Genomic DNA, 52,964 nt, shown 5'->3' with positions numbered 1-52,964 from the left:
TGGTTATTATAGATCCCTAGGAAACAGCTTGTGGCTACAGTACAGAGGGACACTGCCATCACATGAATGTTGAATGCATTACCATGTCCTCCTCTGCAAATTAAACTAGCTAGACGTCCCCTCTCTAGGATGTCAATGATAGAAATATCTAGTCTAAGGGTTCACATTTTATGTGAATTTTTTTAATTATAAAAAAACTTCCAGCATAGCTTCTCACCAGTGGTTCTGAATTCAGACTGCACCCTGGAATCACCCAAGGAGTTGTCAGATAATATGACCACTGCATCCCATCCTAACCATTAATATTTATTAAAGGCAGCCAAGTCAGGCCTCCCTGGTGGCACAGGTTAAGGTCTCAGCGCTATCAAGCTATAACGTGCCACTGAAGCGTGAGTTTGGCATGAGTTTGATCCCCAGGCAAGGAGCTAACCCACATATGACATAGCAGACCTCTCCCGTCTCTCCCATTGCTCCCCTCAGGAGTATATTTCTGTGAATCCGCCTGTTCTTCTCCCCACTCTGTCTCTGATGAATCCTTTCAACACACCCCCACACCTCTGGCCTACCCCCCAGTTCTTGTATGCATACATAAAATCTTAGAAAAAAAAGCAGCCAAGTTAAGAACCTCTATTTTAACCAAACTCTCAGTCACATTAATAACTTAAGAAATATGTTATATTAAGTATACTTAATATGAATAAACTGCATATATCTGATCTTGCCTCAAAATTTTGGGACTAGAATAAAGAGAGCAAATTGTGTTAGGGATTAGGAAATTAATCAACAGACTAACTCTGTAACTCTGGAATAGTAACTACAGTATATTACATTATAAAAGTACGTTATAAAGTTAGTTATATTAGCATAGATTTATAGATCCTTTTGGATTCAATAAACTAAGCACAGCTCACAGTGAACATGCTACATAAAGATTCCTTTAAAGTCTCAGGAAAGCAAATAAAGAAATATGCTCAATTCTAACACAATCTAGAGAGCTGATAATACAAAGGCATAACCCGAGGCCTCAGTGAACAGCTTTTGATCTGGGAAAGCAACTCAGTGGGGGAGGCTAGTAAACTCCTCAAATGGCAGAGGTGGCGCCATCACTAGAGTAGAAAGTGTTCTAGAGTAAACAGGACATTGCCAATCAAGCAAACAGAAATACAGCTAGAGAGATAATGGGAGGGGGCCACACCACAAGTGCCCATTTTCAAAACAGTGACTCTTAAGACATATGAAAACCAATTAGAGCAAGCAATATGAAAGCAAAACTACACACTTAGAGAAAAAGGAAGATGATGGTACTTTTCTTAAGCTGTTCCAGCTAATGTTAGAATTCGGCTGTGCTATCCTGTTGAAATATCAAATCTGTATACAAAGATACTTGTATACACATATTCAATGATGATAGTTTATAATGATAAAAATGGAAAATAAACTAGAGAATTAGAAAATATATATTAAAACTGTATTATGGGACACTACACAGAAGTTAAAAGTGGTGACTCTGCACTGAAACTCATATCTCTATAAACTCAAATCAGAAACTCTACAGGAGTGATAACCCCCATAGAGAGATGAGAGCAGGAGGTTGGAGTGAACTTTAATACTATATTCTGCTGTGCTGTCTTTTCTTTTTTTTTGTAAATGAGCACACACTTGTGTATTACTTTTTAAGCAGTATTAAACTCTTCAATATTCAGTAGGCAAAGCAAATAAAATAGGCAAAGCAAATATTTTCAAGTCATTTCTCCAGATTGAAAAAGGAATCTACAGGAAGAACACCTATCTATTCTTAAGACATAAACACTATTTAAAAATAAAACATATTGCTTTAGAGTGACACTCTAGTCTACACTTGGATAAGATCAATCAAATGATGGAACAGTAAAGAAAATTAGAAATTTGGTAGCTCTCTTAAATGGCAAAGGGTCTTTAGGGCAACATGAAACTTCCATCTCAAAGTACAAATAATTCTTCAGACAAAATTCTTTAGACTAGGAACAAACTACACATTGTTGACATTTTGTCATATATCCAAACAATATCTGTAATGTTACAGACTTACAGATTCAAGTAAAATCAAGAGTCACTACAACAGCAGGTTTTCCTTAATGCCCATTAATTAGGGGATGTCATATTTAGGAAAATTCTATAAATGATTAATTACGTTCCCAGAATAAAAAATCCTAACCTTTGTATAAAAACTTTCAGAAGCTCTTACAAGACCCAAATGTTACAATATGCTTTAACAGTATCCTATCCAGGTCTCAAAAAGGGCACTTTACAAAGTTTTGATACATGTAACACATAGAAATGCAACATATTGATTCACTGATTTAGAAGGAAGAGTACACTTAAGTTTGAGACTTAACATCTTGATTTAAGAATAGAGAACAGCAGATTAAAAATTAAGTGGTCTGGTTTTATCATTTATCCATCATTTTCCCCCTCCCTCTCCTCAGTTAAACTCACTATCCTACCTTGTTACAGGCTCCTTCATTCTGTGAATTGATACTTCTTAGATCACCACAATTCACTATCAGTCTTGCTCAGACCTTGCTCTTTCCTTCTTTCTCCCAGTCTTTAGGAGCTGTCTATGTCGCTCACTAATTCCTTAACACCTGTCACCCTGAAATCTGCTTTTCTACCACAAATTGGTAGGTTTGCCTAAAAGGGTCAACAAGGACCACCTGATGGACAAAGTAGTGGTCTTACCTTCATCTTTCTACAGCGGGAAATAAAGTCACACTTTAACTTAAAATATTAATACACACATACATATCATAGATCTTTGTGCACATAATTTACCAACTTCTGGCTATTAGGGACTCTAACAAAAGACCTTTTATTTTATGAAAACAGACACAAAAACAAGGCTGTACTAGATATATCTAAGTCCACATACATATAAAAATTTTCAAGTTGAAAAGAATGTTATTCCCCTCAAGACAAAGGATAGTCTGTGTGGAAAGATATGAGAAGAAAAAGCATGAAACAACTTTTCACACAAGGCATTTGAAGAACATTAGTGCAATTATATTTGAAGCAGCTTTCTCTTTTCAGCCAGTCTGAAACCAAAGGATAGAAAGCTGGCGATCCCTCTCTCCTTTCCCCATCGTCACAGTTACACATCAGTAGACAACCAAATACTAGGAAAATATGACATACACAATAAAGGACCTGGTTGTATGGACTCTTACCATGTGATTTGGAAGATAAATCAATGGCTGTGAAATATCCATCTCCCCATTACCTACTTCTCAAATGAACTGTAACTGTTCACCCTAAAATTCTGCCCTTCCTCCGCCAAGGTAACATCTAATATTTTCTTTAAAAAATATAGACTTGCACGTCCAGTACAATAGGCATTAGCCACATGTGGTCACTATGTACTTGAAATGTGGCTAATGTAGTTAAGATGTGGTATGAGTGTTAGAATAGTATTTTGTATGTATTGGATTAAATAAGTTATTGGAAATTAATCTCACCTGTTTTAAATTTCCACTTGAAAATTTAAAATTACATATGTGGTTTGTATTATATTTCTACTGGATGGCACCATTATAGATAAGCTAAAGAGCTAAAACAGAATATGAAGTAATCATCATCCCTTTGCACATTATTACCAATAATGATCTCCTGCAAAGTTAATTTCATGAACTATTTCAGTAATTTATAAGGGGGAAAAAATGGCATAAGCTTGAATTTCTTTCAAGGAACAATGATGAGTCTTAAAAATTAGTTTATTTATCTAATAAAAATTTCCATGAAAGGTATAAATTATATCTCCTCATCTCCCCTCCCCCCACTCCATTTTTTGTAAAAGTCCATTGGTTACAGAATACTTAGAGTAAATTGCTTTGGGAAATTTATATATGCAGATTAAATGAAACTACTCAAGAACATTAATAGTGAGCGATCCCAGTTGTTCTGGTTGACCAAACACCCATTGCTCAATGTTATCAAGTGGGGAAATGGGTGTGGTGGTAAAATTCCAGTTCTCTGAGTTGGATATTACGGGGGCGTGGGGGGGGTCTCTATAATGCAGCAAAAGCAAGATCTCACTGCTTAAGTGTCTACCTCAACTGGTATTGGGGGAGTAGACTGATAGCAATTTAATAATACTAAGGCCCATGTTATGAAATCTAGAAATTGAAGGTACCTGGTTGGTTATCTACTTGACATTCTTCACTAATAAATTTTAACACAAATACCATCACTGGACTGCAGATTCAAAAAAGTAGTAACGCCATCCTTCATTTGATGAAGGTTATGGCAATGACAAACTATTCAATTTCCTAGTGGCTGAACAAATTTAATTAATACATTCTAATTAGATTATTTGTGTGACTGGGGGGCATACATCTCTAAGATTGTTGAGTATATAAAAGTGCAGAATTTGGCTGTAGAAGAGAAGCTTTCAGAATGACTGAAAATCAGGCTTCATCAGTTCCATAATCAAGAAAACAAACTAAATTTTTCTGGCTACAGAGTGAAAATTTTTCTTTAAGAAAAAATTTCTAGGAGAAAGTTTCCTTTTGGCTGATGATATTTTATACATGATTAATTGCCATAGGAATGTTATGCAAAATGTATGGAAAAGAATTTGATTTGGTTGCAATTTTGCTGTGCATATGTAAATTGTATGCAGTCTTTGAGATTTTGGTAGTTATTTTTAGCTCAACTTTCCTCAGTGCCAAGTATCTACAATTTAAAAGGCCCAGATGAAAAGATCTCCTAAGATCACTGCAGCTGGAAGTGATCTGTGCCTATTCTGCTAAACTTTTACAAAACTTGTTCATACCACTTCATAATAATAACCATAGACTACTAAGCTGTCGTCATAGCTTCCCTATATACTCTACACTTTTGGGAAGCAAAGATCTGTTAGTATAAACTAATATCCTTACCCAGTTCCTAATTCGTGCTTGCACATTTTATATACCAATACAACTTAATGGATTAGTTGGATGTATTTGGCAGCAGTGTAGTTCCTGCCTGTCCAAGTTCCCCAACAGCCACCCCCCCCCATAACCATTTTCAATGGCTTTCCAACATTGAAAGTCACCTAGTCACCTCTGGCTTTCCAACACTCCTTGCACATCCATGTTATCGAAAAGTCTAAGCTAATAGAATGTAATGATGTCCTAAACTGGTGCAAAGATACCAAGTGCCATCAATAAGTATCTCGAGGGCCTCCCTGGTGGTGTAGTGAGTTGAGCGCAGCGCCGTGAAGCTGTCTGCAGACTCTGCAGCGCCGGTTTGATTCCCGGCCTGCCAGGGAGAAACCCACATGGCGTGGTGAACCTCTCCTGTCTCGCCCGCTGCTCCCCTCAGCAGTGTACTTCGGTCAATCTGCCTGTTCTGCTCCCCACTGTGTCTGGTGAATCCTCTCACCCTCCCGTACCTCTGGCCTGTACCCCAGCTATTGTATAAATAAAAAAAAAATCTACAAAAAATTAAAAAAAAAATCTCTTGACACACTGCTGATAAATGGAAGCAAATTGATTATATTGAAAGTGATGGCAAGTTGGCTTCAGAGCTATAACTGAGTACCACCCACTCAGACAAAACCAGATCATTTTCATCAGCTCATGGTTTCAGCTGTGATTCTCAACAGAATTCTATTGGAAACTCTTGAATCACATGATTAGGCCTAGGCAAACTCATCCTCTGTACACACAAATACACCTGACAGGTCATCTCTGGACCCTCTTTTGTACTATACTACATAAATTCTTCAGTGATGAAATAGCTTGGGACTTAACTAAATCTACTGAATGAAGTCAAACATGCATTTATCTTGTGTCAAGTTCCATTGCATGGCAAGGAGTAATATCTCAGAGACTCCAAGATTTGCTACATCCAGGCTACAAAAACAAGAAGCGACCTTATTTCCAATTCATTAACGTTGACTAATTTGTGGTTCACGCCAGAAAGTGACTGCAATTAATTCTCAGACACTCTTCTAAGCTTTTATACATGTAGGAATTTAGATCAAAGGCCCTAACGTTTTCACAGGGAGTTTCTGCCTTGATGCAGAAAGTTTTCGAGACTGCAAGCCACACTACGATGCTCTAAAACGGGACAGCTGTAGGGAATTAAGTTTATTCCTCAACACAGCATGTCAAAAATCAGAACTAGGGTTGGGACTGGAAGCAACAAAAAGTAAAAAACAAAACAAAACAAAAAAAAAACAAAAACAAAAACCAAAAAACACCGTTTTCTAAAAACGATTTAAAAAATGTATTTCCGATCGCACTAAAGTCTGTAGCTAAACCCTGGGCTTTTCATTACAGCGATGCAGGGTTTTTAAAAACCCACAGAGCCTTCATGCTTTCTTCCCTCGCCTGCTTCTACACCCTCCAAGCCAGCGAACACGACTTTGTCGGCAGGATCCACCCAGCTCTGAGAATATGGCCTTGGGGCGGGGTTGGCAGACCCAAGCCGGCCAGTGAATGGGAGGCGGCGGGAGCTGTTACTATAAAGCCACCGGCTGCTCTCCGACCTTCAGGAGGCAAACAAGGGTGACCCTCTCGTCGGAGGGACTCGGGACACGGCAGGTGGCGGGGCCCAGGGGCGGAGGACGTGGCAAGCCAGGTACCAAACAGTACGTACCCCCAGGGAGGCAAAGCCGGGGGCCGGAGCCCCCGGGACCAGGCCGGGCCCGAAGCGCGCGAGCCGGCGAGCGGCGGCCTCCGGCACAGGCTGCGCGCGGAGGGCGCGGGGGTCGCGGGGGTCGCGGGCGGGCTCAGGCCCCATTCCCCGCGCTGGCAGAAATACGCGCCCGGCAAGGAGGCCCGCGCGGCTCCGGGAGCCAGGCCCCAGCACAAAGAGAAGGAGAAAAGGAGGCGGCCGAGGTGAGGCCGGCGCCCCCCGCACTCACCTTTCCCCGTCGCGCCCTCAGCCCAGGTTCGCCGCGGCCTCAGCTCACCCACCGGCTCCGCTCACGCGCGCAAGCACCACCCAACCGGAAGAGGCTCCGCGCCCCGCCCCTACCGCCTCACCGGCGGCGTTCTGGCCAATCAGCAACAGACCCGCCGCTGACGCAAAGCCTCCCTGGACAGCCATTGGTCCCACAGGCTTGGAGCCGGGATTGGCTGGAAAGCGCCACGTCCCCGCGAGCGCGCCGAGTTGCGTGGGCCGGATTCCCGCCCAAGTCGCGTCCAGGGCCCTGTGGGATGGCGGGTCCCAGCCCCCTACCCCGGCCGGCGTGTGGGCGCGGTCGTCCGGCCGCCACGTTCCGGCTCGCAGCGCTGGGCTTGGCTTTGGGTTACGCAGCTGGGCGTCCTCGCGCCCGCAGGCCTCCAGGCCCGAATTCAGCCCACTCTGTCAGTCGCCAGTTGTTTGAACAATCCCAGCTCCAACTTCTTGGCGCTGCCGCCCTGGTGGGGTCACCTACAGGGAGCTTTTGATTATTTGACTCCCCCCTGTATCTCCCAGCTTCACCTCCCACCACCCCTCCTTACATACCTTGTTCCCTGACCACCATCGTCCCAGAGACCGTTCACATCTCCATGGGCTTTCGCTCCAAGCGCATTTCCCAGATTCTGTTTTGTAAATGTCACTAGAAGTCTGGGTTTATAGAAATCTGGCTCAGTTGTTAGCTCTAGAGCCTTTTCTGACCCCACTAGGCAGCATTTCTCCCATATTTGCTTTCATAGCACTTTGTATCTAAAGTACACTTGGCCAAATTTTGTTATAAAACGCTGCTTATCTCTCCTGTAGACTGTTTCAGGGTAGAGCTCTGCCCTTATTCATCTTTGTAACAACCTTTGCTGTATTAAGTACGTAATGATGTTAAGTGAACTGAATCAGGTCCCCAATTTAAGAGAAACATAGGAAATTATTCACTTGTTTTCATGCCATGAAATGAAAACATTAAATGAGCTATAAAGTTTACAACACAAATGCAATATAAACCCAATGCTGGGTTCTTAGCATATATGCCTCTATACTTAGCATATATGCCTCTATAATTTCCAGTGGACATAGTAGTATGCTCATGAAAATGAAAGACAAAACAAGTTAACTTTTAAGTGCCAAGATGAGAGGCTGACAACTAATGTTTCTGGAATTCAGACAGAGTGACAGTAATCCTGGGTGGTGGTCATAGAGGCATTTGCAAGAAGGTGTGACTCAGGCTGAACTAACGAAGCTGACTTGAGCAAGAGGAATAACTGGAACATAGAGCAAGAGGACAGAGTGGGAGGTAAATTCCAGACCAGATAGGGAAGAAGGGAGTTTAAAAAAGCACAGGGGGCTTGAAGGAAAATTTAGATATTGTTTCCTCTAAGTGCTGGATGGTCTTCACCTGAGGAACTTCACCTGAGGAACCTGTGAATTGTGGGGCTTATGAAGGGTTGTAGGCTTAACCTTAAATGGAATGAGTTGAAAATGGTTCTTTCCAGGGTTGATTCTAGAACAGGCTGCCTTAGGAATTTGAAAAATGGTTTTAAAATGCCTTATTGATGTTAGGCTCAATAGGAAGCCATGGAGTAGGATACTAAATATTGGTGAACCCAGAATGAATGGGACATGGTCGCTGCCCTCAGGAAACTGCAGCCTAACAGGAGAGGGAGAGGAGGCCGCATAAAGTTAGTGGGACTCTGCCAGAGATGTGGCCTTCAACCCTCACAGTCTTGATGAATCAGGGCTTGGACTAGGCCAAGCAAGGAAAATGGAAGTGAATGCTTATTTGCAAGGTATATTTTTTTAAGTGGAAATAAGTTCTGGACTTAGTGACTGCTTGGGTGAAATAAAGAACACACAAATTTTTACATTTTTAATTATAGGAAACTGGGAGAATGAGTTAGATGAGTTGAAGATGAGGAAAGTGATGAGTTCAAGACATGGTAAATGTAGGTGATGGTAGATCATCTAAAAAGAGCCAATAGCTGGAGGAGATAATTAGAAGGATCATTGGCCAGGAGGGAGATGATGGAGCCATGAGAATAAATTAAGCTTTTTGAGCAGAGAAAAACACACCGGGCCTCGTGGGAGCCTCAGAATCAAAAGATAAGCGGAGAAGGAAGAACTTGAAGGGTGACATACAAGAAGTGTCACCTCAGCTGCACCTGAGGTCCATCTAGCCCTGGCTACTGTCTCTGAGAGAAGCACTTGAAGGACTCTGTGAAAGGGATGATGGTGCCCACATCAAAAAACAGGTGTTTTGGGGCCTCCTATGTGGCACAAGGTGTTCAGCACAGCACTGTGAGGCTGTCCACAGCCTCTGCAGTATGGGTTTGATACCCGGCCGGCCAGGTTGCTACCCACATGGTACAGCCATCAGTCTGCCTGTTTTGCTCCCCACTCTGTCTCTGGTGAATCCTCTCAACCCCCCTCCTGCACCTCTGGCTTGTACCGGGGTTCTTGTAGGCATAAATAAATAAATCTTAAAAAAAAAAAAAACCCAGGTGTTCTTTACACATCTCCAAGCATCCCAACTCTGTTCCTGTGGTTCTACTAAACATTCATTCCACAAATTAATTCTTGTCTCCTGTGTGCCAGACACTGTTCTAGGTACCAGAGATACAGCAGTAAACAAAATGGACCAAACACTCTCTCGGTGGTGGTGCTTACTTTCTGGTAAGCAACAAACAAACAAGATACAGAGCCAAAATACATAGAATAAGAGATGGTGATGGGGGCTAAGGAATAAAAGAAGACAGGAAAGGAGATCAGAGGAGGTTTGGTCTCTCAGGCGTGGTATTGCAATCTTAAAAAGGGTAGCCAGGGAAGGCTCTTAAAGAGGACATGAGTGAACCTCTGAAGGTGGTGAGGAACATTCCAGGAAAATGGAACAGTATGGACAAAGGTCCTGAACTGAAGTGTGCTTGGGGAGTGGCAGGAAGCCAATGTGGCTGGAGTTCAGTAACTGAGAGGTCAGGGAGGTAGTGGTAGGGATGGTGGCAAGGGCCAAGGACACCCCCTATGGCCTTTGGGCCACTGCAAGGACATTAACTTTTATGATGAGTGAGGAAGTGTGGAAGAGATTGACTAACATTTACCAAACTGTTTCTTCTCATCCTGTGAACACAACTGGATGGGATTTCCCAGCCTCCCTTGCAGTGTGGCCATATGTGTAAGCCTCAGCTGAAGCAAGAGGGGCAGAAATGATGCCCTCTACTTTCAGGACTGGCCATACAAACCCATGTCATTCTCCAAGTTTCTCCTCCTTCTGTGGAAACCCTAGAAACCAGGTAGAGGCATAAGATGGAAGGTTTATCTACAACAGAACTAGCATTGCCCTGCCTAGTGGGAAGCTTGGAGCTCACCTGCTACTATGTTTCAGTGATGGGAAGCTGGGTCATCAGGAAGCAGCAGGGGTTGGAGGAGAGAGATGGTGTAAAGCAGCTACTCAGTAGAGAGAACAAAGGAGGGGAACATAGTATGACCAGCAGCCAACACGAGGGACACTCTGGGGGCTTGTGATCATGACTATGAGGTGAGACTGCTTAGCATGTCTTAGTTTTCTCCCGGCAAGCTTCATGGCATGGTGCAGGCAGAACTGCAGCTAGCTGAGTGAATAGGATGAAATGGAAGAGACACAAAGGTGTGAGAGGTGCATGTGAGAGTGAGAATGTTACAGAATCCAGTGTGGAGGAGAGAAATGAGGATGGAGAAGAGGGAGAGTGAAAACCCAGATGGAGCGAGAGAGGTAGAATTGGTGACATTATGGATTAGTGGGCAAAAGGGAAAAGATAGGTGGTAGAGCTGGAGAGTGGGCAGAACGGGATAGGTGCAAGGTGTTTTTTTTTTTTTAAGAATTATTCCTTTATTGTTTTTTTAATTATTTATTTATGCATACAAAAGCTGGGGTACAAACCAGAGATGCAGGGAGGTGAGAGGATCCACCAGAGACAGAGTGGGGAGCAGAACAGGCAGACTGACTGAAATACACTGCTGAGGGGAGCAGCGGGTGAGATAGGAGAGGTCTGCCGCGCCATATAGGTCAGCTCCCTGGTGGGGATTGAATTCAGGCCGCTTTGTGGCTGGAGGGCCTTGCTGGTGGTACTGCTGAGACTTAACCCCTAGGCTACCAGGAATGGCCGGTAAGCACAGTTATTGATGACAAACTCTAGAGTAAAACCAACAGGGTCACTGACTGAGGATGGAAGATGGGATATTGGCCAGTAGCAGTTCAAGGACTGGCACCAGGGTGTGGGAGGGACAGTCTATGTGGACAGCAAAAGCACCAAGAATTAGAGCATCACTTCTATGTGGTGATCCAGGAGCTTACTTTTCAGTTCCCCAACCATTTCAGTCTGAAAAACCAAGTCAGTGAAGAAAAAGACCCTCTTAGGCTATCTTCAGTCAGAGCAAGACATCCAGAAACTCCAGCTGGGAGGTGGGGTCACTTCTCTGAAACACCTAGTCTGGTTTTTTTGTTTTTTGTTTTTTAATATTTAAAGAGCAGGCTTATTAGGGAAAGGAAAAGGGACAGGTTTGCTGAGAGAGGCCTGCATGGTTGCTGGCAGGCGGCCTCCACTGAGGGAGGCCAGTGAAGAGAAGCTCCGGCATGGTACAGGTCACAGGCAGTCAGGAAGCTGCTGCCCTATGGAGGGAGAGAGTTGGTGAAAGGAAGCACCTGCATAGTCACAGGTGGGCAGACAGAATGCTGCCCCTTGTCTGGTTTTTATTCAATGTGATTTCATGTGCATTTTATAGAGGCCAGTCCATGCTTTGACAGACACTCTTTAGTGACTCTCTGGTTTTACCTAAACTTTGAACGTGACTTATGGGCCTCCCCGGTGGCGCAGCGGTTGAGCGCTGGGTTGCAAAGCTGCCTGCAGCCTCTGCAGCTCCAGTTCGATCCCCAGCCACTGGTGAGGGTCCCACATGGCGCGCAGACCTCTCCTGCTGCCCGCTGCTCCCCTCAGCAGTGTACTTCAGTCTGCCTGTTCTGTTCCCCGCTCTGGCTTTGGTGAATTCTCTCGCCCTCCCGCACTTCTGACTGTATCCAGTGCTTGTATAAATAAATAAATAAATCTTTAAAAAAAAAAAAAAAGGAAACCTCTCACTTATACCAATGCTGAAAGTCTGTCTCTTTTCTCTTTAGAATCACTAGCTTAATAAAGCACTAACAAGGTACCTCAAGGGAGTTGTCTTATGCAAAAGAAATGCAATTGCTATTTGCAGGGGTGAGATATTCACCAACATGGGAAGTTTGACTGCACAAGAGAAATCCCCCTACCTCACACACTCTGCCTTACTCCTTTCTGGGGGAACCTTTCCACAGCTACAGACCCAAACCTCCGTGTGGACATCAGGCGTGGCCTGGCAAGTTCAAGGTAGGGGTCTGGCTCAAGAAGAAGGTATGAGCCTGAATCAGAAAAGAGGGATTAACAAGAAATACTGGCAAAAAGGGAAATTTAAGGAGGGACTCCTGACTGGAATTCATTTCTGGCCCCTCACACTTGTGAGAGTGGTTCGAGCAGAGAAAATAACACATTCCTTGTTTGGTATATGGCCTTACTTTCAAGTTTTAAATTAGATAAATAGAAGCTTGGTGAGACATCTGTCAGCGGTGGATTTCTTCTTTTCTCTTCAGTGTGTCTCCCAAGTCTCTTCTGTTTCCATCTGTTTCTACTTCTCTGTCTCTCCTCTCTGACTTCCTCCCTCCACCTTGCTCTTCCACCTCTCCTCTGGCGCTGCTTTCCTTTCTTTTCTCTTGGTTCTGGCTGCTCTGTGAGCATGTCTTCTCGTGCCCATCCTGGAGATGGAACGGAGGTGAGGAGTAGTGATGTGAGGTGGGCAGGACGTGCAGAGACGTGCTGGAATAATGTTTTTCATCTGGGAGCCATAGGCCCAAATGGTTCTCCAAGGACAGGCTATGCTACCAGTGTGAGATGATTCTAGTTTTTCCTTAGCTGCAGCTTTCTCCTCCCCTTCACCCAGATAGTCACCCTCAGAACGCTGAATGCTGCTGGGTGGTCTAGGTGAGGGCTGCGCAGGTCTCCCCAGTGTGAAAGGGTGGCTCAGATAGAATTTCCTGTCAGTGTAGGAGAGAAAAATCTTCAATAGGATAGAAATTGTTTGCAGAGTCTTGGGTGGGTACATAAATATGTTAATCTAAAAGACTGTCAGCTTTAATAACAGCTGTCTTATAAGCGTTAGTAGTTTATTAACATTTTCCTTTAGAGACCATCTCTCTCTGGCTAGGAGACACTGAACACAGGTTTGTTCAGTGACTAAATGGATGGATGGATGATGGGGCAGGGAGGAGAAGGGCTGGGCCCCAGGGAAGTTTGACCCCAAGTTTAAGAAGGAGCCTAGCTCCTTCTCACTCTCTGCAACAGAAAATTGGGACTCCCCAAGGCCTCTGGAAAGGAAAAGGGAGCTGGCTCCCCACGGTCTCAAGGGAAGAGCACTGGCCACCCCTCCGGACACCCTCCAGCAGAGAGAAGTGTCATTCTAGATCCAGTCCCTTCAGAGCCACTCATGGGAACTCCTGGGGGAGCTCCAGGGGCTCTGTAGTTGCTGCACTTAGGGTTTCACTCAGTTCACTGGAGTCCCCAAAGAAGAGGGCGGGGGGGGGGCGGGGAGGGGGATGAGGTTGAAAGGACTGTGGCTGCCCCACCTCCTATTCCCACCTAAGACCTAAACCCAGGCCTGAGGTCAAACTCCAAGGGTATCCCACGAAGGTGTAATCCCATCACTGTACCTATGAGTGGGGCCATCTGTGGCCCTGTGGAGGCTGCCAGAGTGCTGAGGAGGGAGAGGGGCTGTGGCCCAGAGGGGTTCTCTCTTTCCCACTCTCCATATGTGAACGAATCCCTCCAACTGAGGTCACTGGTGCAAGGTATGCAGTCTTCACGGGGAGTGACTTTCACTTGGCCTAAAAGGGAATGCATTTGTTTGTACTTTCACTCATAGAGCATGCTCACAGATGATGCCCAGCATTTATGGGGTGCTTATGATGTGCCAGGCACTGTTCCAAACAAGTACATGCCTTAATGCTCTTATAATCCTCACCACAACCCAGAGAGGTCAGTGCTGCCATCGTCCCCTCTTTATGAATGAGAAATTGGAGGCCCAGTGAGGTTAAGCAACTTCCCCATGGTCACATAATGAGGAGACAGAGCCAGAATTCAAAGCCAGGTAGCCTGGCAACACAGCCTGGGTTTTTACCACTACATCATGGGAACAAGGCAGTGCCAGTAAGAGGAGGGAAGGATTGTGGCTTGGAGAGGTTAGCTGAGTGAATTTACCTAGGAGATTCAGCTAGCTGAACTGGCAATGGCCTTGAACCCACATGGCCTTAAACCAGAGCCTGTTCTTGGTCCACTTCTGTTACTCAAAATGTGGTTTTCAGCCCAGAAGCCTTGGCATCACCTGGGAGCATGTTAGAAATGCAGTTTCAGGCCCAACCAGACCCTGTGAATCAAAGGCAGTATTTTAACAAGATTCCCAGGGGACTGCCTGCACATTAAAGTCTGGGGAACACTGAATGGGCCCCACCACCTGCCGACAGGGAGTCAGAGGCTCAGCCACACAGATAAGCTTTGGATCACTGACTTTTTTAAATGTACTCTCCTTTTTAACCCAAAAGCTCCCAGAGGCTGGAGAGGGACTATCCTTCCAAATGGAAAGAGGAGTTTCTCCAATTCTAAGAAAATAGAAGCATCTGGAGGACACCCCAGGTTGATGAGTTGAAATCAGTCTAAGGACATCATGGGAGTGTGGTTCCCTTGACCCCTGATACCCCTCGACTGAACTTTTAGCTGTTTTCTCAAGTTCCAGAAATAAATTTGAAATATTCTCTACTTCCTTTTGCCTCAACCCTAACCTTGTGGGATATGTATGTGTGTGTTGTGTGTTTTTGAATGTATGTGTAAAAACAGAAATGAGTCCCTATTGTTTAATCAGTCACATTAAATTAAAGCACATAATGAGAAAGCATTCACATACATGGAGAAAATACTATCCGGCATCAGAACCATCCACCATTTAGAACACCATTTAGGCTGTGAACTGGCAGCCTCCATGCTGTGGTTGGTGTGCAGATATGTTTTATCCACTAAGTGTTGGCCTATACAGTGCTTTAATTTTTTTTTTATGGGGTGTGTCATATAAAAGTCCAGATCTTTGGTTTCTCTTTAAAAATCAGAGAATATGTCATCAACAGGCCCATGTTCCAGTGTGGCAACAATTAATTGAAACTGTCACTGTTTTGTTGCCACTATCTCCACCACTCCCTCTTGTCTCCCTGTGCTGAGAACAAGTGTCAGCTCAACTATTGTTTCACTTATAATAAAGCTGAGAGAAAAGCTAATCATTTCTTATATCTAAGTCATCTATACTCTTTACCCATTTTCACCACCTGCAGACATTTGAGTTTGTAATCCCTGGTATGGGTGAAATTGGCAGAGCTTCCTGAGAGCTGTACATGAGCTAAATGTCTAACATAACATAATATTCTGGCTGCCTTCTGAGCCAATTTGGAGGACTAATTTATCAGTGGTATGGTGCCCAGATATTTATTGAGCTCCCAGGGTGTTCCCAGTCCTGTGTTTGCTGCTGTGGATAATTCAGAAGCATTGGAAAAAAAAAAATTAATGTTGGCTGAAGAAACAAGACTTAAGCCTACAAAACAATTAGAGAATAATGTGAGAGAGGTTGTGGCCAAGAAAAGATTTGTCTGGGCAGGAAGGTGTTGTGAAGTGTATCTGGAAGGGTAGGCAGGATTTAAAGTCAAGGATGGGGGGAAGGGAAGGGAGGGGGTGAATGAGGCATGTGCCCCTTAGCAAGGGTTGGCTGGAGCAGGTTTGGACTGGAGAAGATGAGGAGGAGAGGGCTCCTCTTTGAGGAGACAATGATCAGATATGGTGGGTAAGATGGGGGTGCTTGTGAGCATCATGCAGTCAAACTGAGTGCATTTGGGGTCCCCTAGAATCTGCAAAAAAGAAACTGGCTGTTGTTTCCAGAATATTCCATGTTCTTACACACAGACTGTCTCCTCCTAGAATGCCTGGCATCATCTGCAATGGCCAGCCCACCTGTACTCATCTGCTGGGACTCAGATTCCACCCCAGGTCTTCAGGGACAACTTCCTGGCAGGAGTGAGGGACCCCTCTTTGTATTCCTACGGCACCTCTGGCATGAGCTTTGAATGCTGCCTGGAAGGAGAGGTTTTATCATTTGGGCATGTACCCATCTGACTACTAATCCCTTGAAAGGGGGTGCTGTTTCATCAGTGTGACTCCTAAGTCTATAGCAGTTTGGCACCCACCAAGTGCTCGATGTACGTTTTTGAATGAATGAATGAATGAATGAATGAGAAGATTACTGCAGTGGTCCAGGCTTGAGGTGCTTAAGGACCTGGGCCAGGATAGGATCTATGGAGTAGAAATGAAGTGAAGACTATAAGAGGCATTTCAAAGAATGAAATTAGCAGCAAATTTCAACTTGGTACCAAATGGACTATGGTGGCCAAATAGTCCAGAGAACCTTAAACTAAGGTGTGGGAGGATGGTGGTGACTCTGGCAGCACTGGAATGCCAGGATCAGGAGCCGAAGCAGATCCCATTTCCTCTGCTAATCGGCAGAACAGACAGTTCCCTGACACACCCGGGCCCTGTGCCCTCCTTTACCTGAGCTGTCCTTTTTGATCTCTGTCTTTTTGCTGCTCCTGGAACTCCAGCCATTTCAGGATCAAGGGAATGAAGGTCAAAAGGAAAAGAATAGAGCATGAAACTCTCATTGCAAATCTTGTTTCTAGTTATTTTTTTCACGATGCAAAAACTTCAGGGGCAGATATAAATGTGGAAAGGCCAGCTGTGGTTATATTAGGTGTGTGTGATGCAGATGAAAATACCAGGAGAAAAATAAGGAAGGGGGAGATGGGGTGGGGAGGTGCTGGTGGGGAGCAGAACCCAGGCTGCAATTTTGCTTAGGAGGAGTGGGTGCCACCCCATCTGCTCAGTCCTGTGTGTTGGCCATTTATTTTATTTGCTGTTAAGATGTCTGTTGCTGCCAATGTGCATAAACTGATATAATTGCAACCAGATTGGAACCTGCCTGTATGAAGAGCAAAATCATCACTCAGGGCTCCATTCTGTAGAATTAGAAGAAAACGAAATGGTGGCACAAAGCAATTATTAAGATAACAGTGAAGTACGAATTGATGTCCCCCTCCTTCTCGCAGCCGCCTGATCCCCTTTGAACATGCCAGTCCAGATGAGGTTGCCATAGCTTCCTGGCTGGCTCCTCCACACCTATCCTCCCTCCCTTCAAATCTTCACTGTCACAGCAACAGCCAGCTGCCCTGACCTTTTCAAAATGTAAATTGGATCACATCACTTCCCTATTTAAAATGCTGCTAAGGCTCCCATTACACTCAAAGTCTACATTCCTTCGCCTGCAGCCCAGGCCCTGCCTGGCTGGGCCCCTGCCTGCTTCTCTGTAAATCCTTCCACCACCAACCCCTCTTCTCCCCACTGCCTCCCTTTCCTTTGTGTAAACTCACCAAGCTCCCTCCCCAGGTTGAAGCCTCAGTCTTAGACCTGTTTGTCCCCCAGAACCCACACAGCCAATCTCAACCCTTTATTCTTTATCTGACTATTGTCGATTTCTCCTGCAGGTCTTAGTGTTCTCTGGCTGGAAATATAAAAAGCTGTCTGTGTCAGAGATTACCAATGGGCCCCCAATGTCCCTTCTTTCCTTCCCTTCTGTTCTTAGGGGCAGAACACCTAATTTTATGTTGGAAACACAGCTAGGTGGCATGAAGAGTGCATTTCCTAGCCTCCCTTGCAAGTGGGTGTGGCCCCATGACCGAACTATATCCAATAAATATAAACATAAACTGTCCTTCAAACAATAATAAAAAGAAATAAGTGATTTAACATTTCAAGAAGGACAAAAAGTTGCTTGAAAAGAGTTTGATCTAGGGCCTCCCTGGTGGCCTAGGGGTTAAGTCTCAGCATTATCACCTCTATGAACTGAGTTCGATCCCCTACCAGGGAGGTGGCCCACATGGTGCAGCAGACCTCTCCTGTCTCGCCTGCTGCTCCCCCCAGCAGTGTATTTTAGTAGATTGACTGTTCTGTCCCTCACTCTGTCTCTGGTGAATCCTCTCACCCCCTGCACCTCTGGCCTACACCCCAGTTCTTCTATGTAAAAAAATAAAAAAATAAAAACAACCCAAAACACAACAACAAAATCAATCCCCAGCCCAATCAATCCTCACCCGCTGCTCCCCTCAGGAGCGTATTTTAGTAGATCTGCCTGTTCTGCTCCCTACTATGTGTCTGGTGAATCCTCTCACCACCCCCATACTTCTGACCTACATCCCAGTTCTTCTTCAATCAATCAATCAATAAAAAGATTTTGCTCTATGAAGTCCAACACTCTCCTGCTCAGCTGTGTGATATCTGGCCCAGAAGTGTCTTAATTGCAGTCTCTGTATACTGTAGCGAGATGACCCCACATAAATTCTTTAACGGAGGGCAGTGAACAAGTTTTTCCCTTGCACTAATACTTGCAAACGTTCAAGTTTGGGATAATAATACAAATGAGTCTTTATTGAGAGCAAACTTATAGCTGCCTCTCAGTCTGCTGAGGAATGTGCTAAGTACTCCATGTGTTGGTTCACTGGATCCTGACAATACCTGAGTGAGGTTGGTACTAGCATAATTTCCATTTTACAGATCTGAAAACTGAGGCCCAGAAAAGCTACATGGTGTAAGGGCTCACCGTCAGAGCAGTGCCGTGGACCTGGGTCTGTGTGAGTTTTAACCACCCATGAGAAGACCTCCTTTGAGCAACACTGGCTTTGGGTCCACTGTTACTCAGAAACCTTTCTTTTCACTGTTCTCTCTCTAAACTGTCAGTCCCTGTTGTAACAAACACCTTCTTCTCTCTGACATCTCATTTTTCTCTTCTGGTGACATTTATTAATTTATTTCTGTCCTCCCTTTTCTTTCAAAGTGGGTCACTAGGACCCAGTCCCTATTCTCTGCTCCCTGAGGATGGTGCCATGAGGTCTCAGTGCTCTCAGCTCCTGTTACTCCCCCAACCAGCCTCCAGGTTCAGCCCTAAGTCATCCACACAGATAGGGATGACGAAGATAGGCCTGAACAATGGTGTTTCCAGAACAGACTCTCCATTCAGAAAACAACACAGAAGTAGAAGTCTGGTGAGTTGGTAAATGAACCAATAAGCAGAAAATGTTTCAAATGATGTTTTGATTATTTTTCTGTAGGAGTAGGAACTGAATGAGAAATTTGGCTTTACTTTCCCACCTGTATCACTAGCTTATTCTTATAATGGGAGAATCACTTTCCAGTTTTTTGGGTGTCTTTTTTTTTTTTTTAATAAAATGCCTCCTCCTTTGCTTGCAGTGTAGAGAAAGAGAAAGAAGCAAAGAGAACCATGGAGAAGCTGCCTTGAGTCAAGGAGAGAGACCGAGGGCCAGTATTTTAGGCCCTTGCTGTGCTTATTGAGCAAGGACCTTGGCCCCTGGATTTCATGGCCTGACTGTCTGGGCTGCAGGAAAGGATGTCAGCCTGGCCTGATTTAAATCATGTACCTGAACTGGTCTTGCTGGTGCAAATCGGCAAAAATCTGAGAGAGTGCCTCACTCTCCCCTTTGGCCATGAGCTGCATAAGGCTCTCGCTGGGCTGGGAGACTGGAAGTTTCTTCTGTACTGACTAGTTGGAGAAAAATAAGCAAAACCAGGTGATTAAGGCAGTAAGATTTCTGCATTTTCCTAACACTATGGCCCAGACCTTATAGAGCTGGAATTCAAGCTATTCCATTGGGCTGCCATGCCAGCTGCTCCAGTGGCAGTCAGATACCAAATCTGTTTGTTTATAAACTGAGTATTATTGGCAAACATCCTTTGGTGTCCTGAGGATAACATGCCATTAAATACTGTAGACATCATTTAATAGAAAACCTATTCTTATTAATATATCTTAATATGTTATTGAATAACCTATTAATATGAACTTTAATATGGGTTATGCTGCTTGGTTTTATATTTAGATGTAGAGGGATCAAATATTTATTGCTGAAATTTAATGAACGCTTAAAAAATTGAATTCTCTAAGAAAAATTTTATATTGCATTTTTTTTATACCTGGGTAAAATTGCTTTTTTCCTACTGCCCATGATACCTCAAGGGTGTTCCCATTGTACAGGCTGCTCATACTTATTCATTCACTCATTGAATATTTATTGAATGTCAATATGTGCCAGGCACTGGGAATATAGCAGTGAAGAAGACAGATAAAAATCCTTGCCCTTACTGGTTTTATGTTGTAGCTCAAGTCAGTCTTAACTTTCATCACATTCTAAAGCTTAGGGGGGAAAGACCCAACTGACTTCACTGGTAAAATCTATCAAAAATTTAAAGAAGTAATTGTATCACTTCTTTACCAGCTGAGAAAATAGAGTAGGGAATACTTCTGAAATCATCTAACAAGGCTTTTATTACTGATTTCGTAGTCAGGAGATCACAAAGATATCAAAGAAAACTACGGGCCAAAATCCCTAGTGAACAAAGATGTAAATATCCTTAAACAAAATGCTACCAACCAAATCCAGTTATAGGATTTCAGAGACCATGACAATAGGATTTCTTGCAAGAATACAAGATTGGTTTAACATCTAAAACTCATTCAGTGCAAGTCATTATACTAAGAGAGTAAAGGACAAGTCACAAGGTCATCTCAATAGATGCAGAAAAGCATTTGATAAAGTCCAATACTTATTGGTGATAAAAGCTCATTAAACTATGACTGAAAATGAACTTTCTCAACTTGATAAGCCCTATAGTTAGTTTTGTGAAAATTAATGGAAGACTGAATATACTAAGTGATAGAAGTCAGACACAATAGATTATAGGATTCTATTTACATGAAATGTCTAAGAAAATGAATATATAAGTGACTGAAAACCCATCCATGGTTATCTTGGGCAGGAAATAGGAACAAGAAACAACTTCAAATGGGTACCAGCGGGGGTTTTAGGTGTAATGTTCTAAAACCTCAAGACTCTCTCTTTAAAAGAGAGCAACCCTAAAGATTATGAGACATTTTAAAATGCAGAAGCTGAACCAAAACGTGCATTTTTTAATTTCACAGTATCACAGAGATAGCTGAGAAGATTTAAGGTAAATTAATAAAGCCCCCAAAGATTATTTTAATTTGATTAGGTATTTTCTGAGGGCCTGAAAAACCAAATATGAAAATCTCAATAAAATATTCAAAGAAATCTAACCACAAAAAGACACATTAAAAGACAACAAACAAACAAAACTGCAAAACTCTCTTCATTTACTGTAAGTGTTGCACTGAACAGTCACCTGGGTGAGTCTGTGGTTGTAGCCTACACCTCCATAAAGCTAAACGCAAAGGCTCAAGGAAGGGATCGCCCTCACAAGGTGCGCACATACCAATTCAGCTAAGCGATGTGGCCTGCACTGGCCTTGGCTGGAAGCCCTGTGGTACCCATTTACCTTAGAGTCTTCCAAGGAGTTGCTGCTGTTCTTGGGTACCAGACAGTGAGTGATGAGGATCCTGGGGTCTTTGGTGGTGATGGACAGGCCCTGTTGCAGAATTTGAACCAGTCGGATCCAGAAGTGGAAAACGGTGTCTGGGTGGTCAGGGTGGAGCCTCAGGTAGTAGATCTTCTCCGTGACTGTCCTCAACCGCAGGATGCGCTGAGGGTGGTCGCAGACCTGGAGCTCCACAAACTTCAACGGGAGGATTCTGAAGACCCGAGGGAAGACACACGTTACTACTCTCTTGCTTCTCATCTGACCCCATCTTCTAAACGAGGAGTATCTCCTTCAGGACTAAGGCTTTGGGGCTTAGGAGAGGGTCTGCTTAGCACAGCAGTACTCAAATTGTGCTATCAGATTCACCTGGGAACTTGTTAAAAGTGCAGATACAGGCCTCCCTGGTGGCACAAGGGGTTAAGCATCGCACTATGAAGCAATTCTCAGCCACTGCAGCACAAGTTCAATCCATGGCTGGCCAGGGAGCAACCCACCTGGCACAGCAGACCTCTCCTGTCCCGCCTGCTGCTCCCCTCAGCAGTGTATTTCAGTAGATCTGCCTGTTCTGTTACCCATTCTGTCTCTGGTGAATACTCTTCACCCCCCACATCTCTGGCCTGTGCCCTGGCTCTTGTATGCATAAATAAATCAATCTTTTAAAAAAAGGAAAAATAAAGTGCAGATACTTGCAGACACCCCCCGAACTCAGATTCAGAAGGTCTGGGGTGTGTTCCTGGAATCTGGATTTTAACCTCCACCTACCCTGCCACAATTTTCACTCACATGTTCCCCAGACCCTGCTTTAGAGACAGCCCCCAGGTAAGGTAACTGGGGTCATGGGGACTTGCCTTCCTCGGCCAGAGTTGGTCCCACCATCAGCTTCTCCAGTCATTGACCTCTATGCTTCTGGTACTCTTTCCAAAGGAGCTGAAGTTCAAGGAGCTGGCTTTGGGAGCTAAGACTGGGCTACACTTGCTTATGGGCCCACCCAGAACATAATAGAGAGGTTCACCTCTGAGGCAACATGGATAAATGAAGGGTTTTCCTGGATTTCTGGGAATATCTAGAGATTCTTGGATATCCTACAGATGATTTGAAGAGGTTCAAACATCAAAAAAAGTCTGTTTCATCTCAGGCAAGCATGTTATCACTGTATGTTAAGTGCTGAGTGAGACTTAGTTCCATTCATTAATAGGAAAACTGAGGGGTGACAAGAAACTTAGGACTCAAAGATTATTTGAGTCTAGTTAGTTGGATACCAAAGACTTTCTCAACTGGTGTTTCATCTGCCAAATCCCCTGGCTTTCCTGTACCTCAGTCAAAGGTGGAAAGATTTCCTCAGAATTCAGTGGGGTGGGTGCTGTGAAAAGGAAAGTGAACTTATCCACCTCATGCCTCCATTGGTCCCTCCACTTGATCTCGATGCTTCCAGTGAACAGTCTTGTATTATTAAAGACTAAAAATATTAACGTGCACACCAGTGACAGCTCTTGCTCCCCGCCATGAGTTCAGTCACAAACTAGTCTCTGCTTTAGGTGAACCCATCGCCCCTCCTGTCCTCTGTTGCCCTCCGTGCTGGTTACCTCTTCAGGATGATGATTGGGGCTGTAGGTGGTCTGTTCCATGTCTGGCTCTGCCCTTGGTGCCATTTGACGCTGGCCATGAGGAGGACGTTGGGAAGGGGCAGGCAGGGCACAGAGGAGGTCACCCCGAGGGCAATGGTGTTGGACGCTTTGTAGATGTCTATCCAGTTCCTGCTCTTTTTGACCTGCAAAGCATCCCCAAGGGCATAGTCTCAGTGTTTGACAGAAACAGCAGTATGTTTTAATCAAGAGTTTTTCAACCTCAGCTTTATTCCCACTTTGGGCTGGATAATTCTTTGTTTGGGGGAGGGGCTCACCAGAGCACTGTAGGATATTTTGTAGCCTCTTTACCCCAACTTGTGACAACCCAAAATGTCTCAGACATTTGCCCAATCTCCCCTGGTTTGGGAGAAGCAAAACGGTTGCTTGTAGAGAAAGGCAGTTTTAACCTTTATCGATTAAACAATTAATAGTGTCTATATTACCTAATGTTGGGAGTTCCCCACAGCAACTTTAACCCAGGGGTTTCCTGCAAGATCTCACACATTGCGTTTCTGGGAATCCTCCCCAGACTGCTTCCTGGCTTTTCTTTGAAATGCATGTGCTTTGGCTCTGCTTTGGGGGTCCTATTACCTCTGGTCCTATTACCTGAACTGTAAGGTCCAAGTGCTGCTTATTCTGGGTCCCAAGGCGAGCCCAGGCAGGGCAGCAAAATGCATTGAGTGTCCTTGGAGTAAGGCCTTCGCATCCTCTAAGGGTGTTTGCATGTAACTCTCAGGTCAGCCCAACCCTTGGACAACAGAGGAAACGTCCAGGTCACTGGGATACAAGGGGGCCCCCGATGAGAAAGCTGAGAACTGCATCTGAGCCCCCATTTCTCTGGATAACCAGTTCCATTCAGTATTTCTTGTCCTAACCCCCAAAGGGCATCTCACTTCATTGCCTTGCTTTGTGTCTTCTTTGGGCTGAGAGCCTGGAGGATGGAATAAACTGGAATTCAGATGCTAAGCATCTCCTGACTCCTCTCCTCAGGATGACAACTGTCTGGGACAAAGCCCTGCCTGGGGCTCTGCAGAGCCAAGGAGAGCCAGAGGGAGCCATGCATTGCAGGCCTGCTGAGGTGTGCCTGCCCAGTCCTCACTCCACTCAGGTGCCAGGGACGAGTCTCCTGGCTCTTTCTGGGGAACATGGCTAGAAGAATTAAGGAGTGTCATATTGAGCCACCCAAGAGTAAATTGCTTTCAAACCTGGACAAAGTTGCTTTCAAACACCACTGAGTCAGGAAACAGGTTGAATTCTGGAGAATGAACCATCTGGCAGAGTAGTCCCTCCTCCACACCCAGGCCCACTCCAGGGTTTGGCTCCCCATCCACAGGAAAGAGGCCCCTGAATTCTTCCCAGGCATCCAGGGAAGGGACGATTGGAAAGGACTGTGTGACTTTTACTGTCTTCTTCAATTTCCACCAAGTCTTTCTATGTGGAGCTGATGGCAACATTTCCGCACATGCTCAGGGGCCTGCTGCAGGTTTGTCCTGGGGTCTCGCTCTTCCTTCCTGGCCTTGGGCAGCTGGCCAAGCCTGAGACCACCCATCAGCTCACAATGATGAATGGATGACATCATGAAAACCCAGCAGGCCTGCAGAAAAGGGAAATGCAGAGGAGTAAATCCTTCCTTCTATAATGCTGCTGTGACTTCCTATGCCCCGGCACTCCCTGGCCCTGGCCCTTTGCAGGGTCCCCAGACATTGCTCCCCACTCTAATGACCCCCCACCCCAGCAACTTTCTGAGGAAGTGGTAAGCCAGGCAAGCAGCAAGGAAGAAAAGCCAATGGGAAGTTGCTGTTGCTGCTAATAGGTGAATACTCCCTTTCCACCCTCCCTTAGAACACAGCCCGCCAGCTTTAAGGGCTGGTGGCTATTTAAAACCCAGCCTTCCCCAGCTTTCTGTGATGTGGCTCCCACGCACCCTAATTTATCTGCAGTAGCCTTTTCTGTTTATGGAAGGAGCTGCAGCTGTAGGTGCCTGCTCTGTGCTCTGCTATGGCTGGCTGGTTACTTCCATGGGTCTATTTCCCTTAGAAAGTCAAACTGAAGGAGCGATAGAATTAGTTTCTCACCCAGAGGCTGGCTTTGTGAGGGTGCCAGCTTGGAGGACTGGAACCCCAATAAACTGGATCAACAAGCCATGGCCCTCTCAGAGAATTTCAGTGCTCTCATCCCTGAGTCAGCAGAAGGTAACTGGGATGGCTAGATCAGGAGCAAAGACCCAAGCAGGGGACAACAATTCAAGCTGATTCCAGGGAGAGGGCATATCCTAATTTGGACAAAACTCCAGAATTAATTAAAGAATGTATTAACCATCAAGGTCAAATGCGATCAGCTTAGAAAGGAAATTTGACAGCCTGTCTAAGCAACATGCATGAGTGGCATTTTATTTTGTATTTCATTATCAAGGCGAGCTGAAAGGTGATGAGGCTTCCTTGTTTGATCTATCAGCTCCCTCAACTGGACATTTTATCCTGCCCCTGCACAAGCATCTATAACAGCTCCCTGGTTAGTGAAGCAACTTCTGAACTCACAGTCTTCCTTTTCTTTTGTTTACCATGTGGGAAAAATGCTCTCCTTGGTAACATTCCCCAAAGAAGGGGTCAGGAATCACATCCTGTGGTTCACATTTTCCTGGAAACAGAACCAAACAGTGCAAAACAATGGCAATTCATACACTGATATGATGCTTTTTTTTATTAAATAATAAGTTTTATTTTTATATTCCCCCATACAACTGCACATGCCCCATTCTGACCCCAATCCCTCCCCTCCCGGCCCCCACCCCCCAAAAAGTGTCTCTGGTTCATAGTTTTTTGTTGATTTTGATTTTCACTTTCTTATAGTTATTCATTTTCCTGATCCCTTATTTAAGTTTTCTAGATTCCTGCTATGAGTGAGACCATCCGGTATTTTTCTTTTTCTTTCTGGCTTATTTCGCTGAGCATGATCCCTTCCAGCGCCATCCATGTTGCTGCAAATTGCATGTGTTTATCTTTTTTGAATGCTGAGTAATATTCCATGGTATATATGTACCACATCTTCTTGATCCAGTCATCTATTTTTGGGCATTTGGGTTGTTTCCAAAGCTTAGCTATTGTAAACAGTGCCGCTATAAACATAGGGGTGCAGGTGCTCTTTGGAATTGATGTTTCTGTGTCCTTTGGGTAAATACCTAGGAGTGGAATTGCTGGCTCATATGGAAGCTCTATGTTTAGTAGGTCCAGAAATCTCCACACAGCTCTCCATAGTGGTTGGACCAGTTTGCACTCCCACCAACAGTGCAGGAGAGTTCCTTTTTTGATGCTTTTTACAGTTAAAATGAACCCACAATAGCAAAGCCCCGCGACTTAGCTCTACAGTGGATATGGAACCATAGAGATAGTTAAAAATCCTCTTCAAATAGAAAGATGACTTTATCCAACCTCCCTGGTGGTGCAAGGGGTTAAGTTTCAGCACTGTAAAGCTATCTGCAGTCACTGCAGCACGAGTTCAATCCTGGGCCAGGGAGCTACCCACATGGCGCAGCAGACCTCTCCTGTCTCACCTGCTGCTCCCCTCGGCACTGTATTTCAGTCAGTCTGCCTGTTCTGTTCCCTACTCTGTCTCTGTGAATTCTCTCACCCCCCGCACCTCTGGCTTGTGCCCCAGTTCTTGTATGCATAAATAAATAAATAATTTTTAAAAACCACAGAAAGATGACTTTTTCTCTTTTCCATACAAGTCTATGAGCTCCCTTCTGTGGTGTATGGAGGAAGACTTTAGCAGCCAGTGTAGAAAGCGCCAAAAAATGCTAAGCAATAGTAACAGTACTTTAAGAGGTTCACCCTGTCCTATCTGCCTCTCAACCTCAAAAATCAGCACATGAATCTTTTTAAAAACCTTATGACAGACCTTTAGTTGACTATTCCAATACCCATTCGCTCTATATTTTTACTAATAAAATGTCTGGTTTTCAGCTGGGCACACAGAATATAAAGGTTACATTTCTTGACCTTCCTTACAAGTAGGTGAGGTCACATGACTATGTTCTGGTCAAAGAGATACTCAAGTGTTAGTGCAATTTTTGTAAGGAATTGTTGTAGGGAGGAGGCATGCTTTTTTGTTTCTGGCTTTTTTCTTCTGGCTAAAACACAGACATGATGGCTGGAGCATAAGCTGCCCCACTGGGCCATGAAGTGGCATGCTAAGGATGATAGCGTGGCAGAGAAAGGGCTCCAGCCCCTTGATTATTATAGAACTATCTACTAGTCCTGAACTGTGCACCTCCAGCTTTAGGTTTGAGATAAATAAACTTGGGTTTTCTGTTATATCAAGTCAGACTTCAAAATAAGCTGATACAACTATATAAAATTCCTATCTTTCTGGACTGATTTTACAGGAAATGATAGTAAATTTATCAATAATTGAAGCAATGAAGAAAATAATAAAATTAATTTACATGAAATTAGGATGCTAAGAATGACAAACATATAATTACTGGGGAAAGTTGTATATATTTATATTCCGGGAACAGAAACCCATTGCTTTTGTCTTCCTGTGCAGCCGGTGGTGATGTTGCTGCCATCATTGCCTTTTGCACATCTGGTGATGAGCACTGTGGTCATGGTCCCCTCAACTATGTTGACTGTTCTTTGGTTCAAGGATAAAGTCATTTGGGCAGTGTCACATACCACTTTAAAGCTTGCTTATGAGTGACCAGGATATCTGGTTGTCAGCTGGGGCTGGAGCCAGGTTTTGTGGGGCTTAACATTTATACAGTTTTGGTGACTCTTAAAAATAGAAAGACTGGAGGGCTTCCCTGGTGGCGCAGGGGAGTCTCAGCTATCGTCAGCCACTGTGGCATGAGTTCAATCCCCAGCCAGGGAGCTGACACACATGGCACAACAGACCTCCCCTGTCTCGCCCCACTGCTCCCCTTAGCAGTGTATTTCAGTCAGTCTTCCTGTTCAGTTCCACACTCTGTCTCTGGTGAATCCTCTCACCCCCTGCACCTCTGGCCTAGACCCCAGTTGTTGTATGCATAAATAAATTTTTTAAAAATCTTAAAAAAAAATAAGAAGATTGGAAGGAGGGGGAAATAGTTACCACTTTGTGGGTACAGAGTGTTAGTTTGGGAAGATGACAGCATCCTGGAAGTGGATAGTGATGATGGTTAGTTACACAGTAATATGAATGTCCATAATACCACTGAACTGTACACTTAAGCATTCAAATGACTGATGTTGTTAGGTATATATTACTACATCAAAAAATACTGTAACATGAAAGCTAAAATTAAAAAGCCCACAAAAATATAATTCATGGTAAATGTGTCCCATTCAAACCCTATATATATGACTATTACATAAGCAGCAGTATATGTGCCTATAGAACATTTGAAAATACAAACTTAAAAGACAGCATCTTCCTATCTCCCAGAAAATATTGTAACAGCTCCTGAGTGTATCATTGAGCTCATACTCTACAATTGTTTATAACCTTTTTATAACTTGTTTTAGTCAACACTCTAAATTTGTGTTGTAGTACACTGTCATCTCATCTAATCTAATTTCCAGACCATGTTAAAATGTCTCCAATTATCTCCAATTAATTTTACAGCTGGCGTATCCAAATCAGTATCCAATCCGGGACCACATTCCCCTTACATTCATCTTAATCTAGCACAGTCCCTGTTTTAGGACACTTACTAGTCGAAGTAATTCGGTTGTCCTACAGAATGTCCCACTTTCTGGATTTCTCTGGTTATTTCTTGGTACTTAGCTTGATTCTCTAGCTACTATATTTCCTGTGAAACAGAAGGTTGACCTAAAGGGTTTATGAATTCAGGTATGTATTTTTAAAAATTCAAATCATCACTATCTCTTAGTAAAGAGCTCCCATGGGATCTATGTAAGATACAACTCACCTTTCCCAAAGTACGTCAGTAGGAAAATATATTTTTCAGGGGGGAAATACAATCCCAAAAAATAGAATTAAGTCTTTGAAAAAAATCTTTTGCATTTTCAGGGAAATTAAATACAAATATACAGTCTTATGAAACAAAATTGGACAACCAAAATAAAATGGAAGGAGATCTGGAAGATGTAGGGAAAGAAATAGAAGCAAAAGCCACGAACTATCTGAAAGTCACTGGCGCTTTAGAAGCCAAAAGAAGTAGAACTGGGCCTCCCTGGTGGTGCAAGGGGTTAAGCACCGCACTATGAAGCAATCCACAGCCTCTGCAGCGTGAGTTCGATCCCCAGCCAGGGAGGTGACCCACATGGCACAGCCGACCTCACAGGACTCTCACCCACTGCTCCCCTCAGCAGTGTATTTCAGTCAATCTGCCTGTTCTGCTCCCCGCTCTGTCTCTGGTGGATCCTCTCACTGCCCCCTCCCCACCCTACATATCTGGCCTGTGCCCCAGCTCTTGTATGCATAAATAAATAAATCTTAAAAAAAAAAAAAAAAAGAAGTAGAACTGCCATAACAGAAAACTGGGTCAGGGACAATGACAATAAACATGAGTGGATCACACAGAATATGAAAAGAAAGAACAAGAGGAATTGACTGGAGAAAAAAATGATAGACATGCAAGACCTTTATATTGATTCAACATACAGTCTGAGTCCCTGATAAGGGGACAACAAATGTAATTGAAAAAAAAATAGACAAAACATAAAAAAATATATTTCTGAAACAGAAAAACCCAAGATGGCAGGAAATTGAGACAGAAACCACTGAGATTTAAATCGCAATTTAGATACTGAAGTTCTTCAATCTTAGGGATAACAAAAGCATCCTATTACAAACATTCGGACGGAAGAAGCAGACAATTAATCCAGGGAAATCAAACAAGAATGGCCGCAGACTCCTTTTCAGCAATTTTCCATGGCATAAGACAACGGAACAACGAGGAAAGAATGCGGAGGAGGAAAGGATGTGACCCAATAATTCCATAAATGGCTAGAAATTCATTCAGGTGTAAAGGTAGCCAAAAAATTATAAAACTCTAAGCACACTAGAATTATAAATCTATAAGCTGGTTCTTTGATAAAGAAAAGCCAGATGAACCATTAACTCACAGTTTACTTTTTAAAAAAGGAAGACGGAAAATAAAAATTGAAATAAAAGAATATAAATAAGTAGCCTCCCTGGTGGTGCAGTGGTTAAACCTCAGCACTAACAAGCTATCATCGGCCACTGCAGCATGAGTTCCATTCCCAGCCAGGGAGCTACCCACAAGGCGCAGCAGACCTCTCCTGTCTCACCTGCTGCTCCCCTCAGCAGTATATTTCAATAGATCTGCCTGTTCTGCTCCCCACTCTGTCTCTGGTGAATCCTCTCACCCCCTGCACTTCTGGTCTATACCCCAGTTCTTGTATGCATAAATAAATGAAAATAAATCTTAAAAAAAGGTGAACATAAATTAAGTACTAACTATGAGAAAGTACAGGCTTCTGGTAAAGGTAGCTGCATTACCTACAGTGGTATTATAAATATAAATATAAATATAGTGACAAACAAAATAGAATTCTGCTGGTCTCTTACACAGTAATCCAAAAGTAGGGAGTCCTAAGCTGGTACTGCCATTCTCCTCACATGGCTTCCATCTCTGGGTTCTAAGGTGGTTGCTGCAGCTCCTGCCATCATGTCTGTGAACTGTTCAGCAAGAAAGGAGAAAAGGGAAGAAGACTGCATATTCATTTCTTTTCAGGGCATGATGGCATAATCACTTTTGCTCACATCCCATTGGTTGGAATTCAGTCACATGGACACACCCAGTGTAAGGGCAGCTGGGAAATACAGTTTTTATCTGGGTGACCATTAACCACCTAGAACTGGGGAACTGTTTTATTTGTTGCTTAAGAATGAAGGCTATCTGGGGCCTCCTGGTGGTGCAGGGGTTAAAGACAGCACTATCAAGCTGTTGACAGCAACTGTAGCAGGAGTTGCTGGCCAGGGAGCTGACCCACAGGGCACAGCAGACCTCTCCTGTCTCACCCCCCACTGCTCCCCTCAGCAGTGTACTTCAGTCAATCCACCTGTTCTGTTCCCCACTCGGTCTCTGGTGAATCCTCTTACCCCCCACCCCCACCCCTGCACCTCTGGCTTGCACCCCTGTTCTTGTATGCATAAATAAAAAAAATCTTTGAAATAAAAATAGTAAATATGTAAGAAAAGGGGTTTACGTGGCAGTCAAAGAACAGAGAGAACAGAAACTCTGGGTAGGTCCCGAGATAGAGAAAGAAAGCTACTTAATGTAATTGTGTGTTGTTGTCACAATGACCCACCTCCCCTCCCCCAAGTTGGAGAGTGGCAGCATAAGGATTGAGCAGTCAGGGGAAACAATAGTAAAAAAATCTTCCTGTCTCAGAAGAGGCAGGATAAGTCTAGTTGTAACACCTTTAACGGAAAAGAACTTTAATACAATTAGTGTGCAATTAAGAGAAGAGAAGGGAAAGAATAGATAAAATAGTTTTCAAATAAAACACCCAAAGTGACCCATCCAGACAAGGTGGGCCGAAAGCGGGCCGGCTGGAGGCTGAAAGCCTGCACAGTCTAAGGCACCTCCTGGTGGGCACCCACAGGACAGGGGCAGAAGGGGCCAGTGAGTCTCGAAGGAAAAGAGCAAAATAAAAATCAAGAGAAAGGTTGCCATTGTTAACCTCCCCATGGGACTCTTACCCACATCTGTTTCAAGTGTCTCTTGATGTCCCCCAAGTCCTTGGTACCTGTACGAGGCCAAGAAGCCAGCACAGCTGCTTCACAGGTCTCTGGTCCATGTGCCTCTGGCCGGTCTCCATGTTCTCCGTTCTCCTTCCAGTCTTCTCCCCAGCCTTTCCTCCTCCCTGCTCAGCTCCACCCTTCCTTGGGTGGGGCAGGGAGCCAGGAACCTCCCCTCTCCCTGGGGACCACCCAGTTACAGGAGCAGAAGAAAGTGGATATAGCAAAGAAGGCTGCAAAACTGATGCCTATTCAAGTATCATCCAAGTCAGCAGGGCAGCGTCAGAGGACACGGTCATCACCCCAAGCCAGCGGCCTCAGCACTGCCAGAGCCGAGCCCCTTTTATGACACATTTTTGGGAACACTCCTTTTTACCATTCTGCAACAAAATTCATAGCGATTATAATCTACTTTAAAAGATGAGAGACTGGGCCTCCCCTGGTGGCACAGGCAGTTGAGCCCAGCGCTGTGAAGCTGTCCACAGCCTCTGCAGCGGGGGTTCGATCCTGGCCAGCTGGCGAGTGTCCCATATGGTGCGGCAGACCTCTCCTGTCTCGCCCACTGCTACCCTCAGCAGTGTAGTTCGTCAGTCTGCCTGTTCTGCTCCCTGCTCTGTCTTTGGTGAATCCTCTCACCCTCCTGCGCATCTGGCCTGTACCCCAGTTCCTGTATAAATAAATAAATAAATAAATCTTTAAAAAAAACATTAACAAGAATGTAAAACAATGATACTTCATTTAAAAAAAAAAAGATGATAGGCTGCCCCAACTGTAACATAAAAGGGGGGAGAACTGTAATAAAAAAATATTCTAATACGTAAATGTGCATGCATAACTTCATTAGAGGTCGTAATGAAATATAATCACAAGCTTGTACCCAATTGTTACCAGAAGGACCCTCAAAAGTGCATTGAATGGGATGCTTACGAACATTAACACTGTAGGAGGCCTCCCTGGTGGTGCAGGGGTTAAAGTCTCAGCACTATCAAGTTATCCGCAGTCACTGCAGCACAAGTTCCATCCCCGGCCAGGGAGCTACCCACATGGTGCAGCAGACCTCTCCTGGCTCGCCCACTGCTCCCCTCAGCACTGTATTTCAGTCAGTCTGCCTGTTCTGCTCCCCATTCAGTCTCTGGTGAATTCTCTCACCCCCACACCTCTGACCTGCACCCCGTTCTTGTATGCATAAATAAAAATAAATCTTTAAAAAAAAAACATTAACACTGTAGGTTGATAATGGCATCCCAAAGAGTCCATCAAGGTGGGCTGGCATTACTGTGAAAGTGATGAAACATCTGAAGTTAGCCTGCTCAGTCAGGGGGGTGGGAGGTGCAGAGTCAATCCTTGGGGGTCACCGGGGCCGTGGGGTGCTGCCTGATGTCAACTGTGTCCTCCACTTAGCAGGCATGTGAAAATCCGGTCTTAGAGCTGGTTGTGCTCCCACACCAGGAGCACAGCATGGTTTGGGGATACTGAGGTCAAGGTAGGAGATTTGGGTTCACTGCATTCTTATCAGAGATGATGTGATGATTGTGCTATTGCTCACAGTTCTGTGTTTCTGATCATTTGTTGGATTCTCTCTGGTTCACATTAAAGAACAATGAGAAACCATACATTCATTCTCTGATGGGATAACAAAAAAGAAATTCAGGACCAAGAAGATGTGGCATATATACACAATGGAATATTATTCAACAATCAAAAAAGATAAACTCATGCCATTCGTAGCAACATGGATGGCATGAAGGAATTATGCTAGAAGGAAATATAGCTAGAAGGAATTATGCTCAGTGAAATAAGCCAGAAGGAAAAAGAAAAATATCAGTGGTTTCACTTATAGCAGGAATATAGGGGAACCAAATAAGACATCAGTGTAAAAAAATAATAACAGTACAAAACACAACAAAGCAAAAACGGACAATTATAAACCAGAGACATCCTGCAGGGGAGGAGGAGGGAGAGGGATCAGAGGGAAGGATCACAGGGGACTGAGGTGATGGTGCGCAGGTGCATTGGGGAAGGAAACTCTATGGGGGCTACACCTGAGGGGGTGGGGGGAAGCAAATATTGTCTAAAAATAAACAATGGCGTAAAAAAATAAAAAAAATTAATATATATTTTTAAAAAGGAATTCAAAGCTCCTGCTACTGCCACATACCCTCTCTCAACTCTGTCCTTTGAGAAGTCCCTGAAAACTCACATATCTTCTCCAGGGTTTCATGAAAACACTAGAATATTTAATAGGCTCTCTCTAAGCCATTAAATGGGCTCTATGATCTCAGCAGAGAAGAGAGGATTCTGGGAAGCACTCAGGACCAGAAGGCATGGTAATCTGAGCTGAGAATGGTTTGATCTTTTGAGACCTGTGTCTGTAGTTAATTAATCGAAGGTGCTTTGGGGACATTTTTTGTGCTTTCAGGCTGCCTGTACTTCTATTTGGGGATTTGCACATTGTGAGTTTCGCCTCCTAGAGGAGGAAGCCAGAACTTACATTTCCAGCCTCCCTTTGAGCTCTGCTGCATCCTATGACTAGAGTTGTACTAAGCAGACTGTGTGGACCTCGACTTGGGAAAATAGGGAAGCTAGTAGGTCTGCATGCAATCTTGTTTTCCTGGGGCAGGTGGCAATAGAAGTGTCTGATTTTATTTTATTTTATTTTATTTTTTTAAAGATTTATTTATTTATTTATACAAGCACTGGGTACAGTCAGAAGCGCGGGAGGGTGAGAGAATTCACCAGAGCCAGAGCGGGGAGCAGAGCAGGCAGAAGGACCAAGGTACACTGCTGAGGGGAGCAGCGGGCGGCAGGAGAGGTCTGCGAGCCATGCGGGACCCTCCTCCAGTGGCCAGGGAGCAGCCGGGGATCTGACCAGCGCTGCAGAGGCTGCGGGCAGCTTGGCAACCCAGCGCTCAACTGCTGCGCCACCAGGGAGGCCCAGAAGTGTCTGGTTTCAGAAGGCTGATAACTGACTCCTGACCCAGGGTCACATGTACACACACGTGGTGCACATACGGTTGGGGTCTTTGTTGGCATAGTCCTGCTGTGTGGGCAGCTGCGCCTTCTCTTCAAGCCTCTTTTGCCTTCCCAGAGAGTCTGTCACATCCCAGTTATCCTTTAAAATCATCTTGGGCCTCCTTGGTGGCGCATGGTGTTAAGTCTCAGCCCAATGAAGCATTGGCAGCCACTGCTGCACAGTTCCATCCCCGGCCAGCAGACCTCTCCTGTCTCACCCACTGCTCCCCTCAGCAGTGTATTTCAGTAGATCTGCCTGTTCTGTCCCCCACTCTGTCTCTGGTGAATCCTCTCCCCTACCACACACACACATCCCTCTGGCCTATACCTCAGTTCTTGGATGCATAAATAAAATAAGTCTTAAAAAAAATAAAATAAGGAGCCTCCCTGGTGGCTCAAGGGTAGGTTAAGATGCAAATTATGAAGCTGTCCACAGCCACTGCAGCATGAGTTCGATCCCCCGCCAGGAGCTACCCACATGGCATTGCAGACCTCTCCTGTCTCACCCGCTGCTCCCCTCAGAAGTGTATTTCAGTGGATTTGCCTGTTCTGTTCCCCACTCTGTCTCTGGTGAATGCTCCCCCCCCCCCCGCCCACACCTCTGGCCTCTACCCCAGTTCTTGTGTGCATAAATAAATAAAATAAATCTTTAAAAAAATAAAATAAAATAAAATCTTCACTTATGCTTGAGCTAATTAGAGTTGGTTGTTGACAACTGAAGAAACAGGACTGGCTCAGGGTCTTTAGGAACATAATTGATCAACAATGACTTAGGTCATTTGTATCATCAAAGAAGGCTAGCTCTGAGGCATATGGTTAGAGAATCTCAGCTCTCAGCCCAGAGTTCCTTGAACAAAGGCAAGATGGGCCCCAAGAGTCCAATTATTTTAAACCCTGTTTATTTACTTGGTTGTATATACTGGTTCCTAATACACCCGAGTTCTGCTATATGGGTAAATCTTTTCTCTGTGCATTCAAACATCAGGTCCCCCAATTTGATTTTTGTGGAGGCACACTAAGCGAGTCCCCTCACTCCAAGAACTGATGGCTCCGCTGTCATCCAGCCTCTCCCTTCATCGGCAGCCTGCACAGTCCTCTCACTTGGCCCCTATCTGGATCTCCTACATTGAAGCCACCCCTTTCTTGGGTTGTGGTTTCCCTCTTTCTGAGTTGACTTCCTTGTAATGGAGTGCATCCTCCAAAAGTTTCAAGAAAGAGTTCTGTGAAAACATTTCACAACTGCTTGTCCAAAGTTTGTAGATTTTAATGCCTAAAGGTGGAAATGATTTGGCTAGGAGCCCCCAATCATTCCACTGATTGAAAACCAAAGCTGATGCTACTATTTTGGGTTCCCCTTGCCATTAGGAGAACGTGGTGATTATGTATAAAAAGGGTTTCTAAAGTTTTCTGTAGTGAATTGACTCCTGCTGTCAAAGGTGAAAAGACTCACTTTTACAAGATGGGGGCAGGAAGGAATAGGATTGGAACCCAGATGATGTGTCACCATCTCCAAAGTGCCCAAAAGAGACAAGGAGACCTAGTGGATCAGTGCAAGAGAGTTCATTACTAACAACACAGCAAACAGGGGGAGCATCAAGCTTGGGGGGTACCAGTTGCCCTGCCCCCAGCCCCTCTAGGTGACACAACAGCCCAGATGAGGGCCATGCATACAATGGCTCGCACTGCAGCTGAGGAACCAGGGCTAAGGGCTCAGCAAACAATAACGAAACCCAAGCCTACCCCCGGGAGCCCTACTTAAAGGTAGTCAGGCTGTGCTCACCCAATTGCCTACATGACTAGCTATAGAAATTAAGGTCACTGGACAGGTTGCCCTGAAATCTGGCTTACTTATCGAGAATGGGCAGAGAAGCTTGAGGCCCATGGCAGGGTGCCTTTCCCAACAGAGAGCAGAGTCAAACTGTGGTGGACATATTTTAATATCAGCCACCAGACATTCAATCCCTTAATTGCTTTTTGGTAACACCCTCAATTTTCTTGGGGGAAACCACCCAGCCTGCTACATTTGATATATGGTCAGTTAGCCATCTCTCTATGCCCAGAGCTCCTCTGATGTGTCTCCAAGACTGACTTTACTGCTATCCCTTTGATTCTGTGAGCCAAACCATATCCTTCCAATTAATTCCTTCTCTAATCTCAAAGATCTTTAACTAACAAAATATTTGTACCCAAGTTCAGAGTCTTAATAAGCACACAGACATGTATGCAAATAACGACAATGATGGAGAAATGCTATAGACATGCACAGGTGCAATAGCAGCACAGGAGAACTCCATCAGCGAGGACAAACATCTTGAAGTCAATGGGCACAAAGGAAAGGTGTTTGGGCAGTGTGGAAGCATGCACAACCTCCCTGCCATATCCAAGTGCCTGGTGCATTTAGGAAACACAGGAATTGTGACATGGTGCGATCATGAGGTTCAAGGGGAGCAGGGGCCAGTGGAAATGTTGGAGAAACAGGCCTGTTTCTCATATCAAAGGGAGAAGCTTAGTGAGATTTATGTTTTACAAAGATTGCTGTGTTGGAGGCATGATGGAGGAACAGATTGGGAAGAAGTCAGAGAACCATTAAGAATATGGATCTTCGGGGCCTCTCTGGTGGCGCAAGGGGTTAAGCACCGCATTATGAAGCAATCCGCAGCCTCTGCAGCACGAGTTCGATCCCCAGCCCGCCAGGGAGCAACCCACATGGCGCAGCAGACCTCTCCTGTCTCGCCCACTGCTCCCTTCAGCAGTGTATTTCAGTCAGTCTGCCTGTTCTGTTCCCCACTCTGTCTCTGGTGGATCCTCTCACCCCCAACATCTCTGGCCTGTGCCCCAGCTCTTGTATGCATAAATAAAGCAATCTTTAAAAAAAAAAAAAGAATATGGACCTTGGAGTTAGGTCCTGGCTCTGCTCCTTCCTAATTCTAAGATCCTAGAAATATTCTGGAACGTCCCTAAAGCTCAGGTTCATCATCTCTAAAGTGTGATATTAAGAGTGTCCACCCTCCATTGATTTGTGTCCAAGGTTGTATAAAGTATTTGTATAGTATTTGGCCCATTGTCAGCCCAAATGACATGAGCTATCATTGTTACAGTGATGGCAGGGTCTGGGAGGCCAACTGGGACTATCACAACGGTCTAGGAGAGCTGATGGGGGCTTAAACCAAAGTAACAGAAGTGGGGATGGAGTTTCCTTAAGTATAAATACAGCATTTTAGCAGAAGGATTTACCACTCGAGGATGAGATGGTGGAATGATACGTATTAGAGATATTAGACAACAGGCATAAATTGGGAAGTAGGATCACCCCTCACAGTCATCTCTTCCAAGTTCGACTGCAAGAGGTCTCTCAGCACCACATGCATTAGGCACCATCTCTAATCAGGGACAATTGTAGCAATCCAGCCACTCATTTACCACTCAGTCCAAATGAGCATGCTCCATCTCCCTCCATCACTCCACTTCCTGAGCTATCGGAAAGCAGGTCCTCCAGCCTTTATTTGCAGACCAAGTGGCTCGAACACCATTTCAAGGTCAATCTTAATGGTCTTTCTAGCTCCCTAAAATAAGACTCAGTATCTCTCATCCATATCCTCCATCAAGGAAGGTAACTTGTCCCTCTGTCTGGTTCTCTCTGATATACCTAGCATTGAGCACAACTCCTGGTACTCAGCAGGAGCTTGATAAGTACTTACTGAATGCTGTGGGGGCCTATTTTCCCCTTACCTAGGGCTCCTGCCCTACTTATCCTTGACATACACAGACTGTGGCTTCCAGTTTGCTTTCTTTTGGTCCTGGATAGGAGTAACCCAGTTGATTAGGTCTTCCAGTGATGGATGGTCACCATCTTCTTTCCCAGAAGGCAGGTCTTCGTTAAGCAGCCAATATGCCTGACCCAGGGAGCCTTCACGGCTTTGCACTAACACAGGGGAGTGGAGGGCAGTAAGGACCTAATTCCTCACTTGAAGCAAATGGAGCCACAAAGGTATCTGCCAACTGGTTGCCATTCTTCACTTGGGGCTTGCAGCAACCTGCCTAATTTCCCCTATTTGAAAGAGGAAGTTGGATTTTTCCCTAGGACCTTTCCTCAGGACTGGCTTATTTGATGTTGTTTGGCTATTTTGGGGTTTCATCTAGCAGAAATTTTTCTCACTTATTTTCCCAAGAATTGACCCCCTGCTTCTAATCAGCCACTCCTCAGACTGGGCCCCCTCCAGCACAGCCTACGACAATTAGGGACTCACTTGGAGGTTTATTGGTGGAAGTTACACAAACACCTTGTTATAAAATCTTCTTACGGTTCCCACGGTCACGGCCCACAATGGAAATGGCGCTGAGGGAGATGGAACAAGAGCGCTGAGTGAAGCCAGGGTAGATCACTCTGGATGAGACTGTCAGGGTCCCAGAAAGTTCTCTCCTAGGGAGCTGGCTACAGGCGTCTGCAGGAAGTGCTCATCCGGCTGCTCTTGCTCCCAGAGGCTGTGGCTCAGAGCAGCTCTCATGGGTATATTCAAATTGATGGAAGACTCTGAGGATGAGAGTGTCTTACAGGAGCTGCAGCAACCGTCTATTAGAATGGTAGTCTCGGTGTTTCTATGGGAGTCCAGGATTTCAGGGTCATTGAAAGCAATGGGGGGAAAAAAAAAACATTGTTAAAGATCTCATTTTAAAATTGTTTTCTAATTAACATCTTTTCTTGAGAATCTTGATAAAAATGTTACATTATAACTAAAGAAAATGATCTTGAAGTTGAAAAAAAATGAAACCATTTTGAAGTACTTTCTAGAAGTACTTTCTAGGCTTCTTTTGTTTTCATTTTCATCCAGTACATATAAAGGCCCACCGTGACCAGAGAGAGCTAGCTGGCCCTGCCCCACAGTGAGGCTGTAAAAGTAAAAGGAGGAGAAAAGATGAGAGTTTCTTTGTGTGGAACAACTGCCTCTTTCGCCTCAAGCGGAGACTGGTTCCCTGGGACCACCCAGAGCACTTGGATTGGGCCCCACGGATCTGTGAGGCCCACAGGTGGGGACACCACTCCCACTTGGGAAACACAGAGGACAGGGGAGATGGGAGATGGATTTCTTTGATGGTGGAGTGAAGAGGAGTTGCTTCAGTGTGCAGGAGGCCTGATCCTCCTCCAGTGGCCAAAGCAGGAGAGGACATTTCCTGAGGACCAGGAGTGGACTGTACAGAAGGAGAGAGCTCAAGGAGACCCTGACAGTCAGTACCTGGTGGCACATTTGCCTGCAAACCCAGGCCCCGGGTAGGATGCAAAGGGTCACAATTACAGCTGGGAGGCGGGAAGGGCAGGGAGGCGGCTAAAAAGAACCTGAGAAATTTCCTAAGAGAAAAAGTCAGCCTTAAAATTAGCAAATTGGGGGCCTCCCCGGTGGCACAGCGGGTTGAGTGCAGCGCTGTGAAGCTGTCCGCAGGTTCTGCAGTGTGGGTTCGATCGCGGGTTCCATCTGCCACAGGGCGTGGCAGACCGCTCCTGCCTCGCCTACTGCTCCCCTCAGCAGTGTATTTCAGTCAGTCTGCTGTTCTGCTCCCTGCTCTGTCTCTGCTGAATCCTCTTACCCACCTCTCCTCTCCCCACACCTCTAGCCTGCACCCCAGCTCTTATATGCATAAATAAATAAAATAAATCTTTTAAAAAATTAGCAAATAGGCACACCTGGACAGGATGGTGTCTGATTCATGACTCATTTTATAAAGCCTATTTGATCTCTAAAAATTCAAATTAAGTTCACAAAGCTAAGAGTGGTGGCTCAGCAGACAAAGGGTGTGAGCAGTGAAGGCATGGCTCCCTTGGGTCTGCACAGCTGGGTGTTTTCAGTACCTGCTACCCACAGCCCTCATAGTTATGGGTGTAGTACATACACCAAACTCTTCAGAAATAAAATTTGTTACTAAAAAGAAATACTAAATAGCAGAAAATATAGAACCACTTCTGAATTAATTATGATTACACGACATATTTCATTCCTTCACTGTCTCTCATTTTCTTTGCCCACAGTGCATTCAGTCCCCTTGTTTGGCAAATTTTACCCAATGCACATCACCGACTAGGGAACCCATTCAGCCCCTGCGGTGCTGGGGTGGATTTGTTCCTGGTGGTGGCTTGCCCTAACATGTGTGTAGAAAGCAGATGTTTTATGACAAAATTGTTGTGTGGGGCATGCTCTGCATGGAATTCCAAGAAAACCCAGATTTGGTGATTCATAGTGCCAAAAAATGCAACTAACTAACCATTGTTCAAATAACAGTGGTGCTATTGATTTCTCTTGTGTGACCTTTTAGACTTTCATTGTCCTAATATGCCATTTTATTAGGAACCCATTTTTCACCTAGCTTTCCTGACTTATTTTTACGTTAAACATTTTTACTTCTACACTTTGATATGGGCCCAAGTGGAGGGAAAAGAAAAAGATGTGATCAGCTAAGAGTTCTGGTAATTTTCTGGTTTTGGATATTTTAATTTAGAATTGATACTACATTTATAATGTAAAGGGAAAAAGGATCTTTTATCTCTAAAGAGGGAGCCATGAGCTATGGGGCCTGCTCAGAGCCCCAGCTCTTATCCAGGACTAAGAAGAAAATTTCTCCAGCTGAAAAAATGACACAGGGAAGGTGAAAACTAATTTCCATTTTGATGACACCCTACAAGCTGTGCTTGTTCAACATGCTTGTTGTACTCTCTGGCTGTGGGTTTTGATGCCCCATGACAGAAAGTGTCTAATACAATTACTTAGTAAATTAATAAGACATTGGAGTCAGCAGAGCCTCCCCTTTGTGTTACTGTCTATTCTGTTCATTTTACAGAGGAGGTTGGTGAGGCAAAGAGAAGGTGGGATTGTCTTATCTATGGTACCCTGGTGAGTTGGGATTGGAGATAGCACCAGCTTCCTGAATCTGCCTTTGTAGCTTACTCTTCCTTGAATCAATTACTCACCTCTCATTCCTTTTACTGAGCACCTTCCATATAAATACACTGGGGTTTGCCTGGGGAATATTCAGATCAATCAGCCAGAATATTTTCAAGGACAGGGTCTAAAACTGAGGTGGAAAGTCATGTGCATAGCTGTCTAGAATAAAAATGAACTCAGCCAGGTTGGGGGGTGGGGACAGTGCGGATGACGCAGGTGCTGTACTGTGGGCAGGGACACTGGAGCCAGTGGCATGGAGGACCCACCTGTCTTCTGTGAGCTGGGACCTTTCAGAGAGATGTGAGAAACTGTCACTGGCCTGCTCAGCTGCCAACAGCATGAAGCTTTCGCTGGGCTGGGAGGATGTCGGGAGGCTGCTATCAGGCTGGATGGAGAAATTTGCAGAGAGATGGTCAGGTCGGGTCCCTGATAATTCTTGGCCTCCTCAGGCCAGAACCTTAAAAAAACTTCCTTGAGTCTTCCAGCCTAGTCCTGGGAACCTGCTACTTAAACATGAAGCCCCCGGATGATTAGACCAAACATGGGATCCCCTGGCAGAAATACCTCCTCTCTCTGGTGCACTGCTGTGGCTACTCGCCCCAGCATGCAATGTCTGAAGGATAAGAAACAGGACAGGGCCTCCCTGGTGGCGCAGCAGTTAAAGATAGCACTATCAAGCTGTCGCCAGCCACTGCAGCATGAGTTTGATCCCAGCCCGGCCCACCCTGGAGCTAACCCACATGGTGCAGCAGACCTCTCCTGTCTCCCACGCTGCTCCCCTCAGCAGTGTATTTCAGTAGATCTGCCTGTTCTGCTCCCCACTCTCTCTGGTGAATCCTCTCAACCCCTGCAACTCTGGTCTACACCCCAGTTCTTACATGCATAAGTAAAGAAATCTTTAAAAAACAATAAGAACCAGGACAGTAGAGCTTTTTTTTTTCTTTTTTCTTTTGTAAAAGCTGACTTTCTATGTCCCTGAGAGTCTACTTAAATGAGAGGAGGAAAGTGTTCAGATTCTGAAAGCTGAAGGTTTTAGCAATTCAATCTAACAAACTTGTTCCTGTGTTTCTACACTAAACAGGTCCTGGGAAAGCCTTTTGCGTGTCAAAGGGGCAGGGGAGAATGCCTGAAATAAACTGAAAGGGAAAAGCAAATCATTAGGGAAATAGTTGCAAAAAATTTGTAACTAAAGAATTAGAGTTCTTGATCTGTAAAGAGCTTTGTTTTACAGATCAATCTAGAAAAAATACACAGGCTGCCAATAGGAAAATTACCACCAAAGAATACAACAGACAATGCAAAAAATTAAATAAAGGGATGTTCAAACTCACTGAAAATCAAAGATGCCACTTTTTTACCTATCATATCAAAAAGGTATTAAAATGTATACTTCTCATCATAATGAGGACACAGTGACATACTTACATGATGTGAGAGTATCATTTGGTATAAATTTTGTGGCAATAAACTGGCAATATGTATCAAAATTCTTAAAAGTATTCATGTCCTTTGAATTTTACTTCTAAAAATATTCTGAAAAAAAACAATTGGAAATGTGGATAATACATATAAATGCTTGTAAATGCATTATTTACAATAATGAAAAACTAGAAACAACTCTGTATGTCTAATATTTGGAAAGTGGTGATGTAAATATTCATGCCTTCATGCAACTACATAGTACAAAGTTATCAAAATGGTGTATAGGAGAGTTTTTAAAAGATATGGAAATGTGCATATAATATAATCTATATAGAAAAATATAATCTATATAGGACTGTACATATATATTTAGTGTTCTCAAAAATGCAAATTAATTAGTTTTTTAAAGATTTATTTATTTATGTAAGAACTGGGGTACAGGCCAGATGTGCCAGAGGGTGAGAGGATTCACCAGAGACAGAGCAGGGAACAGAACAGGCAGACTGACGAAATACACTGCTGAGGGGAGCAGCGGGCGAGACAGGAGAGGTCTGCTGCGCCATGTGGGTTTCTCCCTGGCCGGCTGGGATGGAACCCTCACTGCAGAGGCTGAGGACAGCTTCACAGTGCGGCGCTCAACCGCCCGCACCCCCAGGGAGGTCCGCAAATTAATTTAAAATTAACATAAAATCAAAGTGTAGAAGTAAAAATGCTAAATGTTACATGTGATTGCTTGGGGCCAGAGGAAAGAAGGAGTGATTTTTCTGCACTTTTCTGATTTTTCTCAGTGAGCATTATCCTTGAATAGTACTGGGGTGGGTGGGGGGTGGGGGGACCAGAAAGCAATTTTTAAACAAGTACTTTATAGCTCTTTTTAAGAAAAACAAAATTCGTTTGCTTTTTATTTTTGTAGACCTCAGTCTGGCGTGGGCATTATCACTGGCCCCTGAAATCTCCCTTACAAAACTTGAGTCGCCATTAAGGCCTCCCTGGGGGTGCAAGGGGGCTAAGTCTCAGCACTATCAAGCTATTGCCAGCCACTGTAGCACGAGTTTGATCTCCAGCCAAGGAGCTACCCACATGGCGCAGCAGACCTCTCCTCATTTGCCCACTGCTCCCCTCAGCAGTGTATTTCAGTCAATCCGCCTTTTCTGGTCCCCACTCTGTCTCTGGTGAATCCTCTCACCCTGCACCTCTGGCCTACATCCCAGTTCTTGTATGCATAAATAAATAAATCTTTAAAATAACACAAAAAACAAGCCTCCATTATCCACCAGCCCCCGACGCTATGGGTCTTGGAGGGAAGCCCTACTTACTGTTGTTTCGGTGGAATTTCTGGGCATCTTGGGTACCAGGCAGTGAGTGAATTGGATTCTTGGATCTTTGGTGGTGATGGACAGGCCTTTCTGCAGGATTTTCACCAAGCGGATCCAGAACTGAAACACGGACTCGGGGTGTTGTTCATGGAGCCTCAGGTAGTAGATCTTTTCCGTCACTGTCCTAACTCTCAGGATGCGTTGAGGCCGGTCACAAATTTGTAGCTCCACATACTTCAGGGGGAGAATCCTGGACACAAAGGGGATATTCCCAAGCAAAAGCACCTGCACATTTCATCAACCCTCCCTAGGGCCAGGCTCACACTTACTACCGTCCCTTCTCTGCCTGGGGGGACCAACGGGAATGGCTCCTACATCTGACTCTTCTCTGATCTCCAGGGACTTAGTTACTGAAGAGGCTGCACACCAGTAACAATGACTGGTGGTTGATGTGTAACATCTCACTTAACCCTCACAACATGCTTTGCTGAAGGACAGATAAGTATTATTAATTCCATTTGATGAATTTTGAAATTGAAGTTCAGAGAAGCTGAGCGATTTGTCCAGGTTTAGGTTTTCTTAAGTAGGAGCTGGAGCGAAGGTTTTCTGACCTTATTTCCCCTTCTTCCTGTATCCTGATTGGGTTGAACAAGTAAGGAGAAGGATGGATGTGTGATGTTTTCTATACATATAGCTTTTGTTTTTTCAATTTCAGCAAGTCATAATCCCATTTGACTTTTCTACTCCTCACCTTTTTGGGGGAAACCCCCCTAAGTTTATATTGGTAAAATAAAAATTAACAAAATGAAGTCAAGATCCTGAAAATGTGGGCTGGAGACAGGGACTGGCCCTCTAGCACAGCATATGCACAGTGCGTGGTGCACACAGAGAGTACATGAATATTTGTTAAGTCCATGCATGAATCCTACATAGCTTATGCCCTGAAGGAGCCCTTTTTTCTTTTTATTTAAAATCTGAGTATGAAACAATTCAGTCATTCACCCCTACTCTCCCCCACTTCCCTGTGAAACCTCCCTCAAGTCTTTCTTTACCTGCTGAGGGTGATGACTGGCGCACAGCCAGAGGTGCACCAAGTAGAAAGCTGACTCTGGGGCCAGGTGACATTAGCCATCAGGAGAACGTTGGGAAGTGGCAAGGACGGCACAGAGGAGGTCACCCCAAGGATCACAGTCTTAGGCCCTTCACAGACATCCATCCAGTTCCCCGGCTTAGTGACCTAGAAATCAGCCCCAAGTCCATGGTCAGAGAGAAGAAGAAGACAAAGGAAATGACTAGCAATAAGTTCCTACTTCCCTGACCAGATGGTGCATCAAGAAAAGTGAATTTTGATAGAACATCTTGTAGAATAGAATTCATATCTTACACAACAGAAAACTGTACACACTGAGTACGTGCTAAGTAAATGTGGGTGATGCTGCTTGGGGGTGACAGTGGTGATGGTGATAAGGAGGGGGGAGAGAGGGAGACATAACTCTGTGGGACAGATCATTTCCAGTAAACTTTAACTCTGCCGAGGGTCAACTTCTGTAGGCAGCCATTCTTCTTCCCTGGTGCAGTCTGAGTGTCCTGCGGCCTAAGTCACTTGCGCCCATCCAGAGACTCTAAACAGTTTTACTATTAGGCTAAAGAAAATATTAAGAGAATAAGCCTGCTGCCCACATATCACACCAGGTAGAAATGACTAGAATGTGTATTCCAAGTCTGGATTTGCCAGGCCCTGCTCCTTCAAGAAGAGTGCCCAAAGAAATGGCTCCCCCCAGGTTGCCAGCAGATCCCTCAACTGTGCAGCTCATCTGGAGCCATGAACTAGTGCACTGGAATCTGGGCACTTCAGCGGAGACTAGCCCACTGCACTGTGAGTTTTCCAGATTGTTCCCACTCTCTCCTATGACTCACTGCTTTTCCACTCCAACATCTAGATTTTTGATGGCAGACCCTCCTTGTGTTTTCCAGTCTCCTGCTCTTACTGAGTTTACTTAAAGTCCCTCTGCCTGGAATGTTCCACCTCTGCTCTTCCACTAACCTGTGTCTCAGCAAAGCCTCAAAGAAAGCCCTGAGACTATCTTCTGGGGAGCCTTCTTCCACAGCCAACATCCAGGAAGAGTGCTCTGAATCCCCACCCCAGTCCATGCACATGCTTTGGGGATTAGCTAGCCCAAATCATCAGACATAAAACTTTCTTAACAGTTGCCACTTTATAAATTGCCCTTCAAACCTATAAATCCAGAAGTTTCTGATGTTTAGGGCCATTATCGAATCTCCTCTTGTGTTTCCTGCCTGGCACTCTGTGTTTAATGAGTGCTTGCTGACTAAGTGTTTATGCCAGGGGAACATAGGAGCACAGGGTACAGGATCCCTCCAGAGCATGAGAGAGAGGCAGGTTGCCCCTGGTGAGATGTCATACATCCCATGCTGCTGTAGCTCCTAACTTCCCAGGCTCCAAATGCTCATTTCCATCATTGTCAAATCACAACCCTTTGGGAGGTGATAGAATCTGGGCAAGGCTGATTTATCAGGGGCCTTCATTTTAAGCAAGGATGTTTCTTATGCAGGGGGTCGGGGGCTGGGGACAGGGTTGGATGTCTAAGCAGGAATTCGGGCGGCAACTTTCATTCCCTCTAACTTGCTGCTTGGACTAGAGGCCAGGGAGGTGCCTATGGACACTGTCTGGAGAGTTAGCTCTGAGTTCTCCTTTCTCAGGGTGTAAGACATCCTTAAGGCATGTGACCTGCAGTGAGTCCCATGATGCTCTAGGCACAGACCTTCTGTTTTTCTCTAACTGGAGTCTTCTTTCTCCTCTCCAGGGTTTTCAAAGGCCACTATGTTTTTGCAACAATCCCTGGGACCTAGGCCTTGCAAGGGAAAAAGAGCTGGCTCTGAGCTGCACGAGGGATACCTGAATAAAGCTGCTTTCAAACACCGCTGAGTCGGAGAACAAGTTGAATTCTGGAGAATGAATCAGTTGACAAAGAAGGCCATCTTCCACCCCAAGATCCACTCCAGGGCCTGGTTCCCTGACCTCCGGTGGGAGACCCCTAATTTTACTCATTGGTTCTTGGGAAGAATGGGCTGGGGAACATCTCTGGGGCTCCACACAGACCCAGCCCGACTCCAAGGTGTTGGTGTGACCACTCTTCCCCCACCTCCACAGCCCCACCTGCCTCCTTACTTCCGGATTGTCCAGCAGGCTGGGGAGGGCTTGGCGGCTCACAATGGCTGAATGACATCAGGGAATGTGATGGGTGACAATAGGAAAGGAAAGAAAGAAAAGGAAAGGCAGGAGTGGAGGGAGCATATACCTACAAACTAGCAGTAAAGAAGCCTAATCCACTTTCCCCTTCAATATCCAAGTAAAAGGAGAAAAGATAATACTCCGCAGGCTCTGCTGGGGGAGCGGTGAGCTCGGTAGCCCAGCAATTTCAGTCCCTTCTTGCAAAACCTTTGTCTGTATGAATTGTTCACCCGCAGTCAGGCCCTCCCTGGCCAGGGGAGCTCAGGCTGGGGCCTTGCAGATCACCCTCATCTTTCCGCCCCTCCCATGCTCTCATATTGGATGAATGAGTTTGCTGTTTTTTTTGGGGGGGGGGTGTTTTAGACACAGTTTGTTAAAGAGGGTTACTTAGTTGGGCAAAGAAGCAATGGCACGGGGGTATCATGAGAACTGATAGTTAAACTTTGAGGAATGATAGGACCCAGTTGTTAAATAGCCATTATTAAAAAATTTGTTCAGGCCTCCCCGGTGGTGCAGCCGGTTGAGCACAATACTGTGAAGCTGTCCACAGCCTCTGCAGCACCAGTTCAATTCCTAGCTGGCCGGGGAGAAACCCACATGGTATGGCAGACCTCTCCTGTCTCGCCCGCTGCTCCCCTCAGCAGTGTTTTCAGTCATTCTGCCTCTTCTACTCCTCACTCTGTCTCTGGTGAATTCTCTTGCCCTCCCACGCCTCTGGCCTGTACCCCAGTTCTTGCATAAAGAAATAAATAAATCTTTAAAAAAAATTTTTGTTCAAAAAAAGTTTTGTTCCATAAATTTACAATCACATGAATTACATAAAGGTAATAAATAGCCCAAACTCATAGTCACGCTTATTTGCATCTCTTGTATGGAATGCAATGTTGTGTTACTGCTGTTAATCTCAGCGTGTGCCCACACACTCATGTCAGTGGGTAGCTGGAAACCCCCCTGTTGTAAGTATTTCATGCTATGAAAATCAGTCGATGCTACAAATCAGGCCTTGACTTGTTTTGTTGATTGTCTAAGTGATAGGGAAAATGCTAATGATGCAAGTGAAACTAGTAAGTGTGTCTGTAGTAGTGGGTGCACAAGACCTGAGGAAAAGTCTTCTCTTGATAGTATTTGAAAGCTGTTATCTGATTTAGCAAAGATGTCGTGGATGAACAAGCAAAACTGCAACATTCAGCTTTGTTATTTAATATTCATTTTACTTATTAATGTCAGTAAAAATACCACCCCAAAAATATCACCCCAAATATCACCCTTGTTGATGAGTGACAACCAGAGGCTGGCCAGGAATACGTGAGTTTGCTAAAAGTCAAACCTTCTGTGAGAATCAATTGGCTATATGAAATTTACAATAAAGAGTGTTACATATTTTATTGTTGGTTGTAATAACTCTGCTCTACGTATCTTAAGTCTGTGAAATTTATTATGAACACACACACACATATACACACAAACATGCACTGCGTGTGCGAGCACGCCCTGCTCTCTCCTTTCTACCCCTTCCCCTGAGAACTGGTTGTGAAATATTAGCTAATACAAGAAACTTTTGCTCTATGCCTTCTGCAGTTTGCATGCTATTGAGGAGGGGTGAGATTGAGTTCAACTCCCCTCTCAGCCAATGGCCAAACAGCTCTCAGTCTCTCCGGAGAACTCTGGTGCTTATTCAAGGAGCATGCCAAGGGGCTAAGTCAGTTCTCCCATATGTTTTAATTCTCAAGACAAACACTGCTGAGATCCAGCTTGACCAGGGTTAAATCTCCTGGTGCATCTCTTGCTGTCAGGAGAGAGGGCTGCTTCTTCTTTGTATTTCTCCAGAGTGCTTAGATCCAGAAGCCGCAGCTTATATCTCATTGGCTTATTGCTTATTAAGACTCATTAGACAACTTTCATTTTAAGAAATTAATACAAAGTCTAGAACACCAGAAATTCAGTCTTTGAGATAATTACTTTTGCTTTCTTAACAAAGTACTCTTTTCTTGACATTTTTTCTCCTTTTCTTGTAAAGGAAATAGGTAATTGGACTTGTGTAGCACATAAGCCAAAAATGGGACGTCACAGAGAACATCAGAGCAATGCTGTTGCTAGAATACCACCTTCCCTGTGAAGTAGGCCCTTGTTTTCAGTAAGTATAAGAAAATCTACCACAGCATTGGTTTCAATAATCAATGGGGATTATTGCACACTGGAGAAACGTGCATCAGCTGGGCACCAGCTACATGAATGATGGCACGTCCGTGTGACACAATGTTTTGCAGCCATTAAAAAAAGGCAGCGTTATGTACACTTGTATGCAATGATTGTCCAGACTTGAGAAGTTTTTTTAAAATATGCTATTGTTGTGACAGGAACTCTGTTGCCATTTTGCAGTGGGAACAAGATGAGGAACACAGCAGTGATGGAGCAGGTTTGCAAGGCAAGACTCTCCTACTTGAGCAGAAGTTCTTGTTCTTGTGCCATTTACTGAAAGCCTAGTAACACAGCCTAGTAAGAGCTGAACATGAGACAATGGTATGAGGAATAGGGTCCGGAGGGTGGGATAGGAACGGGGGACAAAGTTTTACAAAGGAGAGGGAAGGGGACATTGTGACAATGCATCAGCAGCATCAGCAAAGTATGATGTTATCACAGGCAGAGTTATCCCGAGACCGCCATGGAGATAGTCACGTAATCAGGTCAACAGCGGCCTGGGCATCCCTGGGCCTGCCTCGTATGCGGGCTATTCCCCGTAGGTAGTCAAGGAATGCTCTGCTGTGATTTGCAGATAGCAAATAGGTCGCAGTTGCCCATGAGTGGCCAGCTAGTAGCCAACTCATAGGAACCCACATGCTATCATTTGGGTTAAAGAAATAAAAAAGAAAGTAAACTCAAATATCTCTGAACATGTGCAGACAATGTCTGAGAAGATGAAAATGTGGTTGCATTCGATGGGGCAGGACATCGGTAATGGTGGTGGGGGAAAAAAAGTTATTTTTCATAGTATATGCTTCTGTGTACTGTTTGAATGACTTTCCATGAACATATATTTCCTTTTAAAAAGAAAAGAGTGTTAAAGAAACTTCCTATCTATGGCACTACGGATACTTACCGAGAACCAGGAACTATGTACAAGGTACATATAATACTTATGCTACGTATTATAGGAATCATTACTGGCACTTAAAAGTACTCTGATCAGAGTTGTTGACATGTGGTCAGAGTGCTTTTGGACATAATTGTTTACTTCCTTAAGTAGAGATACAAAGTTGAACAAACAGTGGCTGGACATTTCCCAAATATTGTGAAAACTATACAACTGCACATAGAATAAGATGTTTACATGAGTAAATACATAAATACATAAAATTGTTATAACTTTAGTATATAATTTAAAAAATTCTTTTTAAAAAAAGATTTATTTATTTATGCATACAGGAACTGGGGTGTAGGCCAGAGGTGCAGGGTGGGGGGCAGTGGTGAGAGGATTCACCAGAGACAGAGTGGGGAGCAGAACAGTCAGATTGACTGAAATACACTGCTGAGGGGAGCAGTGGGCGAGACAGGAGAGGTCTGCTGCGCCATGTGGGTCACCTCCCTGGCTGGGGATCAAACTCATGCTGAAGGGGCTGCTGACAGCTTCATACTGCTGAGACTTAACCCCTTGTGCCACCAGGGAGGACCAATTTTAAAAATTCTTAAAAACAATAATTTACTTAAAAAATTATAAAATGCACTATGTAACATCAGGTTTAGAACATATGTGGTAATAAAATATATGACAAGAATGGCACATAGGATGACAAGGGAGAAATAAAGGTGCATTTTTGCTTGACTCTGATATTATACATGAAGTAGGCTGATACTACTTGAAGGTAGACTGTAATAAGTTAAAGATATCTATTGTAAGGCCTAGAATTGAGGAACCATTAAAAATTAAACAGCGGTATAGCTAATAAGTCTATTGTGGACAAAATAAAATACCAAAGAATTCTCAGTTAATTCAAAAGGAAGTAAGAAAAGAGGAAAATGGAACCAAAGATGAATGGAAAATAGAAAAAAAATAAGAATATGGTAGATTTAAACCCAACTTATTGATAATTACATTAATTTAAATGGCCTAAACATGCCAATCAAAAGTTAGATATTGTCAGACTGTATTAAAAGCGAGCCACGACAATTTGCTGTCTGTAAGAAATATACTTAAAGTATAGATATATAACTTAAAAAGCTAGAGTAAGATAAACCTGCTGTCGCTAATCTTAAGTCAGTATCATACAAAGAAGACTTCACATGGGCCTCTCTGGTGGCACAGGGGTTAGAGTCTTAGTGCTATGAAGCTACCTGCAGCCACTGCAGCACGAGTTCGATCCCCGGCCAGGGAGCAACCCATATGGCTCAGCAGACCTCTCCCGACTTGCCCGCTGCTCCCCTCAGCAGTGTGTTTCAGTCAATCTGCCTGTTCTGCTCCCCACTCTGTCTCCGGTGAATCCTCTCACCCCCCTGCACATCTGGCCTGTACCCCAGTTCTTGTATGCATAAATAAATCTTTAAAAATTATTTACAAAAAATGTATTGCCTTAAGAACAATAAAATTTATAAAAATTGAGAAACCTCTAATTAGCAAGGACCTAGAAAAATGAGAAAACACAAACTGCCAATTCAGGAAAAAAGAGAGACCACCACCACAAGCCTTATGAACTTTAAAAGTATACGGAAATAGTTTTAAAAACTTAGTACCAATAAATTTGGAGACTTAGCTGGTCTATACAAATGTCACACAAAATTACTAAAATTGAATTCGAAAAAAATTAAATGCTTTTTATTTATTTATTTTTTTTTTAGAGGCATGTTTTATTTATTTATTTATTTATTTGTTTGTTTGTTTGTTTTTGTTCATACATGCACTGGGTACAGTCAGAAGCGTGGGAGGGCGAGAGAATTCACCAAAGCCAGAGCGGGGAGCAGAGCAGGCAGAAGGACCGAAGTACACTGCTGAGGGGAGCAGCGGGTGGCAGGAGAGGTCTGCGCACCGCTTTTTAAAAACTGACTTAGGAAAAGTCAAATTCTGTATATAGTATTATAAGTTTTATATTGTATTTTTATAAGACGGGGCTAGACTAGCTCATATGTTCCAGCCAATAACATTTTTTTTTTTTATAAATTTTATTGTTATATTCCCCATACAATTGCAGCCCCCC

The 52,964-nt window shown here is 44.3% G+C and overlaps 2 protein-coding genes across 2 annotated transcripts; both read right to left on the bottom strand.

Moving 5' to 3' along the window:
- Positions 1–11,036: 11,036 nt before the first annotated feature.
- Positions 11,037–24,588, bottom strand: GARIN1B (golgi associated RAB2 interactor 1B; the record flags this gene model as incomplete). The annotated part of the gene is made up of 7 exons (XM_084230638.1): positions 11,037–11,083; positions 13,670–13,837; positions 16,599–16,636; positions 19,535–19,656; positions 21,468–21,720; positions 23,093–23,277; positions 24,340–24,588. 7 exons carry the CDS (start codon positions 24,586–24,588, stop codon positions 11,037–11,039), a joined length of 1,062 nt encoding a protein of 353 aa, XP_084086764.1.
- A 14,667-nt stretch (positions 24,589–39,255) lies between these two features.
- On the bottom strand, positions 39,256–47,595 carry GARIN1A (golgi associated RAB2 interactor 1A; the record flags this gene model as incomplete). The annotated part of the gene is made up of 5 exons (XM_084230072.1): positions 39,256–39,454; positions 42,054–42,172; positions 44,526–44,775; positions 45,578–45,762; positions 47,443–47,595. The coding sequence occupies 5 exons, from the start codon at positions 47,593–47,595 to the stop codon at positions 39,256–39,258; spliced, it is 906 nt and encodes a 301-aa protein (XP_084086198.1).
- Between the last annotated feature and the right edge of the window lie 5,369 nt (positions 47,596–52,964).

Source organism: Talpa europaea (genome assembly GCF_964194135.1).
Source record: "Talpa europaea genome assembly, chromosome: 3".
In the NCBI taxonomy this organism is placed as follows: Eukaryota; Metazoa; Chordata; class Mammalia; order Eulipotyphla; family Talpidae; genus Talpa; species Talpa europaea.
Note: the sequence above shows the minus strand (reverse complement) of the source record. Positions and strands in the feature narration are given on the sequence as shown.